The sequence below is a fragment of the Xenopus laevis genome, chromosome 9_10L (genome assembly GCF_017654675.1).
Source record: "Xenopus laevis strain J_2021 chromosome 9_10L, Xenopus_laevis_v10.1, whole genome shotgun sequence".
In the NCBI taxonomy this organism is placed as follows: domain Eukaryota; kingdom Metazoa; phylum Chordata; class Amphibia; order Anura; family Pipidae; genus Xenopus; species Xenopus laevis.
In genome coordinates, this window is record NC_054387.1 from 115,202,113 (window position 1) to 115,274,201 (window position 72,089).

At 40.8% G+C, this 72,089-nt stretch overlaps 1 protein-coding gene and 1 long non-coding RNA gene across 3 annotated transcripts; one reads left to right on the forward strand and one right to left on the reverse strand.

Moving 5' to 3' along the window:
* Positions 1-14,087: 14,087 nt before the first annotated feature.
* On the reverse strand, positions 14,088-20,443 carry LOC108701616. Its single transcript, XR_001933202.2, has 2 exons — positions 20,288-20,443; positions 14,088-14,187 (listed from the first exon to the last, which is right to left on the reverse strand). It is a non-coding gene; the product is annotated as an uncharacterized LOC108701616 (long non-coding RNA).
* Positions 20,444-20,632: 189 nt separating this feature from the next.
* Positions 20,633-55,665, forward strand: tbc1d24.1.L (TBC1 domain family member 24 L homeolog). 2 transcript variants are annotated; one of them, XM_041575419.1, is made up of 8 exons: positions 20,633-20,829; positions 36,239-37,266; positions 40,377-40,394; positions 45,540-45,698; positions 48,171-48,234; positions 51,852-51,947; positions 52,894-53,119; positions 54,235-54,767. In XM_041575419.1, the coding sequence occupies exons 2-8, from the start codon at positions 36,302-36,304 to the stop codon at positions 54,411-54,413; spliced, it is 1,707 nt and encodes a 568-aa protein (XP_041431353.1). In that variant the 5' UTR covers positions 20,633-20,829; positions 36,239-36,301; the 3' UTR covers positions 54,414-54,767.
* Positions 55,666-72,089: the final 16,424 nt, after the last annotated feature.

Consider the following 72,089-nt stretch of genomic DNA (forward strand, 5'->3'; position numbering starts at 1 on the left):
GAGAAGCTAAGCTTAGGGGTTGTCGCAAATTATCCAGCAGAAAATAAGGGTTGGCCTGTAATATAAAAAGATGCTACAGGGCTGATTAATAAATTCTGATGCTAGTTGCACTGTTTTCTGTGCTGCCATGTAGTAATTATCCAAATTAATTACCATTCAGCCATATATTGTGATATTTATATTCTATGTGTACTGTATAATTTGAGTCGTCCCCTAAGCTCAGTAACTGAGAGCAGCACAGAGAATGTGCAGTAAATCAGCAGGAAAGAAGATGGGGAGCTACTGGGCCAATCAACCTTATATTGTGATATTTTATTCCATGCGTACTGTATATTTTGAGTCGGTCCCTAAGCTCAGTAACTGACAGCAGCACAGAGCATGTGCAGTAAATCAGCAGGAAAGAAGATGGGGAGCTACTGGGGCATCTTCAGAGACACATATCTTCACTGCTAAAGGTACAGAAGCCCAAAACATAATATACAACATTTCTAGCTACTTCTTTAGTTTAACTTTCCTTGTCCTTTAAAGATTAAAGCAGAATGCCAAATCAGAGCATGGTAATCAGGGGTATAACTACAGAGGAAGCAGACCCTGTGGCTGCAGGGGGGGCAGAAGGTATAGAGGCCCCATGAGGCCCTAATTCATATACAATTTCAATAAATATTGGTAACACAGGTCAACCGCTAGACATTTTGAGGCTGAAAAGTAATTTGCTGTGGGGCCCAGTAATATCTAGTTACACCGCTGAAGGTAATATCAGGGAGGGAAAGTCTCCTGAACAGTAGAAACTAGGAGGAAGCTTTGCTTGCACCAAAGTCCACAACAGTGGTAGCCAAGAGGTTAAACGAGAGTCCAAGTATCAGGCAGTGGTTAAAGGCAAGCAGCAATCAGAGCAGTCAGGAACAGGCAGAAAGTTGGCACCAAAAAGTCAGACAATTAATAGCAGAGCCAGGCACTTGGGGGAGTAAGACCTACAATTGGTACTGAATCCTGTCAAAGTTTCTTTTTCATTTTCAGTTTGGCATGGTGACATGACACCATGTGGTATCTGTGCGGTGATATGGCAGCCCAAATGGATCAGGTGACCTCTCAGATGAAATTAAATCTGTGTGCCATGAACTATTAATATTAGTGTGTATTTACAAGACGCCAACATATTCCGTAGTGTTGTACAAACACAGAAAAAAAAAAACACCAGTAACCAATAGAAGTAAAGGGGCCCTGCCAAAAAGACATTAAAATCTAAAAGGATAAATCCAAACTTTAAAAAACATTCAGGTTCTTGCTGCATTATTTCCAAACTTCCCCAAATTTGTCCGGCCATTAATGGTTGTGGCATTTGCAAACTGGGGAATGGCCTAGAATGTGAGATCACACCTCCTGCTAGATTCTATAAACCAACGGGAGGGCTATAGAAGGTGAATCTGAAAGAGACAACGGCTGCTTAGCCGATGCTGAAACTACCCAATGAAAACTATAATACATTCACATTTTAATACTGTATATTCATTAAACAAGTACAAATGGATAATTAACATAATATGTTTGGGTGTCCTTTTAAAAGTGTTTCCTGAAAGGCATTATGTTGTAGAGCAATGATTATATCATATGCTGTTGTTGTACAAACAGTACATGCAGGTGCAGTATTCTGTAGAAAGGCAAACTGCAATGTTAAATGGCCACAAATTGGAGATTGTATCTTTAAAGGGGAACTATCGCAAAAATGAAAATTTAATATAAGCATCCTCATACTGAAATTTCTAAATACAATCAATTAATTATTCTGCATTGTTTCTGAAATAAACAAGTTTATATGCAATATTCCTCTCTCAGCATCTGTTTCTATTCTGTCTTCATGCAGCAGTTGGGTGTCAGATGAATGATCCAATATATCTTATAGGGGGGCTTCCTTTCATAGCAGATGTATTAGAGCTCACTCAAATAACTGATTCCAGTACAAACAAAATCTAACAAAACATCTGCTTTTTGCACAAATTCTGCATGTAGACAGGCGTTCTGGTGATTTTAATAAAGTGAGCTCTAATACATCTTCTAGGCGAAATGAGCCCCCTATAAGATATACTGAATCATTCATCTGACACCCAACTCCTGAATGAAGACAGAGGGACAAATTTACTAAAGGGCAAAGTCACAAAATTCATCAGCGTGACGTCATTTTGGTACTTCGCGATTTACTAATGGTCGCTGGCATAACTTCGCTAGCAAAGGAGATAGACTCTAGCGGTACTTCGCTCCCTAACGCCAGGCGAATTTGCGCTCTGGCGAATGGACGTAACTACGCAAATACACTAAGATTCAAATTTTACTGAACGTTACCTCTTGCGCCAGACTTGCCTTCGCCACCTCAGACCAGGCAAAGTGCAATAGAGTAGATAGGAGTTCATAAAAAAATATTTGAAAAAAAGTCCCAAAAAACGCTGGCGTCTTTTCCTTTTTCAGGGTGATAGGCTGAAAAAGAGCGTAAATTTTTTTTGGGGTAACAGGCTTCCCCTCTACATTTCCTAATATATGGCACATAAACTATACACTGGGCTCATATGTAGGGCAATATAACAACTTTTTAAAATTTTATTAAGGTTTCCCGGGCTTGTGTAGTGTAATGTATTTGCTGCAACATATACGTCCATTGAATTTTAACTTCTCGCCGTATGAAAATTAGGAAACACTAGCGCAACTTTGCTTGGCGCAGTAATGCTAGTGCAACTTAGCCATCGTTCAGCGCCCTGGACGCAACTTCGGATTTTAGTGAATTAGTGTTGTCCTGGCGAATCTACACCTGGTGAAGTGTTGCGCTGTGAGCGAAGCCGTCGCTGGGGAGGTTAGTGAATTTTCCCCAAAATGAGGAGAGACAGATTCTGAGAGAGGAATAGTGAAGATAAACGTGATTATTACAGAAACGGTACAGAATTTTTAATTGATTGTATTTAGAAAGTCTCTTATTTCAGTTTGCTGAAGCTAATATTACATTTTAATTTTCACGATAGTTCCCCTTTAAAGCGAATATGTATAAGTACTGATGTTAGAAGTTCAACACTCGAACTCCCCTCTCCCTATGAGCACGTTCCCCTCTCCCTATGAGCACGTGTTTTGTCAAGGGTGTCTGACCAGTCACAAACATGGAAAATAAACCATTCAAATCACACATGTATAATGTCAAAAGGAGCCATGAAGTCACCGAGACCCACTTGCTGTGTCAGCAACACCCGGAAATCTCCTGAAAACAATGAAAAACACTGAAGCTATCCGAGTAAAAACACTGAGAGAGGAATAAATGATTGAAGGAATAATGAAGCATTAATTGGACGGCACCTCACTATTTATTCCATCTGTATATATAATACATTCCATGCATATAGATATATATACTCTACCTGCTTTGTGCATAAATACGGATATACTAAATCTGCCCACGCTGTACCTGTATATACAAATAGTTGGCCTCATTTTCCGGGCTCCCTCCCAGGCATTAAATTCTCCAAAACTGTAAGAAAATAAGGAGCATTTTTTCCCCTGCAGTCTCTATTTATTTAACCGAGAAAAAGTTTACACAGCTTGTGAGGGATACTGGGTTGGGCCTGACTCAAATCAGTTTTCTAACCTTCTGATCGCCAGGTTAACCCATTCAGTTAAAGGAAGGTCAGATTCAGCTGAATTGCGATAACATACAGGATAATCCAGGTACGACATATGATATTTTTCCTCTTTACCTTAAGAATTTCAGTTTTATTATCTTTCTTTTACACACAGGTGCATTTTCCCGGTGAGTGTTTGGAATCTGCAACTGCTGCCCCTAGGGTGTGTTCTTTCTCCATAAAAATATAAAGGAGAAGAAAGGCATCAACACAGTGGTACTTCTGAGGCCTATTTATTCCTGGGTAGGGCATTGGCCAGGACACTGATTCAGTATAAGCACCTGGCAGAGGATGACATTTGAATGAATGACAAGAAGACTGTAATAAATGGGCAAAAAGGGCTCTTTCACCAGGGCCCTCTTGAGGACAGGGGCCCTACCGGACTAATTCTGCCACCTGTCTTGATTTGAAATAGACAGCCTTGTTTTAGTCCAATTCAATGTTGCCGTGTCCTGTCACATCACTGTTACGTTTCTTCACACCAACTAATGTGGGTATGTGAATACGGTTTACAGCTATGCTATACGCTTGCATGTAAAGCAGAAGGCATTCTGGAAAGGAAATCCTAATAAATCCAATTCAATGAAGTACCCTATAGGCTAAAGCTTACACACTGGGGTTAAAGAGCACAGGGGCAGCTGCTTAGAAAATTCATCAGTGTAGCGCAGGAAAACCATTTGGATGCAAAGCATTAATAATGCTGGGAAGAATAACTTGGCTGTGCGTTAAAACCCAATGAGGGTACATTTGCACCAGGGCAGTTACCCAAAGCAACCAATCAATGATTCGTTTTTTTTCCAGGATGAACATTGAAAGCAATCATCTGATTGTTGCTATGGGTTACTGCCCATTTGCCCAGTGTTTATAAATGATCCCGTGGGTGAGCTTAGCCTATACGATATTCTACAAAAATCTAAAAGCAAAACTGGGTTTCCATAAACCCACCTGGAGAGGGTCTCTTCACTTTGATTTTCAAGCTTCCTTGGAGCCACAGATAATGGAATGTGACAAGGAATTTTAGGGTGTTTGAAACACATGCCAATGCCTAGAATGGACAATTCCTCCCGAAAGGTGGCCATACACAACAAGATCCGATTGTTTAGCAAGGTTGACAAACGAGCTGATCTTTCCCCGACAAACAAACGGATTACAACAATGGAAATGGGCATCGATGGGACGTGGACCACATCAACTAGCCAATGTGGTCCTCAATCGCAAGGGAACATCAAAACTGCCTAATTTTTGGCCAGATATCCATCAGGGAGGCTTGTCGGAACTCCCCATACACGGGCAGATAAGATGCCAAATCGGTCTAAAGGACCTATATCGGCATCTTAAATCTGTCCGTGTAGGGCCACCTTAAAGGGGACCCGTCACACAAAAAAATTATTCAAAATCCTATTTTATCACATTAGTCAAGCAAAATGAACTTTAATTACACTATATAAATTATTTGAATCTTGCTTCCTTCAGTCTGGGAATTCATAATTATAGCAAGCAGGCAGCAGCCATTTTGTGGACACTGTTATTAAGGCAAGCCTTGTATCATCTCAGAATATTGTTTGTGCACCAGAATGGGGGACCTGATGTCCATCCCCATGCCCTGGCTACACATTTAAATGGTAAAGAGAACAGGGGAATATGTTGATGTGCTGAATGGAAAGTGAAAGTAATTGTCTGCCCTGCCTCTATGCCCAGGGTACAGAGGAGGAGCAGACAATATTTGATTGACAGCTGAGATTTTTAAATGAGCTTACAGCAGCTATGAATGCTATAATAAAAAATAGAAATTGGATTTCATGTTTAATTTGAAAAGGACTTTTATAATACAGATTTTTGTGTCTGGGTGACAGGTCCACTTTAAAGCAGTGATTCCCAAACTGTGAGACTGACGTCCTTGAAGGGGGGAGGCAGCTGCAAGGAAGCTGAGCCTGAAGGCCAGTTGGTAAGATTAGGGAGAAATGGTTTTTGCTCTCCTAGAAACACCTGAAAACCTAACTTCAAGTTAGTGTGAAATATGGGGTATTCTTAAAACTCACACTGGAAATCAGTCAGACACAGTACATTATAACAATACAGTAGTTTGCAAAACATGGTTTGGGAATGAGCAGAGGGACTGTAGAGGCATCACAAGCAAGTGACTTGGATGGAATTTTACCAACATAGGTTGCTGCCCTTCGGTCCACCATATTTTCAAAGGACCACATGAACTATTGAGGCCTGAGAGCCTTTTATCATTGTTATCTTCTACAGTGTGGAAAACATTTTTCACATATTGGCTGTATCGTGAAGCCCATCAGGATTAGGTATTGTAACAGATATGGTTAACCATAAACTGCATGTATTGTATTTCTGGATATTGAATTATAGAGCAAGGGATCAGGCTGCATACTCTCCTCCCCTTTCTCTTCACTAAAATGCCAGTGCTCGCCCCATCCCTGGTCCTACTCACTGTCTCCTTTTATAGTATTAAAGTCTGTATGCAGCAACATTCCTGGCACACACAGCCGGCCTCACCCCTTCCTCCTCTCTGATCTTGCATAGTGCAGCTTTCAGCCTCAGGGGCCCTTCCATCCAATCAAAGGCTCATTCACCTCTTGGGCATAGCTTCTGGACACAGACTTTAAAGGAAAACTATACCCCCAAACAATGTAGGTCTCTATTAAATTAGATATTAGATAAATTATATATTGCATAAAACAGTTCATATGTAAAAGCCTGCTTCATGTAAATAAACCATTTTCATAATAATATACTTTTCTAGTAAATTGCCCATTGGGCAATCATAAATAGAAAATTGCCATTTTAAAAAATAAGAGCCGCCCCCTGGCATCATATGATTCACTGTGCACACAAACATACCAAACAAACCATACATGTTAGGTCACATGAGCCAATTAACAGACAGAGTTCTGTCTTTTGCTTCCACACTTCTTCCTGTTACAGTTAGAGCTGTAGTATTTCTGGTCAGGTGATCTCTGAGGCAGCACACAGACCATCACGAAATGGTGGTTCAGGGCAAGAGATGTAAAAAGGGCAATATTTACCTAAATATATATTCCAGTTTGGTAAGATTCTTTAATATGCCACTTAATATGTATGTAAGCTATCTGTTGCTTAAGTGTTAATTTTGGGGGTATAGTTTTCCTTTAAGAGACATTGCTTGCTCCTATCCACTTCCATTCCCCTCATTTACCTTCTGCCACTTTTGTCTACAGTCTGGCCCGGATCATTTGCCATTACAAACTATGTTCATACCTCCAAACATTTTGGAAATAAAAAGAGGGACAAAAATGTTGTAGTGCGGCAAAAATTTTTGACCATACCCATTTTTGTAGCCACATCGCCTAATTACCATGTTCATTTTACAAAATTTGGCAGGTTATGAAAGTTTGAACATATTTCTGTTTTTTTTTTAGTTATTACAGTTTTGCTAATGAAGGTGAATTGCCCTTTAAATTGTGAGTCTACTTTTCCCAAGGGACCTGTTATCTTATATTGTTACAATTACTTATTTCCTTATCTTGAAATTGTTACAAAAGTATCTTATAAGTAGATGTGGCTGTTCTGGGCTCTCTGCCAAATTAAATTAAGTGAGAACTTTCTTTTTCTGGCTGTTCAGTGCAGTGAAAACCGGGACTTTCCAGTACACATGAGGGACTGCGGGTTAAACTGTCAAAAGAGAGGCCGTCCCTCTAAAAACAGGAGGTATCCTATGTTGCAGATAAAACAAAGGACAGTGTAGCATATTATCACCCAATATCAGGATATTCTATGATTTGTTATTACCACTGCTCTTTTATAGGGTCTTTTTCCTTTAAAATGCTCTGTATTTATTGCTAATCGATTATATTTTTTCCACCCTCTAATTCCTTCTATGTTCCCAAAAAATTTCTTTTGCACATACATTTTAAAAACTGTGTATGCAGGTCAGAATAAATGCAAAATGTTGTATTTCTGCATGCATTTGCCTCAAAATGTGTGTGCACGCACAAATCCGCGGCTTAGAGGGAACATTGCTTATATACCTATACCTATCCCTGCTCTATTATTAGTCCTTCACCTGCTGTATAAATGCCATATGCCTTAACCTGCTGTATTATACACCCAAATACCTATAGCTACCAGGTATATATTCCTGTCCTTATAGATCCATCTGTGCAGCCACAGTAATCTTGCTAATAAGGCCTTCCCCTTAAAAAAAACCTATTCTTCCTCTATTACAGGACTACATGGCTGCCATCAAGAGGGTACCGGGGGTACTACACAGTCAGGGGCCCCCTGGCAAAGGGGAGCCCCTAGAGACCCACAGTTTATGGTTTGTGAAGGGGACAGGGCCTAGGAAGGGTTTATCAGACTATGGGTTGGGCCATCATCAACATATTTGGCTATGGTTGGATGAGGGGCATGTACATTTGTGCCAGTCCATTTTTTTAATGGGGTGCCATTTTACTTGTTGGCAGAGAACCTGTGGGAACAGGTGACCAATGGGCTAAAAAATTGGGGTCCTCTGGGGTATTCTGTGGTCAGCACAGTTCTGCCAGCTCGTACAGTAGTTATGTTACAACGCCTGACAGACTCCACCAGCTTTATCAGCACTTAAATGCAACTTGACAAAGGGCACAGACATTAGAGACACAAACATATTGGGGCATATTTATTAAGGGTCGAATTTTGAATTGAAAATAATTCGAAATTCGACCATCGAATTTGAATACTTCGATAGTCGAAAACGGCCGTATTCGATCGAAGTAAAATCATACGATCGAACGATTTAATCCTTCGAATCGAACGATTCGAAGGATTTTACCAAAAAAAAACTTTTGACTTCTCAAAACTTGCCCAAAAGCTTCAGATGGGTTCTATGAGGTCCCACATAGGCTAAACAGCAATTCAGCAGGTTTAAGGTGGCGAAGTGTCGAAGTCAACGTTTTTTAAAGAGACAGTACTTAGATATTCGAGTGGTCGAATAGTCAAAGTTTTTCCACTTCTAATCGAAGTCGAATTTGGATTATTCGATGGTCGAAGTACCCAAAAGTTACTTCGAAATTCGAAGTTTTTTACTTCTAAAATTCACTTCAACCCTTGATAAACCTGCCCCATTGTGTTCAATAAAAGCACCTGTTTGCAAGTAGAAAGTGTTGCTATGCTCCCCCATTGTACTTCCTGGTAACTTAGTAGTATGGGACCCCATGACTACTGGTGGTGGCCCTGCAGTATAAACTATACAGCAAAATGTACTCAGACACCTGCCTGTGCAACATCTCATTCCAAAAACAATGATAATAATGAGAACTTGGGCCTTCTAAGAAGGAACATTATTGGAAGGATTTGCTTCCATTCAACCACAAGAGCATAAGTGAGGTCAGTCACAGTCAGTGTTCCAATTCATCGTTCACCAATTCACAGGTGTTTAGTTGGGTTAAGGGCAGGGCAGGTCAGTTATATTCTTCTACTCCTAAGAAACCCCATTTTGTATGGACCTGGCTTTGTGCAAGGAGGCATTATTGTGCTGAAATAGGAAAAACAAACTTCCCTCAAAGTAGGAAGCACAGAGCTGTCATTGTATGATTTTGCCTTCAGCTAACGTCACATGAGACTACGCCTCGACTTCTCACCATCTGCATTTTCCCTGCAAACAGAGAAAAGTCAATGCGGTCCCTTTTATTGCATTGAGTGTCTGCACTCTCCACCACCTGTGTGGCAGGAGATATCACTGAGAGAATCAGTGTAGGACTGGGACACCAGGGGCCCACCAAAAACCCTTAGACCAGGGGCCCACTCTAAGTATTATTTTCTTCCTTTCCTCACTAAACCTCTATTCTCCTATTCTCTTTTATTTACATACTATAACCTATTATTCCATCTATTTAGCCACTTTATTCTCATAGAAATAGGCAATGACCATTAAATAGGCCAAATGTTTAGAATCGGGAGGGCCCATTGAGAGTTTTTCCTGGAGAGAATGCAAACCTATGCATTTTCAATTGAACCAGGGGATCAGCAGCCCTAGGCCATTAACTTTTCTTAACCAAACTTTACTGTTGGCATTACACGTTCAGGCAGGCGTCTGTCAAACCCAGGACTTTCCATCAGACTGCCCAATGGTGACGTTTATCACTCCCAAAGGACGCTTTTCCACTGCTCCAGTCCAACAGCAGTGACCTTTACACCACTCCAGCTACTGTTTGGCATTGTATGTGGTGATACTTCACCCATAAAAACTCCTCACTCCCTACTAATAGTTCCTGTGCTGACGTTTCTTCCAGAGATAGTGTGTTCCAACTGAGAACGTCAGATTACATTTTTCCCATGCAGTCTCTCTTTCTGTCCTTGATCACTGACCAGCTCAGTATTACAATAACACTTCTTGTTGAATATTGCCTACAAACCCTCTCTTGCATATTGCTAACTCTGTCTGTTGCACCAGACCAACCCCACCAAACCTGATGTATTCCCAGTGTTGGGCTATTTATGGATAATTGCCTGAAGGAATTGCTTTACCTAGATGCCATCCTCTTGTCTATTAGCAGATTCAGGATACTACAACAATCCATCTTTATTTTTAAAATGCATATTTCTATCAGATGAATACATTTACACACTAGTAGAAAAGTTGGACACGGAGAAACAGAGCAAAGCCCTGCCGCTAGGAAAATATATAGGAACACTGATTATTTGGAGTCTTGATGCAATTAGCTTCTGTGCCGTTTAGAAATAATGGGGAAATAGTCACTGTTTATAGAGTTGCCAATGATTAAACAAATACAGCTAATTCAGCAAAGAAATCGTGGGATTGAATAATACCCTCAAGATCGCACACAGTGAGAATAAGTAGCTGTGGCTCAAACTGAAGCCGCATGCTTGTGTGGTTAACACCAAACCATTAACCACTCTGCCATACCTTCAATCATATGCCAATCCCAATGGGATAAAAAAAAAACCTCTTGACATATGCCTTATTGTTATGGCTGATTTATTCTTCTGCACAAGTTGTGATTAAAAAGAATACTTGCATCCAATATCAGGGGAAACAAAAATATCTACTGGCAAAACAGCGATAGCTATGTATCGCAGTGCAAAATAGAAAAGAGAGACATGTGTTTAAATGCAATATAAAAAAATACATACACATAAATATCCATATCTTTTGTGTTTTATTTCTTTTTTTCTTATGTATTTTATGTTGTTCACTTTCCCGCACCCCTCAAGGCCAGGGGCACTCTCTACAAGCACACTGAGGATCTCAGAAAACAGCTGCCCCTGTTGGACTTTTTGCAGGTGTTACTAGACTCCATTAAAAAGAATTTGCCTTGATATCCTGTATTTTATTTACTTATCTTACTGTAGAAGGCAAGAGGTCCAGCAGGCCTACACAGTAATGATAACTGCATTCAAATCGTCCAAATTGTATATTGCTGAATGTTCAAAGCAACTTTTCAATTTACAGTGAAACCTCAATTTTACATCCCCTAATTCAAAAGGAACAGTAACACCAAAAAATGAAAGTGTTTTAAAGTAAATAAAATATAATGCAGTGTTGCCCTGCACTGGTAAAACTGATGTGTTTGCTTCAGAAACACTACTATAATTCATATAAACAAGCTGCTGTGTAGCAATGGCGGAATTTAAAAAAAGACTATATGGCACAGGCTAAATAGTGGATAACAGATAACACCATTATGTTCTACAGAGCTTATCTGCTGTGTAACCTGAGCCTTTTCACCTATGAAAGGCTGCCCCCATTGCTACACAGCAGCATATTTTTATAAACAATAGTAGTGTTTCTGAAGCAAACACACCAGTTTTACCAGTGCAGGTCACTGCATTATATTTTTATTAATTTAAAACTTTACTTTTTTGATGTTACTGTTCCTTTAAGTTTTCCCTCAGTTTACATTGTTTTTTGTGGTCCCACCTATATATTATGCATAATACATCTCCCTGATTTTACATGATTTTATTCTGGTCCCTTGCAAAAATGTAAAATGGGGGTTCTACTGTATTTTCTTTATGTGTTTTTTTTTTTAATTATCAGCCTTCCAGTTCTGCCTGTTCCCAGTATGCAAATAAAAATGCTTTCTGGCTGTCATGGTCACTGACCCCAGCAACAAAAAAAACCCAAGCTCACTGCATTTTTATTGCTATTTTTTATCGATTATTCAGATTTTTTAGACCCACACAAAGAATAAAAAATTAAGGCAAGCCAGTGGCAGAACTACCAAGGAAGCTTGAGGTGTGATTGCACTAGAGCCAGCCTTCCCCCATGAGGCCTGCCTAGGGTACCACAGAGGTGTAGATGAAGTGGGTATAGTCTTCTAAAGTTTGTTATGTTATTATAGCCAGCTGAAAATTATCTTAGAATCCTCTTGCCAACACCATGCTAATTGTTCATTTTAACGTGAACATCCCCTTTAAATTTAGACATTTTTATAGACAATAATAACTTCATTAACAATCGGTATGTCACCCAAGTAGTTCTGTTACTACAGTTGATGAATCATTTTTATCATTTTGTGGAAAGCACTATTTTTGCATAAATGTATTAATGAAAATATACAAAGGTTAAATTATACCAACAATAGTATATAGATGAAAGGAAAATAAACCTCAGTTATTATATATATTTAATACTAAGAGAGAACACACGACTTTTCTAACAGAGGCAGCAAGTTCAGTGACTGGATGGGTATGTCCTGGAGTATAAAGTGCCAACCTGGGGTTCTGACTGACCTGCAATTTCAGCAAATAGCTCATAATGTCCTTATCTTGGAAGGGCAAAGTGGGGCTAAAAATATATTAGTTTCAGCCATCGTTACATCACTCAGAGCAGGTTAACCAATAAAAACATATAACATTTAGAGGCCCATTTACGAAGGGTCGAATATGGAGGGTTAATTAACCCTCGATATTCGACCATCAAAGTAAAATCCTTCGACTTCCAAAATCGAAGTCGAAGGATTTACCGCAAATACTTAGATCGAACGATCGAAGGAAAAACGATTAAATCCATCTATTTAAATCCATCGATTGGTGCTCGGTAGGTTTAAAGTGCCGAAGTAGGTAGTCAGTTTTTTTTAAAGAGACAGTACTTCGACTATCAAATGGTCGAATAGTCGAACGATTTTTAGTTCGAATCGTTCGATTCAAAGTCGTAGTCAAAGTAGCCTATTCGATGGTCGAAGTACCCAAAAAAAACTTTGAAATTCGAAGTTTTTTAACTTCGAAATTCGAAGGTTTTTTAACTTAGAATCCTTCACTCGAGCTTAGTAAATGGGCCCCATAATGTCAGCTTTGATACCATTTTAAACAACCCCACTAAAGTGATGTTAGTGACATGGCTCTGCTAGAAATGGGCAAATCAATTTCAAATGCAACTATTGATAATTAAAAGGCAAACACTGCCCCCTTCTGACCAAGCATACGATTCAGCAGAAATCCTGTAAAGACAATGCAACACTGAATAAATCCCAGGTTTAGAGTATCATGCATTCCTTTTGAAGGATGCTAAAGTGACCTGAAGTTGTAGCATGTGGCACATTCTGATATATAATAACATTTGGGCTGTGATTGCCTAGGGCTGGCACAAAACTTAATGTAGAACATTTGTAGCCTACTTCTTTAGTTAAGCTTTATTTCTCCTTTAAACAAAGACCACAATTTTGCTCTTTGCAACAGTGATTTCAGCCCTCCCTTGTCCTAGGCCATGAGCTGGAGTTAAGAGTTGGGGGTGTGCAGCATGGGGTCTTTTGTCTGGTTCAGCAGCAAATCAAAATGCTCCTCTACCCTTTCAGCTGATTGTTGATAGATGTATCTGCCCTTACTGTGCAAGTGGTACCCTGTCGCTTTTACTAGAGTGGTTACATAACATGAATTGCTGAGCTACCGTGGGTACACCACGAGAGTGTGGCATTACGTAATTCACCCGGAACCCCCCTGCAAAAAATTGTTCAGGGCCCTCACTATTGGTGATGAATTGTTACCCTCAATTGCCACCTGCCTACATATGTGCACTAACCCTTTTGCCCTTATCAGTCCAGAAAGGTATAGGTAATGGCAGATCTCTACCATAAGTAATCTCTGCTAGTAATCTCTGCTACCTGCTGGTGACAAAACTCTTGAAACTTCCTTAGCATTGGTGTCAGTGTCACCAGTGGTAAACACATGAATAGTGCAACTGCCAGCAAATGCAAGAGAAGGCAATTCTGGCAGTTACAATTCATATATTTAAGGTAAGGTGGAATCAAATATCACCATGCAGTATGGTAAAAGGGTACGCTATATATAAGCTGCTGAAGGCAAGAGTGAACTGCCATAAAGGGTCTCAGCAAGGAGATTAAAATATGAAGAGGTGGTCAGGTAAATTATGTTTATATTACACACATACACACCCTGGCCCCCATTCACCCACCACCATATATGTTACTGAGGTGCTTCACTTACTGAAATGTCTTCATTCTCCATTTCTATCCTTCTCTTGTGTCCCATGATCTGCATATCGGAAAGGCTTTCTTGTTGTTTTGAATATTCTAACCTGTGATATCATTAGAAAAGTATTGGATTGGCATTAGAACTGTGTATTTCGGTGCCATTTATAAATATAATCATGAGCTACAAGTCTTAAAAGTGACATATACTCAGCGTGTAACAATGTTAAACTGCTCAGTGTGCTTTTCCAAGGACTTTTGCTTTATTTATTTTTTATATTTCTTGATAGAATGCGAACAGTTTTGACAGCACTTTTCATGGAAGTGTAACCTGAGTGCCCCCTACTGGTCTGCTGGACGAGGGCCATGCATAATGGCAAAAGCTTATTTTAATATAGCAGGGAGCTCCGTTCTAGTTCAGAAGATGCTTTCTACTCCACTAAATTCATTTTTGCTGTTCTGCCAGGCCACACAGCAGCCAGGGAGTTCAGGTTACACCTTCATGATATAGTATTGTAAAAACGGATAATGTCATGAAACAGAGGAAAAAAAGTTTACATTCTATATGTCCCCTTTAAACATAGAATGTTGTAAAAAAAAGTGTTTGTGTTAGAAATTCCACACTGAAATAGAGTTGGCTGATTTATCCTTTACATTAGTTTGGCAAGAGGATAATAATCAAAGGCATGTAAAATCAGAGAGATTAAGCTGCAAGTGTATTTTAAAGACACCTTTTTACACATGGGCTAATAATGATCGTTTTTAGTAGCCAAGACATGCATGTAGTTGTAAGGGAGCCGACATGATGGGATTTTTTCCTATCAAGGTGGTAACTAAATTCTAATACATAGTTACATAGTTAAATTGGGTTGAAAAAAGACAAAGTCCATCAAGTTCAACCCCTCCAAATGAAAACCCATCATCCATACACACACCCCTCCCTACTTTTAATTAAAATTCTATATACCCATACCTATACTAACTATAGAGTTTAGTATCACAATAGCCTTGGATATTATGTCTGTCCAAAAAATCATCCAAGCCATTCTTAAAGGCATTAACTGAATCAGCCATCACAACATCACCCGGCAGTGCATTCCACAACCTCACTGTCCTGACTGTGAAGAACCCCCTACGTTGCTTCAAATGAAAGTTCTTTTCTTCTAGTCTAAAGGGGTGGCCTCTGGTACGGTGATCCACTTTATGGGTAAAAAGGTCCCCTGCCATTTGTCTATAATGTCCTCTAATGTACTTGTAAAGTGTAATCATGTCCCCTCGCAAGCGCCTTTTTTCCAGAGAAAACAACCCCAACCTTGACAGTCTACCCTCATAATTTAAGTCTTCCGTCCCTCTAACCAATTTAGTTGCACGTCTCTGCACTCTCTCCAGCTCATTTATATCCCTCTTAAGGACTGGAGTCCAAAACTGAACTGCATACTCCAGATGAGGCCTCACCAAGGACTTATAAAGAGGCATAATTATGTTTTCATCCCTTGAGTTAATGCCCTTTTTTATGCAAGACAGAACTTTATTTGCTTTAGTAGTCACAGAATGACACTGCCCAGAATTAGACAACGTGTTATCTACAAAGACCCCTAGATCCTTTTCATTTAAGGAAACTCCCAACACACTGCCATTTAGTGTATAACTTGCATTTATATTATTTTTGCCAAAGTGCATAACCTTGCATTTATCAACGTTGAACCTCATTTTCCAGTTTGCTGCCCAGTTTTCCAGTTTAGACAGATCACTTTGCAAAGTGGCAGCATCCTGCATGGAACCTATAGTTCTGCACAATTTAGTATCATCTGCAAAAATAGAAACAGTACTTTCAATGCCCACCTCCAGGTCATTAATAAACAAGTTGAAAAGCAAGGGACCTAGTACAGAGCCCTGCGGTACTCCACTAACAACACTGGTCCAATTAGAAAATGTTCCATTTACCACCACTCTTTGTAGTCTATCTTTTAGCCAGTTCTCTATCCAGGTACAAATACTATGTTCCAGGCCAACATTCCTTAATTTAACCAGTAACCTTTTGTGTGGCACTGTATCAAATGCTTTAGCAAAGTCTAAGTAAATCACATCCACTGCCATCCCAGAATCGAGGTCTCTACTTACATTCTCGTAAAAAGAAATTAAGTTAGTCTGGCAAGATCTATTACGCATAAAACCATGCTGGCACAAACTCATAGTATTATGATTTGCTATGAAGTCCAGTATCTTATCCTTTATTAACCCTTCGAAAAGCTTTCCTAATACTGACGTCAGACTAACTGGCCTATAGTTTTGAGGCTGAGAACGGGATCCTTTTTTGAATAGAGGCACCACATTAGCAATTCGCCAGTCTCTCGGCACAATGCCAGATCTCAATGAATCCTGAAAAATTAAGTAAAGAGGTTTGGCAATCACAGAGCTAAGCTCGCTAATTACCCTGGGATGAATACCATCTGGCCCTGGACCTTTGTTAATCTTAACATGTTCAAGTCTCTTTTGAATTTCTTCATGTGTGAACCATGCATCATTAGTTGTATTACTAGAATTGGGAGTGTTAAGAAGGAAACCTTCACTTACTGGTTCTTCATTTGTGTACACAGATGAAAAATACGAGTTCAGAATCTGCGCTTTTATTTTGTTTTCATCAACCAGCTGACCCCCCTCTGATAGTAAAAACACCTTTCCTAACTGGTATGGATATGTCATCAGTTATCCAGAAACCAGTTAATCCGAAAGCTCCAAATTATGGGAAGGCCATCTCCAATAGACTCCATTTTAATAAAATAATTCAAATTTTTGACAATGATTTCCTTTTTCCCTGTACAGGTATGGGCCTGTTATCCAGAAGGCTCGGGACCTGGAGTTTTCTGGATAATGGATCTTTCTATAATTTGGATCTTCACACCATAAGTCTAGGCTGAATTTGCTTCCAATAAGGATTAATTATATTAGTTTGAATCAAGTATAAGGTACTTTTTTAATATTATAGAGAAAAATGTGGATAATTTGGATAAAATTGATTTTATGGGAGATGGCCTTTCCATAAATCGAAGCTTTCTGAATAACAGATTTACAGATAATGGATCCCATGCCTGTAAAAATAAAACAGTACCTTGTACTCCATCGCAAATAAGATATAATTGGTCCTTGTTGAAGGCAAATATTGGGTTTATTTAATGTTTAAATGTTTTCTTAGTTCACTTATGGCATGGAGAGCCAAATTACAGAAAGATCACTTATTCGAATAACCCCAGGTCCCAAGTGTTCTGGATAACAGGTCCTATACCTGTAGTAGATTGATCAAGAGTAATTGATTTATTGCTATGGGCACTTGTACCCATGTACCCATGTTCATAAATCAACCCTAATGTGAACAAACTTAAAGGACAACTTAACACTCCCCCCAAACCTTAGCCCTCCCTTTAGTGTCCTCCAACGCAATGTCTATTTCACTGAAAAGGTTTCCTTTGTGTGAACCCACCATAAATACGCAGAGTTGTGCAGTACAGTTCAAAGGTGCCATCTCTTCCCTTTACTGGAGTAGTGTCAGTTTGGTGACACTAAGGGGCACATTTACATAGGGTCAAATATCAAGGGATAATTAACCCTCGATATTCGACCGTCGAAGTAAAATCCTTTGACTTCGAATATCGAAGTCGAAGGATTTAGCGATATCGGTTCGATCGAAGGAATAATCGTTCGAATCGAACGATTCAAAGGATTTTAATCCATCGATCTAACGATTTTCCTTCGATCCCAAATTGGCTAGAAAGTCTATGGGGACCTTCCCCATAGGCTAACATTGATGCTCGGTAGGTTTTAGGTGGCGAAGTAGGTGGTCGAAGTTTTTTTTAAAGAGACAGTACTTTGATTATCGAATGGTCGAATAGTCGAACGATTTTTAGTACGAACTGTTCGTTTTGAAGTCGTAGTCAAAGGTTGAATTAGCCAATTCGATGGTCGAAGTAGCCAAAAAAATACATCGAATTTCGATGTATTTTTTATTCTATTCCTTCACTCGAGCTAAGTAAAGGTGCCCCCAAGTTTGCAGAAGCATGCACAACTGAAGCTAGCTCCGGGATCCACTCCAACTGTGCATGCTCCTGCGAACTGCATATACTGCGAACATGGCACCTGGGAACTCCCTGCACAACTGAATGTTTATGGCAGGTTCACACATAGGGACTTATGGTTTGGTGGGGGAGGTAGGTTGATTTCACCTTTAAAGGGGTCTTCCCACAACATGCTTTTTCATAACAAGAGATAATTAAAGGGGTTGTTCACCTTCCAACACTTTTTTCAGTTCAGTTGGTTACAGATAGTTCACCAGAAATAATGATTTTTTCCAATTCATTTGTATTTTCTATGTGTCACCATATTGATGTGTAAATCTAATTTTTCAACTTCTAAAGCAGCTCAGGCGAGGGGGGGTCGCCGACTCTCTAAACTGTTCTAAATTGATACATTTAGTTGATACATTTGTTATATTTAGCCCTGCTGAACAGAATTCTTGAATTTCATTACAGGCAGCATTGATACAATAGTTGCTAATACTCCAGAGATGCTGCTGAGAAATGTATCCACTAAATGTTGCAAAATTATTACATTTCAGAGTCTGCACCTGAATTACTGAGCTGCCAGACTGAAACACCAGAGACAGGGACAATAAACTTTAAACTTAGATTTTGGAAAAATTATAAAAAATTTAAAATTGAAAGCAACTGGAAAAAGGTCTTTATTTCTGGAGAACAGTCTGAAAACAACTCAACTAAAAAAGTGTTTGGAAGGTGATTATTTTCAATGATTTTAAAGGGAGCCTGTCACTATTACCTTCAAATCGTTCCTTATAGGCTTTTTGCACTTTTGCAATTTACAGTATTTTTCCAGTTTCAGAGCAAAGTTTTTATTTACTGCCAATATAATGAATTTTGTAACCACAGCGCCACCTGTCAGCCAGCGCTGTTACAAAAAAAAATGAAGACTAACTTATCCTTTATGTGAATCATTTGTTCCTAACGTGAATGTCCTGTCAATCATGCTTTGGTGCACAAGGCACAGGGTGCTCAAATTGTGCAAAAGTCTGACATGGTTTGCCTTATTGCAGTAGGAACAATGGTGCTAGAATTATGGAAAAGAATGGCTGCATTGTGGGTAAATAAAAAAGAAATTATTTGCATGTTGTAAATTAGTCCTAATCAGTGTCGGACTGGCCCACCAGGATACCAGGAAAACTCCAGGTGGGCCCAGGTGTCAGTGGGCCCTCATGCTGCTAAATATTTGGCCTATTTCATGGTCATTTCCTATTACTATGAGAACAAAGAGGCTAAATAGATGGAATAATAGATTATAGTACAGTATGTAAAGTAAACAGAATAGGCAAATAGAGGTTGAGTGAGGAGAGTAGGAATAATAGAACTGAGAGTGGGCCCCTGGTCTAAGGTTTTTGGGTGGGCCCCTGGTGTCCCAGTCCCAGGGGCAATCCTGGCCCCTCTGGAAATTCGCTCTTAAAGTACCAGGAGCAGCATTTTTGCTGCCCCCTGGTACCTAGTGGGGCGCTGCCACCTGACGCGACAGCCTCAACTCGCCTCATTGGCGAAGCACCCCGGCCCAGTCCGACACTGCTCCTAATGTCTTCATTTATATTAGCCTTTCTGGCTTTTTGCCTAACCTTGCACAATTTAAATACAGGTTTAGGGAGTCTCAAAAAGAATTCCTAGACTCTCTGGATTGTTTGTCTTGTGGATGGCTCCTGTGTATGATCTGTCTGTTTTGTTTGAAACAGAGCATGGCCAAGACACACTTAAAGGAGAAACAAACCCCTTATTAAAAAAAATCCTGCCACCTTTTGCTAACTTTTTTACCGGCTGGTGGGGGTGGGTACAAAAAGGTGGGGGTGTGACGTCAAAGGGGGTGCAGTTGTGCCATAAAGGGGAGGGGTCACAGCGCAGCCAGGACAAAAATGGAGGAAAAAGCTAAGTTTACTGGGGATTGGGGGCGGGTCGAGAGGTCTTTTTAAGGGTATTACAAATTTACATTGCTAAAATACCAGCCGGGTGGCAACCCTAGCCCTGACCCCCCAGTCAGACCCTGGGCGCTGCTATAAGGTGCCATAGAAAGTCAGTATTTATTGGGCTGGTGGGGGCTGCCTGGGCCTCTGAGTGGACTGATTTGGCCAGGGCCTATTTTAATTCTCAATCCGGACCTGCTTACCAGCTGGTATCTGCTCGCACTTCTAGGCATCAGTAATTCCTTCCAACCTGCATTCTGATTGGCTGCCTACGAGTATAGTTCGCACTTGACTACTAGAACCTTCTGTATATAAAGATAAATTTGGCAACACACACCGATCTAACACCTGCATCACCTTTCATCACACCGGCCGGCGCGTTAACAGGATTGGGCGTGGCCGCTAATTGCGACAGCGCCTCATTGTTAGGGAGGGGCTGGAAATAAGAAACAAATAGGAGAATGAGAGGGAGGGGAGGGGCTTGAAATAAGAAACAAGGTGGAGAATGAGTGGGAGGGGCCGTAAGACGTAGGCTACGCGTTTGTTCCGAAGGCACGTGAGGGGGCGTAGCGCCTCTCGTGAATCGTCTGTGAGTGAAAGCGAGAGCTCTGAGTGGGTGGAGCCAGCTGACAGCGAGCAAGAGGCGGAATGGCAGGGACCCGCTCAGCCTGAGGGAGAACGACAGAGGCACATTAAGAGACCGGCTGAGGAGAAGAAGAAGAGACTGTAAGACAGAGGCTGCGAGGTGAGGCTTGTGACAGACAGTCCGTGGAGCTCAGGGTTCCGGGTGTGGGGTCTGTCTGAGGCAGGTGGTACCCAGGTCTCTGTATAAATAAACAAACAGCTGGATATATGGAGGGGAGCGTTTGGTTGCGATGAAACTACAGTTCCCAGCATTCCCAGATTTGCATTGAGGATGCAGGGAGTTGAAGTTCAGCAGCAGGCGTCAAAGGTCTCTAACCTCACCCCGGGGGCGCGGATAATTTAGGCTGCAGGAGTGACAGGGCCACTGCCCACCTGTGAATGGCCCGCTGAGCGGCTTAATAAACCAATAAATACGGAACGCATTTTAGGACATCCTGCGGCGAAATGCATCTCCTTCCTGCGATGTCCTTTATGCCTTTTTGTGTTTTTGCCCAGTGAAAGGGAATGCAATATTCATTGATTACACAGGGATTCGTATCAAGATCTGCCTGGCTCTGTATTGTCTGCCCTGCTGAAACCAGAGTGTAGCTGAAGCCAGATCATTAACTGCAGAGAACTGACTTGTGCTACATTGTTTCAAGAGTCTGTTGTGTGTGTATATGTATATATGTATATATGTATATATATATATATATATATATATATATATATATATATATATATATATATATATATATATATATATAAATTTTTTATTTTTTTTTCATTGTTTGGAAATATTGTATTTTCATTGTGCAGAACAACCCCAGTCTTTAAACAGAGACCCCCTTTAATTAAAGGGATTGTTCACCTTCCAAACTCTTTTTTTTTTCAGTTCAATTGTTCTCAGATTGTTCCCCAGAAATAAAATTTAAATTTTTTCCAAAATCTAAGTTTAAAATGTAATGTTCCTGTCCTGCAACATTTCATTGATCCATTTCTCAGCAGCATCTTTGGAGTATCAGACACTCTTGTATCAATTCTAACAGCTGCCTGTAATGAAACCCACAGATTCTGCTCAGCAGGGACAAAGATAAGAACTGTATCAACTAAATGGATCTATTTAGAACAGTTTACAGGGTCAGCGACCCCCACCCCTTTCCAAAAGTAATTGGAAAAAGTCGTTATTTCTGGTGTAACAACTAAATTTCTCAATTTAGAACCGCTTACAGGGTCGGCGACCCCCCCCCTTTCCAAAAAGTAATTGGAAAAAGTATTTCTAAATACAGCTAGGTGTCTATCTAAATATATGTCTATATCTCTCAGGAAATATATATCTATCTATATATCATATACACTTTATGTATGGTGATTATATGCCTTGGGAGGTGTGGATACATAGAGCAGAAGTGACACTTCAATATAAACACTAGGGGGTGATGTTGCATTGGTTGTTGGGGAGAATTTCTCATCCAAGGCAAGCAATATGGAGCTCTGTCTCAGTAATGCATTGAAGACATTGTCTGTGCACCCCATTGGTCTGCTCTCGTCCATTTTTGTCCCTGAGTAGTGAATATGGCATATGTTGCCTTGAAAAATGTGTGTAATTCTTAGGGAGTGCTATTTTTGTTCTGGGTCAATGTGCGATTACGATGAATGTAATTTTCATGATCTGCTAAAATACAGAAGTGCAGTTACCAGCAGCAACCAATCAGGTCTTTCATTTTATTTCAACATGCAGTAGACTCATTGAAACCTTTGGACAACGTATTTCTGTGCTGTCAACTGATCAGTGATCTAATTGGTATTCTGGCCTCCGTGGCCACAGGTTGTATGAATGGATGGTCTGTGTGAGAGGCGTGGGGTCAACTGATTATTCAGGAGCCCAAATCACAATATTTACTGCTATGTTCCCTTGGTCATTCATGTAGCAGAACCTCAATAAATGGCCACCTGCCTAGCAGATATAAGTCATCTACAGTTTATTGTATCTGTAGAGTAGCGCATGGACTTGAGGCACAATGTACCTTATGCATAGAACTCCAGTATCAGTCAGGCACAGGTCTGTATCACTGAGTCTGTGTTCAGCGCACAGGCCACATATAATAGTAGAATAAGGCTTTTCCACAAAACCAGTGTGTTATCTCACATTTCCTATCCCTTTCCAAGGTTATGGAAATAATACATTCAAAGCTTAATAAGAGGGAATGCCTTAAAGGGGTTTTTCACCTTTATATAAACTTTTAATATGATGTTGGATGTCAATTGGAGACAATTTACAATTGGTTTTCATTTTTTATTTGTGTTTTGGGTTGTGTAGCTTTTTATTCAGCAGCTCTTCAGTTGCAATTTCAGCAATCTGGTTGCTAGGGTCCAAAGGGCCCTGAGACAGTAGCCCCAGGCCCCCCAGGGTCGCACTGGGGCTACTGTCTCAGGGCCCTCTGCTGCGCCACGCACGTGTTTTTTCTGCAAACGACCCAAAGAAGGGAGGTCGCGGCTGGAAGAAGAAGCACAGGGTGAGGATCTAGGCCAGCAGGGCCCAGGAGTCAGGGGCCCACCAGGTTTTTTTTCCTGCCTGGGCCCCCAACCACACTGCCTACCATGTATTGATTTTAATAAGAGACTGCAATATGAATAGGAGAGGCCTGAATAGAGTAGCCTTACAGAGCATTTGTTTTTAGATGAGGTCAGTGACCCCCCTTTGAAAGCTGGAAAGACTAAAGGCAAGTAATTGAAAAGCTATAAAAGAAAATTAACATTGAAGATCATTTGAAAAGCTGATTAGAACTGATCATTCTATAACATACTTAAAGTTAACTTAAAGGAGAAGGAAAGGCTAAAATTAAGTAAGATTTATCAGAAAGGTGTATATAAATACACCAGTAAACCCTCAAAAGTAACACTGATCTGAGTCCTCTGTCAAAAGAAACACAGCATTTCTTCCTTCTATTGTGTACACATGGGCTTCTGTATCAGACTTCCTGTTTTCAGCTTAAACCTCCAGGGTTTGAGCATGCTCAGTTTGCTCCTCTCTCCCCCTCCCTTCTGTAATCTGAGCCCAGAGCTATGAGTGAGCAGGGAGAGACTTGTGCAGGAAGTGATATCACGCCAAGCTAATATGGCAGCTGCTATCATAAACAAACAGAGAGCTTCTAGAGCGGTTTACTCGGGTATGGTAAAGCATTCTACACAATAAATATATTCTTATAGCTTGCACTATTGTGGCTAATCTATTGGCAATAAACTGCTTCGGTAGCTTTCCTTCTTCTTTAAAGATGAACCAGCCCTTTAAAGGGGTGGTTCATCTTCAAGTTAAAGGGGTCCATGATTTTTATGGTGTAGTTTTTAGTTCTAAATTACACTGCTTACACTGCAAATAATTCTCTTTACAATATAGATTTTGATCCCTGAACCAGCAAGTGTATTTTTATTTTAGTTGTAATACTGGTGTGTAGGCGCCATCTCAGGTCATTTTGTCAGATCATGTGCTTTCAGAAAGAGCCTTTAGGCTGGAACCGCTTTCTGGCAGGCTGTTGTTTCTCCTACTCAATGTAACTGAATGTGTTGGAGTGTGTCCTGGATTTTACTATTGAGTGTTGTTCTTAGATCTACCAGGCAGCAGTTACCTTCCCATTGTTCTGTTGTTAGGCTGCTGGGGGGAAAAGGAAGAGAGGGGTTATATCACTCCAACTTGCAGTGCAGCATTAAAGAGTGACTGAAGTTTATCAGAGAACAAGTCACATGACTGCCGGCAGCTGGGAAACTGACAATATGTCTAGCCCCATATCAGATTTCAAAATTTAAATATAAAAAAATCTGTTTGCTCTTATGAGAAAAGGATTTCAGTGCAGAATTCTTCTGGAGCAGCACTATTAACTGAAAAATAAACATTTTTTCCAATGACAGTATCCCTTTAACTTTTAATATGTTATAGAATGGTCCATCCTAGGCAACTTTTCAACTGGCTTTCATTTTTTTCTCTTTATAGTTTCTGAATTATATGCCTTCTACTACTGACTATTCCCTTTTTTTCAAATATGAGACCCCATCTAAGAAACAAATGCTCTGTACAGCTATAAATGTATTGTTATTGCTAAATTTTATTTCTCCTATTCATATTCCAGTTTCTCATTAAAATCAGTGCATGGTTGCTAGGGTAATTTGGACCCTAGCAACCAGATTGCTGAGATTGCAAACTGGAGAGCTGTTAAATAACTTAAAAACCACAAATAATAAAATTGCAAATTGTTTCAGAATATCACTCTCTACATCACACTGAAAGTTAATTGAAATGTGAACAACCCTTTAATTACACAAATACCAACCTGTGTCAAACAACTGTAAGTATTGAGTGGAAATCTATTGAAGAGAAGCAAAGCTATAGTATCCATAACTCTCTCATGAGACAGAATGTCCTTCTCCAAAGTGATTTCACATGTCTCCCATTAAGTTATCAGTGCAGTGTAATTACATTTCCAGACTGTTTAACAAGGGCCATGTTGGGTAGAATCAACAAAGAGGTCACATGTGGGGGTTATTTGCGCAACTTGCCCAGTGTGTCCATCTCTGCTTGTCAGAAATATGAAAATATCACAAGACATTGGTGTAACCATTTTCATGGTCATATGCTGAATTGTCCGCTAACCCCGTCTCATCAGGGGCATAGTCATCTAGTGAGGGCATTTGAGACTCTGGTCCATGTTATCATTGAGTGTGAAGAGGAGTTAGAGTTTAAAGAAATCCCGGACTGGGTCATTATCCTCTTAAAGGGAACTTGTCACCAAAATTCCAAATCCTATTTTACGATGTTCATCAAGCAAAATAAACTTAATTTACACTTAAAAAATTTGGTATTTTTTAGCCTTGGAATTCACAATCATATAAAGCAGGCAGGCACCATTCTGAGGACACTGTTATTAAAGGAACAGTAACACCAAAAAAGGAAAGGAAAGCTCATCCTTATAAAAGGTTGGGGACCCCTGGCCTAAGGCATAGAGGAGGGGCAGGCAATATATGATTGACAGCTGAGATGAGTTTATCACAGGTATGGATTTTTTAATAAAATAAATAATTTGGGTTTCATGATAGTTTGAAAATGACTTCTATTATACAGCTTTTTTTTTTTTGTCTGGTGACAGGGTCCCCTTTAAGGCATGGAATGTGGTTTAACTTCTTTTTTCTTTTTTTTTAATTTAATGAAAATGCTCCTCCTTGCTATTTAGCCTGATTCTGCCCAGCTTTTTAGCATGGCTGCTGCCACATTGATCTTGGGTGTGGTTCCATGTGAGTTACTCGGTAGGCTAGCCTATCAGATCTTGCTCAAAGTGTCGCTGCTCAAAGTGTCGCTGCTCAAAGTGTCGCTGCTCAAAGTGTCGCTGCTCAAAGTGTCGCTGCTCAAAGTGTCGCTGCTCAAAGTGTCGCTGCTCAAAGTGTCGCTGCTCAAAGTGTCGCTGCTCAAAGTGTCGCTTTTTAAAGTATCCCTGACATGTTCCTTAACTAATTTGTAACATGTCAGTATCTCTTTAAATCCTGCCACACCCTCAATGTGTAACTAATTCTAAATATAACCTTGGTTTGACCAGGGTGGGACTTGGCATGCGGGCCCCTGGGAATCATCCCAGAGGAGCCTGCCAACCCAAACCCGATCCCCACCTGCAATGTTCCCCGATCTCCCCAATCACCGCAAAGTAAGTAAAAGGTGCATGATGGGGGAGGGGCTGGATGTTGGTGGTGAGCGGGGGCCCCTGAGCAGGTGTGAGGGCCCCTGACGTTATAACTTAACATCTGCCAGTACTGTTTAATGATAACAAACTAAGGGAAATCATGAAGGATGGATTTAAATTTGTTAGTCAGAGGGCACCGACTTTATGAGAAATGCTAGCCCTGAGTGAAATCAAGCCTAATACAGTAAATTCAAATTGGCTTAAAATACAAGGTATGTACTGATGTGGAGCATATAGGTGTGTAACATGCTCTCGGATACACGTGTCAACAGCTTTCAGCAGTACAAGAACAAGAAAAGAATATAAAATAAACCAGTTCATCAATTACATCACCAGATATGTGGTACATCTGTTAACTTGCATGCAATGCATGATCAAATATGTAGGATGTACAGAACGTCCTTTAAAGAATCGATGTTTGAACATATGAATCAAATAGCTGCAAAAAGTGAGGACACTACAGTTTCAAAACTCTTCTTACAATGTAATGGGGGTGATTTGTCTCTCATATGTAAACAAGGCATAGCGAGTGTGGCAAGACCAAGTGGAGGAGGAGAAAAACATAGAAAATTATTACAAATCGAGGTTTAAAGGATTTTTCATCTGGATACATGTGAGCCAAACGGACTCAATATAAAATGGGATGTAAGGGCAGAGACACGCTCAGATTTGAGGAGATTAGTCGCCCAGCGACAAATCTCCTCTTCTTCGGGGCGACTAATCTCCCCGAACTGCCTACCGCCGGCTACAATCTAATTTGCCAGCGGGATGGCAAACGGTCTGCTTCATTTTCCGAAGTTGCCTCACAAGGAAACTTCGGGCGACTTTGGAAAACTAAGCACTCAAGAGTGCTATCCCGCCGGTGATTTAGATTCTAGCTGGCTGGAGTCAGTTCGGGGAGATTGCTCTCGATTAGGCGACTAAATCTCCCCGTATTCGAGCGTGTGTCTCTGCCCTTAACTGCTTTATATAGAGGGAATGGTTAGCTATATAGTGATGATAAAATCTGTTCATCCCTTTAACTCTCAAGTAATTTGGCTTTTTGTTCTTTAAAAAATGCTGGAGGCAAAAAAAAAATGAAATATGTAGAATGAAAAACAAGGAACAACATAAGTAATGATATAGCGATCTATAAACAAAGTAAATAAATTTGTCTTTAAGTGTTCAAAAATAAAAATAGGAAGAAAGCAAGATTAAAAAATAACCAATAACTATAAAATAAAATATATTTTTGTAGCATAACATAAATAAGGCATAAAAAGTTACATCTTAACTTTAATACAAAGTGGATGCAATTGTTTATTAGTTATAGTTTATTTAAGTGGATAACGTTTGGTAAAAGAAACAAATGTTACATTTGTAAACTACATGGGCGATATAGCTCTGATCCGACGCCACGCGTCAAAACACTGGCATCAAGTCAGATTCGCTGGAAATAAGGTAAGAAATAGAAATGTCGGATGAAAATCGCCTCGTGCATCCAAAACAACACGGCTGTCAGATGCAGATGCTGCATGCAGCGTCTGCATCCGACAGTCGTGTCATGTCGAATTCACGCTGCGACTACATCCGACATTTCTACAACTAACCTTATCTTCATCACAACCGACCTGACGCAAGAGTTTTGACGCGTGGTGTCGGATCAGAGCTAAATCGCCCATGTAGTTCTACCCTTAAGGTTCGTTGAATTTTAACCGCATCCAAGAAGTCTGTGAAGTGCGCATCCATAGTGCGGTTTTTGTAGCCCCAGTGGGCCTTGAACACCCTAGTCAGACGCTGGTGTTGACCAACTGCAATAATTTTAATTCTCAATCACTGAGGCCGGAGAAACGCAGAAAAGTAGGGTTCAATCTGTTCAGACCAAAAAATTCTGTTCTGCAAAGAATTTTCTTTGGAGGTGCCATGGATCCATACACACAATGTGATCCGACTTAAAGTGCCTACAGTTAGGCCCATAAATCTTTGGACAGAGACAACTAATTTTGGTTCTGTACATTACCACAATGAATTTTAAATGAAACTACTCAGATGCAGCTGAACTGCAGACTTTCAGCTTTAATTCAGTAGGTTGAACAAAAAGATTGCATAAAAATTTGAGGCAGTAAAGCCTTTTTTTTAACACAATCACTTCATTTCAGGGGCTGAAAAGCAATTGGACAAATTAAAAAAACTGAAGGTAAAATGTTCATTTCTAATAATTGGTTGAAAACCCTTTGCTGGCAATGACATGATTCATGGGCCTAACTGTATATTGGGATCCAAATGTTGGCCAAACTATTGAGTCAACACAAATTGACCTCACATGTGGGTGGCTGAGTCAGCCAAAGATCTGCTTGTTTATATCTTTTAAATTTCCAAAGAAATAAGAAAAATATAATAAAACAAGGTTGGTTGTGTTCTAGTTATTACTCATTCACTGTAATTTAGGTACATGCTTATAGCAATGGCAGTTCCCCTTTAAGCTTCCCTACTTGGAATTGTGTTGAGGAAAGAGACCATGAAGCAATCTGTATTTGTAGCAAGTAAGATCAGAAATAGTGGCAGTTAGGGGAGGTGCAGGACGGGGAAATGCTTCTAGAGCAGGGGAGAGGGATGGGGGGAATCCAATACGGGGACCTGTGGCAGAGGGGGCCCCGAAGATGCATGTTGAGTAGGGATTGAATCCGTAATTGTTTTTATGTATATTTATTCATAATTTATTCATTGTGTTTCCTGGCCGGCCAGTGTTTTAGAGATTATTTGTAAGCAATAAATTGTACATTTTTAATATACTGGCCTTGTAATCCACCTTCTATCTTTTTTTTGTTTGGTTACGTGATTTCCCTTCCTGCCCCTAATTTATATGGAAATTAGGTTTTGGTTTGGCCAGGTACGAGGATTTAGCCCGAATCCTGCTGAAAAAGGCAGAATTCAGAATCAAATCCTGGATTCAGTGCATCCCTAATGCTGAGTCATGGCTAGAGTGGATCGGGGCCTCTTTCTACTCGGGATACCGGCTAATAACCTAGTTGTGTCGAGGGGCTGCTAAATACTATGGGGCCCCATTATTTCTGATGGTCGGCCCTGGGGATGTCAACAAAATCCTGTTTATTAAGGGAGAAAATTTAATTCTAAGCATTAATAGACACATTATACCTGAAACATTTTCTGTGGTTCAATGTGCAAATGTAATTGCGATTAGGAGCAGCCGGATGTCGGTACATACACTCAATCTTGTGCAGTTCTGCATGCACATGCAAGGTCGCTGGTTGCCATGCAACAGCAGAGACACCCCCCTTACGTAGATATATCACTGTTACACTGGGTGGGAAGGAAATGCAGCATCCCAGTATATATACATTTTATTCTCCCTGTGCTATAGGCTGGAACTGAAGTACGGTGTACATTTGTAAGCATTAAGGCATTTTTTGTACTGATTTCCTCAACATTTTTAATGGGCAGTGTCCAATAAATCCCTAATACCCTGCTGCTGACATGCTGTCTGTCATATTACTCTGCACAGTCTGCTCATCTCGGCATGTTCTGCCCTGCCCATGTTACAGAGATAAACGCTTTATTCACATGCTGTATAGTGAGTTAAGCTGGCTGTCCATGGTAAGATATGCTTATTTGGTGGCAAAACAAGGATGATCCTATGGTTTAACCCTATGATCGGATCATAAGAGCGATCTGGAGAGGCCGCATCATGAGTGTGTTGATGCAGCCTGTGTCTGTCCAACAGATAAAAGCTGACGGCTCGTATAGCTATTTGTGGCTTTTTCCTGCCAAGCTCAAAACACAATAGGGCTCACAAGCCAGCATATTTTTTCCCTACAATTCCTATGTAAATCTGGGCTTGTGCAACTTGCATTCGATGCACCGATGTAAACACATATTAGGCATTCGTCAGTCGCAAGTTCTGATGGACACAGTTTCCAGAGGATGTGTGTTAGAATAATGACACTTTTGCTGTGCATTGTTCATAGCAGCATTCACTTTCAATAAATACATATATAAATACAACCGTGCAGGCAATGCACATTTATATACTGCAATGCACATTTATATACTGCAAATAAGAGCATTGGGTGCCCCAGCATCACAGCAATGTTATTGCCGGTAGAGGCAATATTTATTAATTTATTAAAACTCAAATTCATCTCATATTTTTATTAAGCCAAGCTTGACCAAACTCCCATACACGATTTTCAATAAAATGAGTGGAAAAAGTCTCGTTGGGGAAAAAACTCCAGTGAAAACCCTCATTTTTCGTATTTGAGGCCCGAAACGCTTGATTTTTTTTCAGGTTATAGCCCAAAAACCCCAAGTGGTATATTTACTAAGCGGCGAAAATTCGCCAGCGGCAGCTTCACAGCCATCGCAACACTTCGCCAGGCGAAAATTCGCTCAAACATCGCTAATGTTCCATATGTTAGAAAATGTATGGGGAACCCGGTTACAGGCTATCACTCTGAAAAAAGGAAAAGACGCCAGTGTTTATTGGACTTAGAAACTTTTTCCACTAAAAAAAAATGATGTAAGTAACAGAAGCTTGAGGAAGATCAATGCACTCCATTGCACTTTGCCTGGTCTGAGCTGGCGAAATTTTTTTGGATTATTGGAGAAAACCAGGTGCAGATTATGATCTCTTCAAATTGTAAAAGGGACATCTCCCATTGACTTATACGGATTTTCTGATTCTGACCTTTGGCAGCTTCGGGGTATGGATAAATCTCGAAAAATTTGAGGATTTTTTTTCCCATCTAATCTGTTTTTGCCCAAAAAAACAAGTTTAGTAAATAACTCTGTGTTGCTTGGTGTGAGTCCTGCCGTATTCAGTATTAATAAGTGCAGGTCCCAAGGGCTCCCCACCCTGCGAGGATCACTTAGCTTTTGGCTGCAGGCCTATGGGCATGGCTATTTTAAGAATGTCCTTATGTTATTGATCGGCCTTCCCACAGCACCGTGCTAATGATTTTACTCTCTCAGAGCCTCGTTTGTTTAATTACCTTAACTCCATCAATATAATGAAATGCCATTCATGACAGATGAAATAGTATACGATGGGCTGTATATGGCATGGCAGCATTTCCATTTCTGGTAGTAAGCGGAAACTGAATACAATAATCTGTTGTATTATGCAGCATAATAATAAACTATTTATGCAACATTTCTGACTGCAAGATTGGTCGTGGTCCTCGCTTTTCAGGTATCTTGTGGTTACCAGCAGAAGAAATAGGGCTGCCGTACACATCACATCAATAGAATCAAGCACTTGGGAAACGGCAAGCTGGAATATTAGCCGACTCAGTGACTTTTGGATTTAAATTGAACTGCGCCTTTTGTTTTCTCCTAATAAAGTGCCGGCACCTGACCACAACGCAATTAAATCCCATTAAATTAGAATGTAAAATAATACAGTGCAACACAATGCCCGTTGAGCATACAAAGGCTGATGGGTGGTGACATTATACAAATACATTTGTCCTGAGACTTGAGCTGAAGCCAGACCTAGGCTTGGCACAGCCAGCTCGGATACTTTATGCCATCGGTTTGTGTGTGTGCTTCACAGGGCCTGCAGCTATACTAAGGAAAATCGAACTGCATTTAATCTCATTACAGGAACGTATTGAACCGCGAGATGATGCTGTAATAGATCTGCTCTGTCTCGTGCCCATTCGCTCACTCACTTGCCCTGTACTTGTGTCATACACACACTGGCACGCTACATAGCTATGTGATGGGATTTGGCAGGGAATGATACACAGCAGAACTACATCAGCAATCCTTAACCTAAGCAATTAGAATTGTTTTTGTGATTGTTCCTAATTCATAAAGCTGCATCATCTTCCATCAGGGCTATACAAGGATAGATATAATTATGTGCCTTCGTTTGTATCCGATTAAACTACGGGGCAGATTATCAAGAGTCAAATTAAAAATTCGAATTTTCAAAAAAATTTTATGGTCAAAACTTTAAAACTTGATTAGGGAGCTATTCAAATTAAATTTGAGATTTATCATAATCTGTCCCTTTAAGAACTCAAATTCGACTATTCGCCACCTAAAACCTGCTGAATTGCTGTTTGTCAATGGAAGAGGTCCAGGGATCAATTTGGAGTTGTTTGCAGCCTTCCTGACATTCCAGTTTTTTTCGGAGAAAAAACTTGAATCAAGTTTTTAAAATTAGATCGAATTGCTGGGTGGGCGCCCCTAGGCCGTGAGGTCCCAGCGCCCGCTCACGCAGGTCGAAAGAGCGCTGGTGTGCAAGCACCCGGAGCACTGAGGAGCATGCCTCCCCGAAAAAAATGTGCCGCCCGGGCCTATGTGGCCTCGCCACAAATCCAGGCCTGGAATTTGAGTTTTTGGTCAATTTAATTCATCCAAGTTTAAAAAATTTGATTTTATTAATAAATTTTGATTGGTCTAATTTATGGGAGTTAGGGGAGTTTTTAAAAACTCGCATGAAATTTGACCTTTGATAAATGTACCTCTTACAAGTGTAGCCATAAGTAAATATATATTCTTGCAATTCTACGAACAAGCCAAGGATATTTTTTTTCAAATTAAGTTTATAATTCTACTGATTAAAGGGGTTGTTCACCTTTAAGTTAATATCAAACATTAAAGAACTTGGTGCACTATGTCAGTAACTGTACCATTATAAATCAAAAAAGAAAAAAATGTCCAAAACAATGTAATGAGGAGAAAAATACTCACAGTTCACCCCAGTCCATGGGTGCAAAAATCTGGTAAAGCAAAAAGTTGAGAGACCAAAATTATAATAAAAATTCAAATAATTTATTAGGACATACAGGTGACGCGGTCCTAATAAATCATTTGAATCTTTATCCACCTTTAAGTTAACTTAAAGTATGTTATAGAGTGGCTAATTCTAATTATCGTTTTGGTTTGCCTTCTTCTGACTCTTTCCAACTTTCAAATGGAGGTCACTGACCCCATCTAAAAAACAAATGTTCTGTAAGGCTACAAATATATTGTTATTGCTACTTTGTATTACTCTTCTTTCTATTTATGTCTCTTTTTCATATTCCAGTCTCTTATTCAAATCAGTGCATGTTTGCTACGATAATTTGGACCCTAGCAACCAGATTGGTGAAATTGCAAACTAAAGAGCTGCTGAATAAAAATCTAAATAACAAAAAAAAAACACAAATAAAAAAATGTAAACCAATTGCTAATTTTTGTAGAAGGTGAACAACCACTTTAATAAACAAGTAAGTATTGCAATAAGTTGGTGAAAGCCTTTGGATAAACTAGTGATCATTTCCGTCTGTATTCCCACATATGAATAGTATGTGACCATAGCCTACTCCTTTTTATATATGTGACTGTAGGGGCTCTGCTGAGCCAATCAAATCGACCTTAAAGTGGCAGTATACCCTCTTTTGTTAAAGTTGCCCCATACAAAAATGAGATCTATTTTCTCTGTATTGGAGTTTCATGGAGCAGTGCATACACATATTAGCTGCATGTGATATTCGTAACCAGCTAAGCAACGTAACCTGGTATATAAAAGTACTTTACTACAAAACGGGACACCTGAAAGTGATCTTCCAAAAACAGTTTTATTCTTTTTTACATAGAGAAAACATTTTTAAAGTGGACCTGTCACCCAGACTCACAAATGTGTATAATAAGTCCTTTTCAAATTAAACATGAAATCCAAATTCTTTTTTTTTTTAAAGCATTCATAGCTGTTGTAAGCTCATTTAAAGGATCTCAGCTGTCAATCAAATATTGTCTGCCCCTCCTCTACGCCTTAGGCATAGAGGCGGGGCAGACAATCAATTTCACTTTCCATTCAGCACTTCCTAGATGTCACTGCTCTCCCCACATTCCCCCGTTCTCTTAACCATTTCATTGTGTAGCCAGGGCATGGGGATGGACGTCAGGTCCCCCATTCTGGTGCACAAACTAGATTCTGAGACGATGCAAGGCTTTCCTTAATAACAGTGTCCACAAAATGGCTCCTGCCTGCTTGTTATAATTATGAATTCCCAGACTGAAGGAAACAGGATTCAAATAATTTCTACAGCGTAATTAAAAGTAAATTTTGCTTGACTAATGTGATAAAATAGGATTTTGAATAATTTTTTTGGAAGACTGGTCCCCTTTAAATTCAAATTAAATTTGTAACATACAGTTATGGGATCCCATTTTCAAAAACCCACCCATAAGCTCTGAATTACAGGAAGGCCATCTCCCAATGAGTCAATTTTAAGCAAATCTAATGTTTTAAAAATGTTTTCCTTTCTAATAATAAAACTGTAACTTGCACTTAGTAGTATGTAAGCTGCATGAAACCATATTGGTGACGAAACAATCCTATGTTTATTAGCAGATTTAAGGTATCAAGGTTACAGAAAAAAAAACCCGGGTATGAATTTAAAAATTGTAAAGTTATAAATATAAACTTTCCCATTGATTATTCGTACCTGGTACTTATCTCTGCACTATGTTTATTACACTGGGATTTCGACAGCGCTTGCTCTAGTCTTTTAATGATTAATGCTGGTTTCAAATTATCTGGGTCAGTGGTGATGTTATCCTACATAGTACTGGTTTACTGCATTAACAGAGACTAGTTAACCATGTTGGGATTTTTATCTCTTGAACATTTATTTGCTAAGTGACCTCTTATGCTACATTAGTCAGGAGCAAGTGTAGAGAGAGCATAAAGGGACAGACAAATGCCTTCACTTGTAATTATTTACTAGGGATGCACCGAATCCAGGATTCTGCCTTTTTCAGCAGGATTCGGCCGAATCCTTGTGCCTGGCCGAACCGAATCCTAATTTGCATATGTAAATTAGGGGCGGGTAGGGAAATCATGTGACTTTTCGTCACAAAAGAAGAATTTTGTCCACTTTTTACTTTCCTGCCCCTAATTTTCATATGCAAATTAGTATTCGGATTCGGTTCCATATATGGCTGAATCTTTCACCAAGGATTCGGCCGAATTCCAAAATAGGGGATTCGGGTGCATCCCTATTATTTACATATATTTTTTAAAAAACTTTGACATTTTTTTTCATGTAACTTGGGGAGTTGCTTAGAATGACCTTTCTTTTTTCATTGTGTACAAAATCATTTTTTTTTTTTTTTTTTTTTGGTGAATTTAATAAAAACTATTTTAGCGGCATAACTAGATATTACTGGGCCACACAGCAAATTATTTCCCAGGCCCCCAAAATGTTTAGAGGTTGACCTGTTTTACCAATTTTTATTGAAATTGTATATGAATTAGGGTCTCATGGGGCCCCCTGTACCTCCTGGGCCCCCTGTAGCCACAGGATATGCTTCCTCTGTAGTTGCACCCCTGTTAAAAAATGAAAGCTTTTTAACGTAATAAAAATATAATGTAGTGTTGCCCTGCACTCGTAAAACTGATGTGTTTGCTTCAGAAACACTACTATAGTTCATATATATAAGCTGCTGTGTAACAATGGTGGAAATTGAAAAAAAGCTATATGGCACAGGTTAAATAGTGGATAACAGATAACACCATTATGTTTTACAGAGCTTATCTGCTATCTACTGTATAACCTGAGCCTCTTCTCCTTTGAATGTCTGCTCCCATAGCTACACAGCGACTTATTTATATAAACAATAGTCGTGTTTCTGAAGCAAACACACCAGTTTTACCAGTGGCACTGCATTATATTTTTATTAATTTAAAACACTTTCTTTTTGTTCCTTTCAATCTCTACATGGAAGTATCACTAAGAAAACTATAACATAGTCACAGGAGAATGGTAGCAATCTATAACAAGAGAATGATGTGCTATGATCTTTGTCTTCCAGGAGATGCCAGAAACTGAAAAGGGACATTAAAATAAGTTACCTTTACACGCAACATTCCCGACCATGGATGAAGCTGAATATGGCCGTTTTGTGGACTGGGACAAGATGGAAGCTGGTGGGCAAGAGCAAAGCCCTAAGGTGCTGAGCTGTACAGACTTCCAAGAATTGAAGCAGATGGCTCGCCAAGGACACTGGGCAAAGAGTCACACACTAAGGGCTAAGGTGTACCAAAAGCTGATCAAGGAGATACCCTGCCGTACTGTGACCCCCGACGCGTCTGTGTACCGAGACATAGTGGGTAAGATCGTGGGAAAGCGTTCTGCAAGCAGCCTCCCTCTCCCAGAATTTGTAGATGACCGCCAAATCCCCAGCTACAGTTTGAATTCCGAAGGCACTGGAGCTGTCCGGAAAATAATCTCATGTATCTCAAACCAGTTCCCAGACATTTCTTTCTGTCCTGCTCTTCCGTCCTTGGTGGCGCTGCTTCTCCATTACAGTCAGGACGAAGCCGAGTGCTTTGAAAACGTGTCCCGAATCTTGGCATGCAATGACCCCAATAGAAGACTTGTTGACCAAACCTTCTTGGCGTTCGAATCCTCCTGTATGACTTTCGGAGATCTTGCCGGCAAATATTGTCAAGGCCCCCACAAGCTCATGGTGGCGGTGTCTGAAGATGTACTGGAGCTCTACTCTGACTGGCAAAGATGGATCTTTGGAGAACTGCCTTTCGCTTACATTACACGCGTGTTCGATGTGTTTCTGGTAGAGGGTTACAAAGTGTTGTTTCGTGTAGCCCTGGCTCTCCTCAAGTTCTTCCATAAGGTTCGAGGTGGGCAGCCTATGGAGTCAAACAATGTTAAAAGAGACCTTCAGATGTTTGTGAGAGACCTCAACAAATGTGTAACTCCCGAAAAGCTTTTAGAGAAGGCATTTGCTATCCGACTGTTCTCACGCAAGGAGATACAGTTGTTGCAGATGGCCAATGAGAAAGCCCTACAGCAGAAAGGAATTACTGTCAAACAGAAAAGGTAAGAACTCCGGACATGGCTTGTTTATAATAGAGTTGTCATTACACATAGGAGAAATGTAGGATGTTACTAGTAGAATACAGAGTGGAACCTTGTTATTTAACCCTTTGACTCGAAGTGGGTAGGAGGACTTGTCTTTGTTCCTAGCAGCTCAGTGGTAAAGCGGTATAACATTGCCTCTGCCACAAATTTGCTTTTCAGACGTCTTCAACTCTTAGGGTCAGGGCACATGCTCAGATTCTCCTCTTCTTTGGAATCTCCCCGAACTGCCACCAGCCGGCTAGAATGTAAATCACCGGCGGGATGGCACTCGGAGCGCTTCGTTTTCCGAAGTCGGCCAAAGTTGCCTCGCAAGGAAAGGCAGTTTGGGGAGATTAGTTGCCCCGCACAAGAGGAACTTTGTAACTGGGCGACTAATCTCCCCAAATTTGAGCATGTGCCCTGACCCTTAGGGTCAGGCCACACGAGCAGATTCGGGGAGATTAGTACCCCAGCGACAAATCTCTTCTTCGGGCGACAATCATCCGAACTGCCTTCCCCCTGCCCTCCGCCAGCTAAAATGAAAATCGGCTGGGGGGAAGGCACATGTGGCGCTTCATTTTCTGAAGTTTCCTCGTGAGGCAATTTCGGGCGACTCCAGAAAACGAGGCGCCGCATGTGTCTTCCCCCAGGCAATTTTCATTTTAGGCAGTTCGGAGAGATTGTCACCCTGAAGAAGAGGAGATTTGTCGCTGGGACGACTAATCTCCCTGAATCTGCTCGTTTGGCCTGACACTTATGAGTTTCTCTTCAATATAGTTCCTACTATTGGACACTGATGGATAAATTGTCTCAGTAGGTAACAAGGATATTTATTTCAGATTACCCTAAACCCTGTTTTAGGCATACTACCTCTATAGCTACTAATCTGCCATTGCTGATTATTATGTGTACAAGTCATATGCTTTAACCTAATTAACCAGAATATTGTCTAGTTAAACAGACAATAGAGACCCCCCCATCCTTGTTCAATATGGGTGCAGTAAATTGGTTAATATACCTTTTTTCCGTATTCTTTTAAGCAAAAAATAACTATTGTGTTTATTTCTTAAACAGTATTAACAGTGAAACTTAAAGTAGTTTCTAACATACTGGTTCTTCAGACCACTTAGGGGAGGAGCAAAATGCAATGAATCAAATCACCCTTTCGAGATAATCGTCCTGCATAATGAACTCCTCTTTATCTGTAAACCCTTAGACACAGGTTATTGTGGCTTTTTTCATATTTTTTTTTTACTCTTGTAATTTTATAAATGAGGGGGAGGAAGCAGTAAGGGTAAAAACAATCGTAATCTTAATCTTTTTCAAAATAAATATACAGTAAAAGGATTTAAAGGCAAAGAAAAGCTAATATATCTGCAAGCAAGCCTGACCTGGCACCTGCCTGGGAACAAGAGACAAGATGGCAACGATTTATAAAAAAAAAAAAGGGATTGTCTGGGTTTCAAGTGAGCAATTAAGTTCACTGGAGGGGGGTGCCTAACAAATTGGCACCCCGTAGTGACTTTAGCTTTCCTTGTCCTTTTAATCTGAATTAAAGATTCGTAATAAATTTTCATACTACCCCTTTACCATACTATTCGGGACACTGCATCATATTTCCATACTTTCCATAAACTGTCAGTTTAACTATGCTGCCTGTGTATACTTGTTCTTTGAGAGGTGGCACAAACAAATATAATGTTCTAAATCCGAGCTGCATATTATGATTTTTATCTACATTTGCTGATGGAACATTACTACTGGGGGCCACTACTACTGATCTTTTTCAAAAGACAATATGTTTCAAATTCATTTAGAAAAACTCTAGCTAATGGGGCTATGCCACCTTTTTGTTGTAGAAATGGTTAAAAAATCATCATTAATGTGGTTTTATTATCTGGGTTCGGGCAGGACCACTAGAAACTAGCAATGGCAAAACAATGTCACAGGTCTCCCCATTAGTTAGCCAGTGACCAAATACATTTATAAATGATTTTTTATGGAAAGATACTTGGCTTCCGCGATTAATAAACTGCATACCAGCAAAAATATTTTGTTTAATTACCAAGGAAATTATGATCTTGCTAAGGGGCAAATTCACTAACCTCCGAAAATTCTCCAGCAACGGCTTCGCTCACAGCGCAACACTTTGCCACGTGTAGATTCACCAGGACAACGCTAATTCGCTAAAATCCGAAGTTGCGTCCTGGGCGAAGCGAAGTTGCACTGGCATTGGCTAATTTCATACTGTGGGAAGTTAGTTGAATGGACGTATATGTTGCAGCAAATACATTACACTACACAAGCTGGGAAACCTTAATAAAATAAAATTGTTATATTGCCCTACACATGAGCCCAGTGTATAGTTTATGTGCCATATGTTAGGAAATGTAGGCGGGAAGCCGGTTACCCCCAAAAAAATTTACGCTCTTTTTCAGCCTATCACCCTGAAAAAGGAAAAGACACCAGTGTTTTTTGGGACTTCGAAAAAATTTCAACTATTTTCTTAGGAACTCCTATCTACTCTTGCACTTCGCCTGGTCTGAGGTGGTGAAGGCAAGTCTGGCGCAACGTTCAGTAAAATCCGCAAAAAAAAAATTTGCGTACTTATGTCCATTCGCCAGAGTACAAATTAGCCAGGCGTTAGGGAGCGAACTAGCGGTAGAGTCTTATCTCCTTCGCTACGAAGTTAAGTCAGCGACCATTACTAAATCGGCGAAGTACCGAAATGACTTCACGCTGGCTAATTTTCACCCGATTTAGTCAATCGACCTTTAGTAAATTTACCCCTAAATTTCTGCATCAGGTGATTGATTGCTTATTTATATTGCTGTTCAATTACTATAAGTGGACTCAAAGCTTAACTCTGAAAGGACATCATGTGTAGTCGTTATGCTAATCTCCGTGATACTTCTTGCAGCCTAATAATTGAATGGATGGAAATTTGGGGTGATCAAGACTAATTCCCCGGGTGTCCAGAACATATTGCTTTTGAGTAAAATGTATTTTGACTCATAAATATCTCTTCTCTCTTTCCTTCTTGTGGTTTCACTTCACCTTCCTTCTACATGTAACTTGTGTATTTCCAGAGTACAGTCTCCTGTCCGGTAAGTAAATACAAATCTGCTTCTTTTCTTGCCCTTCAGCTGCTGCTGCTTAAGCACTTCTTATTTTTAGCACTGTCGGCTGTTGTGGCTGTCTATCTAACAAGTGAAGGCTGCTAGGTATGAGCGCAGCCAACTAGGCCTGAAGTTTTCAACCCAAATCTGATCTGCCCTCTCTGATGTAAGAGATAGGTACGGTATGGGCTGTTACATCACCAGAGGGAGCAGGGGAAGGGTTGTGATGTCACCAGCACCTGTTAGAAGTTTGACCCACAGCCTAATGGTTTTGGGCTAACCTTCTCACTAAAGGTGGCCATAGAAGCACCGATGATATCATACGAAACTCATTTTCATACGATATTCAGTGTGTGTATGGCAGGAGATATTGGCAGAAGACTTGGATAACGGTCGGCTAGTCGATCGGGCTGGCCGGGAAATTTTGAAAAACTTTAAAGGCACCCGAACATCAGCCATTGTTAGTGCTGAATTGTAAGATACAGGTAGAATGCTATTGTTTCAACCTGTATAACTGACGATTCACCTCTACACGTGTGTATTTAAACGTACGATCTATGGCCACCTTAAGGGTTGCAGAACTCCATGAAATAGATTTAAAGGGCTCATTTGAAGTTGAATATAGGTGACTTTTCTATGACCCTGTGCCTCTAAGGGATCACTTCAAATGTAATCAACTGCCAGCTAGGGACAGTAAAACATTCCCATACTGACAGTTTAAAGGGGTGGTTCACCTTTAAGTTAACATTTAGTATGTTATAGAATCGGCAATTCTAAGCAATTCTTCAATTGGTCCTCATTATTTTTTTTATAGTTTTTAGTTATTTGCTCTTTTTTTTTTTTTAACTCTTTCCAGCTTTTAAATAGGGGTCACTGACCCCATCTACAAACATATTCCCTGTAAGGCTACACATTTATTGTTGTTGCTACTTTTCTTTACACATATTTCTATTTAGGCCTCTCCTATTCATGTCCCAGTCTCTTATTCAAATCAATGCATGGTTGCTAGGTTCATTTGGACCCTGGCAATTGAAACTGCAAACTGGAGAGCTGCTGGGAAAAAAAAGCTCAAATAATAAAAAATGAAAACTAAAAAAACTGTCTCGGAATATCACTCTCTACATTATACTAAAAGTTAATTTAAAGGTGAACAACCCCTTTAAGTTAGATCAGTGTGGATTGCAGATGGAAGGACTGTATGCTCAATTACGCAATGCTTGGCTTGCTTGCCATTTAACAGCCATATGTAATAAGCTAGCCTGGGATTGCTTACCTTGTTTTATTTTTCTCTTTAATATGAAAAACATGTAGCACATATAGGTTTAGCTATATTACCATGTGTGGGGCATTACTTGTGTTTCACACTGGTGCTAAAAACCACTGAACCGCCATGCCGCCATAAAAACTGGGTAAATAGGCTGTAAAAAATCAAAAAAATGTTTCTAATATAGTATGTATAAAGACTGGAGTGACTGGATGTCTAACATAATAGCCAGAACACTACTTCCTGCTTTGCAGTTCTCTTGGTTTCCATTGATTGTTATCGGGCAGTAACCAATCAGTAACTTGATGGGGGGGGGGCACATGGGTTATAACTGTTCAGTGAGTTTGCAATTGATCCTCAGCATTCAGCTCAGGTTTAAAAGCAACAGTTATGACCCATGTGGCCCCCCCTCAAGTCACTGATTGGTTACTACCTGGTAACCAATCAGTGGAAACCAAGAGAGCTGCAAAGCAGGAAGTAGTGTTCTGGCTATTATGTTAGACATCCAGTCACTTCAGCCTTTATACATTACATTTTTGGCTAACTAACTATATTAGAAATATTTTTTATTTTGCACAGCCTATCTATTTACCCAGTTTTTATTTTTATACTGAACAATTCCTTTAACACTTGGTGGTACTTTATTACATTACTCTGGAAAACCAAAGGAGCTTCAGCTCCACCATGGTTTTCCCAAGTGAACATAAAGAGCTTGAAATGTGGAAACCATCCTTCTCTTAAGCCGTGGTCCAAGCCCAGTAGAGTTGTCTGCTGATGTGTGGAGAGCAGCCCAAAAGCAGGAAGTAAGGGATTGCACTGGATCTCAGTGAGTATAGCATGCAGGTGGGATTCTCCTATCTATGTCCTGAGCATTATTGGCCTCAAACAAGATATAGTTGAAACTCTGTAGAGGCCAATGCAAACAAAACAAAAAGCAGATTACATAGGGCAATGACAAAATAACCCGTCTATATTGTGATATACAATGATGTCTTTTCAGGAAGCTAGGAGACCCCATTGGTGGACTAAATAGAGTTGGTTTCACGGAAAAAATGGCGTGCATTGTGAACCTAGCATTAAAAATGCATACAGAAGTAAAAATCCTCTTCAGCCGACAGAAGGGAGGCAGGAAAGATTATACCTCTGTGCAGGACACACAATCCCATTTCATTGTGTTCATCACATGACCAAGACTGACTAATGAGCGACTTTGTGCAGCTCAACCAAGCATGATCGGCAAACCACTAACTTGATGCATGCTTGGCTTTGGGTGCATGGGGGGGAGAACCTGTTACATGAGGAATGATGCGGGGGAAGCAAAACAGCAGTTTATGTTCCATTGAAATTCTGGTGTTTATAGAGAATTTAACAGAATAAGGGTCAGGGTACACGCTCAGATTCGGGGAGATTAGTTGCCCGGCGACAAATCTTCTCATCTTCAGGGCAACTAATCTCCCCAAACTGCCTCCCACTGACTGGAATGTAAATCGCCGGGCACAGACGGGGAATCTGTGCCCTAACCATAAATGTAGGTTGGTGGGTTGCTATGAATACTAACACTAGCTTTAGGAGGAACTTTGGGAAAGTGCCTGTTTGCCGGCATAGATGCACCGGGAAGCCCACGATGAAGGTCATTTTAGCATGAGATTTGGGGTGAAAACATATTTGATATATTGGATGTGTTTGATCACCTTGGAACTATGGCTTAAAGGGATCCTGTCATTGGAAAACATGTTTTATTCAAAATTCATCAGTTAATAGTGCTACTCCAGCAGAATTCGGCACCGACATTCATTTCTCAAAAGAGCAAACAGATTTTTTTTATATTCAATTTTGAAATCTGACATGGGGCTAGACATTTTGTCAATTTCCCAGCTGCCCCTGGTCATGTGACTTGTGCCTGCACTTTAGGAGAGAAATGCTTTCTGGCAGGCTGCTGTTTTTCCTTCTCAATGTAACTGAATGTGTCTCAGTGGGACATGGGTTTTTACTATTGAGTGCTGTTCTTAGATCTACCAGGCAGCTGTTATCTTGTGTTAAGGAGCTGCTATCTGGTTACCTTCCCATTGTTCTGTTGTTGGGCTGCTGGGGGGAAAAAGGGAGGGGTGATATCACTCCAACTTGCAGTAAAGAGTGATTGAAGTTTATCAGAGCACAAGTCACATGACTTGGGGCAGCTGGGAAATTGACAATATGTCTAGCCCCATGTCAGATTTCCAAATTGAATATAAAAAAGTCTGTTTGCTCTTTTGAGAAATGGATTTCAGTGCAGAATTCTGCTGGAGCAGCACTATTAACTGATTCATTTTGAAAAAAACATTTTATCCCATGACAGTATCCCTTGACTGACTTAGCCGTATTTTCCTATACACAGTTTACAAGCTTGTTGGCAACTAAACAATGGTTATAGGGAGTGCTTGAACTGAATAAGAACTACCACCACTGTCTACCAAAGGTTTTATAATGGCATAAGCGTTCGCTATACGAATAACGTGGTTGTGCCTTCAGCCCTCAGGTCAGGATTTCCTATTTATTAGTGAAACTGCCAGTCACAGGGGCACAGTGCTGACACTAGGCCCTTGAAGCCTGCTACTAGTTCTTTTCTCCTTACCTTTATTAACACTGCTTAATCCTCTTTGGCTGCTAAGAGTTTGCTTGGCAGCTAAAGGGATCTGTATGTAGTCAGGGCACCCACAATTGTGCTTCCAGGTATGTACAACACGCACACATCATGTAGGGAAGCCGCTCATGAATGAATATCACACACTCGGGCACCTGTCCATGAAATATCCCAACAAGGGCATATTGTAAACTGCTCAGACAGGTATGCAGGATTATTGCGATGAACGGCTTGTCCATAGGCAGGTGCTTTTATCTCTGGTAGATGAATTAAGAGCAAACACTGCAAATTTCTGGCCTTAAAGGGGTTGTTCACCTTTGAGATAACTTTTAGTATGATGTAGAGAGTGATAATCTGGTTTTCATTTTTTATTATTTGTGTTTTTTGAGTTATTAAAGGATCAGTAACATCAATTTTTTTTAAAAAAAAACAAATGTTAATATAGAACAAAAAAAAAACACAGACAAATTCAACTTTTAAATGGCTAAGTCTTTATTAAGAAATAACTTGCCGAAACTCCGCTTGCGCTCCTCTTCAGAAAAGGCAACACATCGACAATCCATTATGCGGCTCTTGATTTCTCCTCCCTGGCGCCGCACGATGGATCGCCTTTTCTGAAGAGGAGCACAAGCAGAGTTTCAGTAAGTTATTTCTTAATAAACACCGATTTAAAAAAATATTGATGTTACTGGTCCTTTTAAGCTTTTTATTCAGCAGCTCTCCAGTTGGCAATTTCAGCAATCTGGTTGCTAGGGTCCATATTACCCTAGCAACCATGCATTTGAATAAGAGACTGGAATATGAATAGGAGAGGCCCTGAATAGAAGGATCGGTAATAAAAGGTAACAATACATTTGTAGCCTTACAGAGCATTTGTTTTTTAGATGGGGTCAGTGACCCCCATTTGAAAGCTGCAAAGAGTCAGAATAAAAAGGCAAATAACTATAAAACTATATAAAAAAAAAAATAATGAAAACCAATTGAAAAGTTGCTTAGAATTGGCAGTTTTATAACATAATAATAGTTACCTTAAGTTAAAGGTGAACCACCCCTTTAAAGATACTGTGTAAGAAGCAGCCGCACTCATTGCTACTTTTATATGCGACTTAATGAATATATTCATATACGTATAATTTTAGAGTATGGTTTCATTAATCCTAATACCACAACTGATCTATCTTGGATAGGTTGGTGAGCTTCCTCTCTCGTTGGACAGAATTCACTCATTTCCACCTTGTGTGTCTGACAGGCAGAATGTCCACCTCGCTGTTCATGCCGAAAACTTCACATCTGAAATTGTGTCCGTGAAAGAAATGCGGGACATCTGGTCTTGGATTCCAGAGAGGTTTGCCCTGTCCCAGCCGTTGCTGCTGTTCACCAATCGGGAGCACGGGAACAGCCTCAGCCGGTGAGTCCAACCTACTTCCAAAGTGTCTCTTGCCTATCCCCAATTCATTTTGGAGCGTATTCATCTTCTGAACTATTGACACAAAAATGAGATAGACACAAAAAGTAACGGAGCACACACTGGGCTAGAAAAGCTTGCCCATATATATTTTTTTACATTTTTTACATATTTTTTTTTTACATTTATTGTATATAAGGTGCTAAACTCAAATAATCCCCCTAATAGTTACATTTGTGTGATTTGAATTCTGTAACAAAAATGGGATAGACCAGGATCTTTCAAAGACATTTTGGAACTATGACACCATTACTAATAGTCCTAAAAAATAAATGTACCTTAAAGGAAAACTATACCCCCCAAACAATGTAGGTCTCTATAAAAAGATATTGCTTAAAACAGCTCATATGTTAAACCCTGTTTCATGTAAATAAACCATTTTCATAATAATATACTTTTCTAGTAGTATGTGCCATTGGGTAATCATAAATAGGAAATTGCCATTTCAAAAAATAAGGGCTGCCCCCTGAGATTGTACGATTCACTGTGCACACATACAAACCAAACAAACTATACTTCTTAGGTCACATGAGCCAATTAACAGACAGAGTTGTGTCTTTTGCTTCCACACTTCTTCCTGTTACAGTTAGAGCTGCAGTATTTCTGGTCAGGTGATCTCTGAGGCAGCACACAGACCATCACGAAATGGTGGTTCAAGGCAAGAGATGTAAAAGGGCAAGATTTACTTAAATATATATTCCAGTTTGGTAAGATTCCTTAATATGCCACTTAATTTGATATAAACGATCTGTTGCTCAAGTATTCATTTTGGAGGTATAGTTTTCCATTAAGATGGCCATATATGATAAGATCCGCTCATTTGGCAAGGTCACCAAACGAGCGGATCTTTCCCCCGATGTGCCCAACGGCAGAGCAATATCGGGTTATCCGAACATTCGGTCCTAGGGCCAAACTATCGGAATATACAAAGAAAATGGGCGCCAACTGGTCATGTGACTGCATCAACTATCTAATAGTTTCTTATAGTTTTTCTCAGGGGCCCCAGATGAAATCTGAGATTCAACCTGAGACCCCAGGCCTGGCTTCAGCATTAAAGGGGATCATATGGATCCATAGTTTAAAAGAATCCCTAATATGTAGAATTCATAACATAATTCCACAAATCAACATAATCCGAACGTTCGGTCCTAGGGCCAAACGATCGGATTATACAAAGAAAATGGGTGCCAACAAGTCGTGGGACCGCATCAATTATCCGAAGCAGTTCTCGATCGCAGGAAAATCAAATCTGCCCGATCGATATCAGACCAATTTTTGGCAGGTATATAATAGGGTTTTTTAGTTTTTCTCAGGGGGGCCCAGATGAAATCTGAGAATCAACCTGAGACCCCAGGCCTGGCTTCAGCATTAAAGGGGATAATAGATACTCATAGTGTAAAAGAATCCCTAATATGTAGAATTCATAACATAATTCCACAACTCATTTTATAGAACTAGATGTATTACCAGACAAACTAAGGCTTTCTGAAGAGTCACCAGATTTAATTCCTAACTTATTGGTTGGGACTCAAAATTGGGTCCTCTGTTTATGGTGGGTCTCTTTAACCCTTCTTTACTTTTTTTTACCTTAAAAAAGCTTTTTGATTGGTCTTCATTATTTTGTAGGGTTTTTGAATTATTAGCTTTTCTATTGTCTCTTTCCAGCCTTCAGCTGAAAAATGGTGATTTTTTTTTCCAGGCACTTGCCAATTTGTCTTCCATTTTTAATTTCAAACTGTTCCCTGGCTGCAGGGGTAACGTGTCCCTAGGTGATCCTCAAGCAGCTCCACCCGTTCAGCTTGCTTAAATGTTCCATTTACTCTGTTCAAGTCTGAGCACTAATTACAAGCCCAGTATGCAATACAAATAGGAAAATCAAACCCAAACGTATAGAATTCTGCTTTGAGCCAATGAACTGGGTAGTTCCAGTGATGTCGTTTATTAACTTTGCTGCAGTACTAAATCAAAATGCTCCAAGAGAGAATCTGTCTGTAAAAGAGCAATATGTTTCCATGCAATGCTCATACAAAATTAACTCTCCAAAATCAATAGGATCAGTACACAATTGGTCACTTTTTTGCTTGGACAATTAAACAGAGAGCTTTATGAATCAGATAGATACAGTAGATAGATAGATGTATATTTGTGTGTAGAAAACCTCTTTAGACTTCTTTACTAGGGACTAGGTCATCGCTAGCAGCATCGACTGTTCGTGGAATTGAAGGACTCGCATTGGTAAATTACAAGCATTAATGAGATCTCGGACTACAACGATTACAGGAAAATAGAATTTAGGTTTTGCTTTCTTTTGGGTGCTCAAAATTTGGTTTTGATTCCCTATGACCATTGCAGTGTTTTGTTTTCTTTGTAGCAAGTTGCTTTTGAGATATTCATTGTCCCTTTTCATTTGGGCAGGTTCTATTTGCACTGCGAAGGGCACGAGCCGACCCTGCTTCTGATCAAAACTACAAACCAGGAGGTGAGTAACATCATTGTGGCTTGTACAATTACTTACTGAGTCTATTTATATTGGCCCTTATCTAGCCAGATTATCCTGGAAGCACCCAGCCCATCTGGATATTCTCCATACCCAGCTTCACCATAGTAACATTGTTTGATTTACTATGAAGCAGCTCATTCCTCAGCTCTGTGCCAGTGGTGTTGGATGCAAATCTGTGCAGCAGACATACAGAAGGTATGCAGGTTCCAGAAAGCACAAGCTTAAGACTTAGGGGCACAATTTTGCCTTACACATTTACCTCCATGCCTGTGCTAGAGTCCTGCAGCAGGTTGGGTACCCGCGGGTTACCCGCAAAAACCTGAGTTACCCTGCGGGTTGCGGGTACAAGTTCCGGGTGTGGGTATAGACGCAGGTTGGTGGTTCTGCTGGTTTGCGGGTCGGGCCGCAGGTCTTCTCAATAGTGATTTTTACTCCTATTTTCGGATCACGTCTACTTCCGATGAGGTCATTTCCAGTTTACAATGACAGCACTTCCTGTTTTACTCCTTTTTTTCTAAGGTTTCTAGGTTGCGGGTATGGGTCGGGTACGGATTCTAAAACATGTACCCGCGTTCTGGAAGGCAAGGGCTTTAACTGCCAAGCACGTACCTGGTACGTGCTTGCAGTTTTACACACTGTATTCTGCATCAGCGGCTTTAGCCGCCTCTGCAGAGCTTTAGCAGCATTGACAGCCCCTTGGGCAACTAGGCTGGGGGGCTGTCATGTCGGTCATGCGACAAGATTGTCGCAGGGCCGACCTAAAAGAGGCAGACGAATCGGATCGCGCGTCTGCCTTGCTGCAATGCTTCCTCCTCTTACCTTGTGTTCCAGCGACGCCCACGCACTTCCTGCTGGCCGTGACTCTGCAGACGGCTTGTTAAAGGACTCCTCCAGCCATCAGATTGCCCAGAAACGGTAAGTGGCCTTTATTTTACACACTTATTTTACACACTTACATACACTTCCCTACATTTATACACTCATACACACATTTTGCATCTTTTATTTTACACTTCTGCACTTGTATACACTTATATACATATATACACACTTATACACTGTCACACAATTCTTGGAAGTGTACACACGTATACACATTTTATTTTTTTACTTTTTCATTTTACAAATTTGTGTTTTTTTTACCCCTAAAAACTATTTATTTTGGCAGCGTGACTATTGGTTAATCGATTTTACTCTGTCGGATCAGTTATTTTGTTATTTCATTGATTTGCAGAATTTTTGTGGTTTTATTGCAATTTTATCCTGCATTATTGTTCCTTATGTATCTTTAGTATAGTTTTGCTTGTTTGGTGCTTTGGTATAGAAAGATATATGCTTTACAAAAATATATGGTTTTTTGGGGTCTTTTTACAGTTTGGGGGTGTTACGGCACATAACACACAGTTCAGGTTCTCTTTTCAGCAGCTTAGTTGGCAAGCATGAAAATTCATATGCACGTTTTTCATTTGGGTTCCGTACACACCACATACTTTGGTAAATCTTTGCATATTTAGCATCAAACTATTCAGTAGACCTCTGACGTCCATATTTAGGGTGATTTTTCTTTGTATGTAAAACATTGTGTGTGATAAATGCGGCAAACTGCGATTTTCAGAAATGTTGTAAAAACCTCTACGTTTAGAAAAGCTTTGCAGTTTGGTGTAGAAAGACGTCTTTATCTTGTTGGATTCGTCAGAATGTGTAATTTCCAAAAAATATATGGTTTTGGAGGGTCTTTGCTGTTAGGAGGGTCTTGAGGCACATAATATGAAGTCAAGGGTCTGTGTTCACAGCAGGTGAATCCGCAGCAGAGAAAACTCATATGCACTATTTTCATTTGGGGTGCGCACGTGCCAGCTGCCTTGGTATATCAATGCATATTGGGCATCAAACGGTTCAGGAGACCCTTGGCATCAGTATTTATGGTGTTTTACAATTGTATGTAAGAAATTGGGTGAGATAAATGCGGCCAATTGCAGTATTTTTAGGCGATTTTCAGAATTGTAAAAACCGTTGCTTTTATTGCCAAATTTAGGAAAGGCTTGCGACTTGGTACTTTGGAGTACAAAGACATGCATACCCATTTTGGATTCGCGGGAATTTGTTCTTTCCGAAAATATATGGTTTTCTGGGGTGAACTTACTTATTTCTACCTTTGCCCCCCCCCCCCCCAAACTATGTAAATGTGTTGATTTTGCAGTACCTGAAATGACAGACTATATGGGGGTCTTCCTTTTGGGGCCCCTATATGCCACGTGCTTGGGTACACCTATACATTTTGGGCATCAAACTGTTCCATGGACCCCAGGCTTTCATATTTGGGGTGATTTTTCTTGATACTCAATAGTATGTGGGACATAGAATGAGGCAGGGTGGAAGTTTTGAGGTGATTTTTGGCAATGCCACCAAAATTGCGAAATTTAGGAAGGGTTTGCGACTTGGTGGTTTGGAGTAGAAAGACATGCATACCCAATATGGATTCGGGGGAATGTGTACTTTACTTGAATATATGGTTTTCTGGGGTGAACGTACTTTTTTCTAATTTTGCCCCCCCCCCCCTCCCCAAATATGTAAATGTGTTGATTTTGCAGTATCTGGAATTACAGAACTGATTGCTCAAATGAGGTGTCTACATTGTAGGGCCCCTATATACCACATGCTTAGGTCAACCAATACATATTGGGCATCAAACTGTTCAGTGGACCCCAGGCTTTCATATTTGGGGTGTTTTTACATTGATTTGTGGGAGATATGATGCTCTAGACTGGAAGCTTTGAGGTCATTTTTCAAAAAATTCACTAATTTCTATAAAACATTATAATTTTAGGAAACAATTGCAACTTGGTAGTTTGGAGTACAAAGATATAGTTACCCATTTTTAATTCACCAGAATCTGTTCTTTCTAATAATTGGTAGTTTTCTAGGGTAAATTCCTACTGTTAGTGGAATGTTTGGCCTTGAAATCCGAAGTATGCCGTTTGGGGTGCGGTGCTTTGGAAATTTGGTTGTGTACTGCTTGTAGATTTTGATCTATACAAGTGAGAAATCTCCATAAAACTTTATATATTTGGTATTCCCGCATTCAGGAGACATAGACCTTTCCAAATCGGCTGTGTTCTCGTACATAAAATAAATGATGTTTCTGATATATGAGAATTACACCAAAATTCTTGCATATTTCGAAAGTTCAGGTTGTCCTGAAAAAAAAAATATATTGTTTTCCTGGGTAAACTAAAAGACCCCCCCCCCAGGAAAGGCCCTTAAAGTGAAAGAGTACAAAAAGTCTAAAAACTGCTTTGCAGTAGATGTTTGCATCTTGGACAAAATGGCTGGCAGGGAAAGGGTTAAGGTAAGAAAAATGAAAATACATTTTATTGTTACTAAAACACAGTGTGGTAGAACAATCCATATACTTGGCCGGCCAAATTGGTGAAGTAAATAAGATAGGCCGGCCAAGTATACAGTATTGATTGTTCTACCACACTGTGTTTTAATAATAACATATCCCACAACCGGTGGGTTAAGGGGTTATACCCAAAATATAATATGTCTCTGCATTAGTTAATACATCTCATGATCTTCTCCACAATGTCTAGGTATGTGGAGCCTTCCTTTCCACAGACTGGAGCGAGCGCAAGAGGAGTGGCAATAAGCTGAGCTTCTTTGGAACAGGAGAATGCTTTGTGTTTCGGGTAAGTTGTCCCCCACTCATAAGAGGACCTTCCATTGTACTGGCACCCCCGCTACAGTGACTAGTGAATGCTTCCAGCAGACTTATCCACCTTACTGGTGTCTTCACTACACTGGCTTCCTGTTCCTTCATAAATGAAATTTAAATACTGCTCTCCAGACCTTCGTTCCTCTATAATTTCTACTCTCATATAAAAATACTCCCCAAAAAATACTACCCATACTACCTATATCTTTCCACCCTTGATCTTCTCCTTTCAATACTTTTACCACCGCCCACATTCAGCATTTGGACTTGTACGGCTCTTGAATTACATCCAATTCTGCCTTACTTGCCTTCAAAAGATCCCAAGAAGGAGAAGGTTAAAACGAAGTAAGATTTATCAGAAAGGTCTATATAAATACACCAGTAAACCCTCCAAAGTAATGCTATTCTGAGTCCTCTGTCAAAAGAAACACAGCATTTCCTTCCTTCTATTGTGTACACATGGGCTTCTGTATCAGACTTCCTGTTTTCAGCATAAACCTCCAGGGCTAGGGCTTGAGCATGCTCAGTTTGCTCCTCTCTCCCACTCCCTTTCCCCCTCCCTCCTCCCATCCCTGCTGTAATCTGAGCCCAGAGCTATGAGCAGGGAGAAACTCAGGCAGGAAGTGATGTCACACCAAGCTAATATGGCAGCTGCTATCCTAAACAGAGAGAGTTTCTAGAGCTTTTTACTAGAGCTTTCTGCAGAATAAATATAGTCTTATAGTTTGCACTATTGTGGATAATCTAATGGTAATAAACTGCCTCTGTAGCTTTCCTTATACTTTAAAACTCACCAAATAAATAGATTTCTTGAGAAAAATCTGCTGATGTGGAGTAGGCAACAAGTCAGCCATTATTATCAAGCAAGTGGTTTGCACAGTGGTTACATGATGTATATACATTGCTTCTTCCCCTCTTAGTTACAGCCAGAGGTTGAGCGATACGAGTGGGTTGTAATAAAGCACCCGGAACTTGGCAAAGTGAATTCTTCTTCTGCTGACAAAGAAGCAAACTCCTCCCAATCAGACAAAGATGGCATTGATCCTTCCAGTCGCCTCTCACCATTCCTGGCTACCCGGCACTTCAACCTCCCGTCCAAAACTGCCTCCATGTTTATGGCTGGCAGCATAGACTGCATTATTATTGGTGAGTGATCAAAAGTAGTGCAGATGACTGCAAGATATACAGTAACATTTGATCCACCAGACTGCCATAACAGTGATTTTGTGCTCATTCTGACCCGGTGTGAATGGCGGATCATTGTTTTGGCTTTTCTGTGCCTGAAATGTATCACTAGTCAGTAGGTGACAGAATTGAGCATATGAATGAATATTTGTTACTGGTGTAGATGTTCTACCAGTAACTGTTTCCCAAGAAGTTTGTATAGATGTGCTGCGTTCTACATAAAAACCATTGAAGGGTAAGTAAAGCTTTCCAAACAATGTGTGATCCACTCATAATCTGTGCTTCTTTAATGTCAAGTGCTTGTTATTACTGGGATCCCTCGTGGGCCCATCCATACTCTACCTACATGACTTGTGATATATTATAAAGGTTTAGACTCAAAGATCCGCTCGTTTGGCGATATCGCCAAACGAGCGGATCTTTCCCCGATATGCCACTAACGGCATGGCTATATCGGGGGTAATCCGAACGTTCAGCCGTATGGCCGAACGATCGAATTACGATGTGCCAAGGGGCTCCGACCGGTCGGTCGGTTAAAAATCGTGGCCAGATATCGATCGGGAAGACCCGTTGGAAGCCCCCATACACGGGCAGATAAGCTGTCAAATTGGTCCAAACGACCGATATCGGCAGCTTTATCTGCCCGTGTATGGCCACCTTTACTCTTCTGTATTTGTAGCTGTCTTTGCTTAGTTTTTCTGCAGTATTTTGAGCTGCCCTCTAGGTGGAGCTCCTACTCTTCTGTTGCTAGGGCCAAAAATAGTATCACTGCTTCTGGCCAGGTCTATCAAAAATCCAAATAAGCAGGATTTTACCTTGAACAAAGGACTGTGGGTAGTGGTATTCAAATATCACCCTTCCGTAGAGCCTGTTAAGATGGAGCTCTGTAATTATGACCGCGTAACCGTCAGTCATGCTAAAGCCGCAGGCTCAACCAATAGCAGACAGTCATTATCTATGTAAGCAGACCCTTGTTTATATAGATTAGCATTGCAACTGTATCTGTCACATGCACCCATTGAATTGGTCTTCATGTAGTCAAGCTCCTAACCCAATGTTTTTTGTTAACCCACCAGGCGGTGGCGATGGGCAGGCCTTATACCTGGACCCGGACCTCAACTACGGCAGAACCAGTCACTGTAACACCTTCAACAACCAGCCTCTGTGCTCCGAAACCTTCCAGATCTCCATTATCGAGGTGTGGGGATTTAAGGACAACATGAACAACGATGGAGCTCACTCTGCTTTGCATTGATCATAGCTGTGTCCGCTTAGAATCCCGGGTCTGTCCCAGTGGGCACCAATGAAAACAGGTTTATTGTAGGTAAAAGTATGTGATCTCCCCTACACTTACCAGCAAATCCCATATTGGCATATGAACAGTATTATGACCTGTCGGATATTGGCTGAAGAGCTTCCGTTGAAGCCCTGGCCACAGACTGTTGAATGGAGAATCAATATACTCTTCTGGGTCTTTATTCCATTGATCTTCAACCTGTTTCGCTCCATCAAACTACAATTCTAAGCAGGTTACAGATCCCGGCTATACTCCTGGACCAAAACATGTTGATCTGATGCTTTCCAAATGTCTTAAAGGGGAACCATCGCGAAAATGAACATTTTAATATAATCTTCTTCATACTGAAATAAGAAACTTTCTAAATACAATTGATTATAAATTTTGCATTGTTTTGAAGTATATATTCACTTTTCCTCTCTCAGCATCTGTTTCTCCTCATTCTGTCTTTATTCAGGAGCTGGGTGTCAGATGAATGATCCAATATATCTTATAGGGGGGCTCCTTTTGCCTAGAAGATGTATTAGAGCTCACTCTATTAAACTCACCAGACATCATGTCTCTCTACATGCAGGATTTGTCCAAAAGGCAGTTATTTGTACTGGAATCCATTATTTGAGTGAGCTCTAATACATCTTCTAGGCAAAAGGAACTCCTCCCCCTATAAGATATACTGGATCATCCATCTGACACCCAACTGCTGCATGAAGACAGAATGAAAAGAAACAGATGCTGAGAGAGGAATAGTGAAGATAAACTTGATTATTTCAGAAAAGATACAGAATTTTTAATTGACTATTTAGAAAGTTTCTTATTTCAGTATGCTGAATTTTTGCAATAGTTACCCTTTAACTGTTCGTCTCCAAACTCTTCTGCCCTCTTCCTTTACTGATATTCCCTCTCCTACCCAGTGGATAACATTCACCAGCTGTCACTTATAGTTGTGTCTGTTTTGTGTCGCATGTGTTGCACCGTCTCTGTGTTATATTATCTCCCCCCCACGGTGAGGAGTTGATCAGGTCCAAACCCTTTTGTTGTCTGTTCTTTATGAAGGAAAAAAAGACGGACTGATCAATCGTCTCAATTCCTCAGGTGTTTTTCGTGGTGAATGAAGTGCTCGTAGAACTGAAACAGTCATTTCAATTGTCTTGAATGAACGGCCAATCATGTGACGGAGGATTTTCCTAAATAAATGAAGTGAATTTCTTAATTGGTTTATTTCCATGCAGGCTCTGTTCTATTGATGTATCAAATAAGCAACTATAACGGGTAGAAATGGAGTCGTTCTGTAATTGCTCTTTCTTTCCCTTCATGTCTCTTTCAGTAGTGAGTGTTACATTATGTCTGCTTATAAACAGAGCAAATGACTCACAGACATATGATCGGATCAATTAGCTTCTAGCGAAGCAGCTTTCAGACATTTTGGATTCATGGCTCCTCTTTTCCATGGAAACTGTCAGTTCTGTCTGTGCTTAAAGGAAAACTAAAGCATACAAAAAAAAAAGAATACAGCTAGACGTATTGTATTTTATATACTGAATTGATATACTGAATTCATGGCTCTATAAACAGTAATGGAATTAAAGGGAAGCTTGGCTGAGGCAGAGCAAACGCTGAACTGTGAAAATCCATCGGTAAATTCAATCTTTAAACCTTACGTAAATAAAGTTTGAGAATAAAATGGCATTATACAAATATGAGATGATACTGAGATCACAGGTCTATTTTCTTTTGCACAGGGGTTGTTCACCTTCGAGTTCACTTTTAGTATGAGTGATCTTTTTAGTACGATGTAGAGAGTGATCTTCTGAGACAATTTGCAATTGGTTTTCATTATTTTATTATTTGCGGTTTTTGAGTTATTTCGCTTTTTTATTCAGCAGCTCTCCAGTTTTTGTAATTTCAGCAATCTGGTTGCTAGGGTGCAAATTACCATATCAACCACACATTGGTTTAACAAAGAGACTGGAATATGAACAGGAGAGGGACTGGATAGAAAGATGAGTAATAAAAAGTAGCAGTGACCCCATTTGAAAGCTGGAAAGAGTGCCAGAGACATGTAAAGGCAAAAAATAAAATCCCATTTTTACTTTCTTTAATGAAAAAGAACCCTAGTTCCAATATACTTTAATTAAAGAATATGTACCGTTTTTATAAGAAACTGACTGTATACAGTGAAATTCTCCCTTCATTTACTGCTGTGGATAGGAATTGTCAGACGGTCCCTAAGGGCTCTGCAGGCAAACAATCATAATTATGAACAGCAGGGGGAGCCCCCACCTTACTTCCCAGCCATGCAGAACTCAAGCAGCTTTGTTTGTTTCCCTGTAGAGCAGTTGGCGACTATATAGAGATTTTTATTGGATTTTATTTTTGCCTCTAAATCCCCTTTACTGTTTCCAACTCCAGCTGCAGAGACAAAGATCATGGAGCCAGATTTAAACAGATAAACTGGGATTCAATTTGGAGGATTATTTTGCTGCAGCCACTGGTTCTGCACAGTTGGAGAAAGTTTGTATTAAACAATACAAAAACTATAAAATCCCCATTAGATTACATGACAACACAGGACCCAGTGCAGTCTGTATATTCTGATTATTAATAAGTCTTGCTGTATCGGCTTCTGGCAGATATTATTTAACTTGTGCTGTTTTGATCATTTATGACGATCCCTAAGCAGCCCAGATCACACTGAGCATGTGCACAGTCTTGGTCTTGCAAAGATGTTTAACAAAGTTACAAGATGGTGACCCCCTGTGGCCAACTTTGAAAGCATAAATTATTTGTTTGATTAGGCTTGTGGTGCAGTAAGTTCATGTTTATATTTAGTTTACAAAATACAGCATTTCTAGCCTTATTCTATTTTACACTTTACTTCCCCTTTAAGTGGGTTGGTGGGGGCTATTTGGGCCTCTGTGTATTTGAAATTCCAGGGCCTATTTTGAATCCCAGTCCACACCTGCCCCCCCCCCCCGTCCCAAATAATAACAGCTATATACCTAGGGTTGCCCATTTATCTCGGGATCAACTGTCATTTTTACCGTCCAGGCCAGTAAAATACCGGCCAGGTGGCAACCCTAGCTACACCTAGCTGCTGAAGGAGTTAATGGCCCTTCCAAAAAGTGGGCGTCAGTGTAAAATGTACACTGGTATTGATCAGAGGTATTTATTTATAGAAGTGGAGCAGAGGGTTCCTTTCCATACAAAGTGCATTGTTTTCAGTGCTGGCCATCGCCCAGTTATCAGGCTTAAACTGTGCTTTAGCCGTTCTCTTCTCATAGTGACTGCCAGTTCCCTGCTTCATGTGGGGTGAGATGTGCTGGGCAGCCACAATAAAGAAACGTTAGCTCTGTGGCTCTTGTACATACAGTTCAGCAGCAGATCAGAACCAAACTCATATTACTGAGGCTTGTCTGTATTCCAGCCTTGAAAGGAATGAAGCTTTTGGGTCACACAGATGACTCCAATCAGGGTCTCCTTGGGATAAAGCTAATTAAGCCCCTATATAAGCACCTCCTACTATTCCAGACTAAAATCCCCACAAATAAAAGGACTCCCTAAATAATGCACTTCTACATATTCTGTTTGTTTAAAACAAAGAACAGCCTACAATGCAGGTGTCTCCCTACAAAATAAAATCGTGGTGGTTCGCCTTCAGGTTAACTTTTAGTATGTTATAGAATGGCCAATTCTAAGCAACTTTTCAAATGGTCTTCATTATTTATTTTTTATAGCTTATGAATTGTTTGCTTTATTCTCCTGACTTTCTAGCTTTCAAATGGGGGCCATCTAAAAACAAATCCTCTAAAGCTGCACATTTATTGTTATTGACAACTTTTTAGTACGCATCTTTCTGTTCTGACCCTCCCCTTTAATATTCCATAGTCTCGTTCAAATCAATGCATGGTTGCTAGGGTAATTTGGAACCTAACAACCAGATTGCTGACACTGCAAACTGGAGAGCTGCTGTATAAAAAGCTAAATAACTGAAAAACCACAAATAATAAAAAATGAAAACCAATTACAAATTGTCTCAGAATATCGCTCCCTACATCATACTAAGAGTCAGGGGCGGATTTTCAATAAGGCTTGGGGAGGCTAAGCCTCCCCAAACCTGCTTGTCAGTTAAAAAAAAAAAGACGGCTCCCTTACTAACTCTGCTGGTCTGTATCCATCTGGGGCAGAGAATCTTACTAGTAGCCGACTGTACACATATTAATGGAAGGACAATTACTGATTGCTTCTTTAAGCTTTCACGAAGCACTATCTGCCCGTCTGCTTCAGCTTCCTGTACCAATAAAGTTTAAGTCCCGCCCACTACAGCTGCGGGGAACCAGATTGGCTGAAGTCTAAAGTCTGACATTCTCAACAGCCAATCCAATTTCCCCTCCCCTGAGAGTTGAACTAGGTGGACAAAATCAGTAGCATTGAAGCTGTTGCAGACGAAAAAGAAGAAAACTGGCCTGTGCTCAGGGTCGGACTGGGGGGACCGGGGCCCACCGGGACTGCTGGTCCAGGGCCCCTGCCCCCCTACTGCGCGCATGCGCGAGCGCACTTCTCGGCGCGCAAGCGCCGATGCGCATGCGCAAGCGCCGATGCGCATGCGCAAGCGGTGATGTGATGCGCATCGCCGAAAACTTTTTAAATTTTTTTTATACTATTAGAGGGGGTCTGGCCCGGCGGGGGCCCACGAGGGTCGGGGCCCACCGGGTTTTTTCCCGGTGTCCCGCCGGGCCAGTCCGACACTGCCTGTGCTCATGGATATTTAAAGTAAGAGGCACATACCGTATATACTCGAGTATAAGCCGAGTTTTTTAGCCCCCAAAATATGCTGAAAAACTCTACCTCGGCTTATACTCGGGTCAAGCGCAAAAACGGTCACTGGCGTCTAAGAATAGTCGCCGGTGCCCAAGAATAGTCGCCGGCATCCAAGAATAGTCGCCAGCGTCCAAGAATAGTTTCCAAGAATATTCGCCGGCATCCAAAAACAAGACGCCGGCACCTCCAATGGGAGCAGAAACCCTCAATTTTTTGATTGAAACTTACCAGAAGCTGCTCCATTTCTCACCCTAGGCTTATACTCGAGTCAATAAGCTTTCCCAGTTTTTGGAGGTAAAATTAGGTACCTCGGCTTATACTCGGGACGGCTTATACTCGAGTATATACGGTAGTAATAGTCTAAGCAGACATATATCTCTTAGACTAATAACTACAGCAACCAAATGACTCTTATTAGATTTTTTTTTACCCCTAACAGACTTTGCACTAACAGGTCAGTAAAGGAGCAGTCAGTGTCAATATAGAACATTATGGGGGAGAAGAGACAGTGGGTACCAGGTAGGGTAGAGTAAAATATTAAAAAGAGGAGAAAAAATATTAAACAAGGAAGAAAATGGGTCACAGAATTTTATGAAGACTGGGAAGAAGTATTTAAAATACACAGAAAAGGACACATATAAATGTACAGAGAACCTGCAAGTGGATTTGGGAAAAGTGGCTGATAAACTTTCAGATGTGAGAGTAGTATGAGAAAAAAAATTAAGAACGAAGGGCGGTTTTTGTGATGTGAAATATAAAAAAAAAAACACAAAAATTAACCAAAAAAATCCTGGAATAACAAATAGAAAATGAAGAAAAACAGGAGAGAATATGAAAATAGGGGGCAGGTATATTTTTTGTACATCCATACATGTATATGGTTGTGGGCCTATGATTCATGTTGCCTCATGCCTAGCATTGGCTATGTTGGTGGTACAACAGTGGCAAAGTGTTTAAACTGTATCTTATAACCTAAGAGAATTGTGCTGGGGTGCTTTAGGTATCAGTGCCCGCTGCCATGTATCACATGCTGGTACTGTATAATATACTTGGGGTGCCAGTACAAACTAACTTTTATTATATTTAGGACTGTACCCACTGACTTGCCATATAAAACCTGTGATACCTATCCAGAAAGTTTTTCCAGAAAGCTCCAAATTCTGGGAAAGTCATTACCTCTAAACTCTATTTTACTAAAATATTTTTTCTCTGTAATAATAAAATAATTCCTTCTACTAGATGCTATACTAAGGTATATCAATTATTAGGTTTAATTAATATTTAAATGTTTTTTAGTAGACTTTAGGTATGGAGATCTAATTATAGAAAGATCTGTTATCCATGAGCAGTCTGGTTAACAGGTCCCATATAGTACTGCCCACTGCTTCTCAACATATGAAATACTTCGTTTACCAGCATACACTAGCTGTCTGCCTGTCAGTGCTTATTGTACCCTATCTGGCAAATTCACTAAGATTCGTAGTTGCGCCAGGCATAACTTCGCCGCACTTCGCCAGGCGTAGTTTCGCCAGCGCTCTGCAAATTCACTAAAATCCGAAGTTGCGCACAGGGGTAGCATAAGGTTGCGAAGTTGCGCTAGCATTGATTCACTAAGCGAAGCGAAGTTACAATAGCGATGGTTAATTTGCATACGGCGCCAAATACGTAGAATCACTACAAATGCCTGGGAAACCTTCAAAACATCAAATAAAATTTTTTATTTTGCCCTACACATGTGCCCACTGTATAGTTAAGTTGCCATGAGTTAGGAAATGTAGGGGGGAAGGAGGGGAGCCCCAAAAAATTTTTCGATCTTTTTCAGCCTATCACCCATAATATAGAAAAAACTCAAGCATTTTTTGGGACTTAGAAAAAATTTGAACTTTTTTTGAAGGAATCCCTATCTACTCTATTGCGCTTCGCCTGTTCTGAGGTGGCGAAGGAAGTCTAGGGTAAAAGGTAGCGTTCAGTACAATGCGCGCGTTAGTGAATTTGCGTAGTTACGTCCTTCTGAAAATTTGCCAGGCGTAAGGGTGCGAAGTAACACTAGCGAATTTATGCCAGCGTTCGTTAGTGAATTTGCAAAGTAACGAAAATGACCAACACTAGCGAATTAACGCTAGCGTTAGGCGCTTCGGTGCTTAGTGAATTTGCCCCTATAAGTGTGCCCATCAGACACCAATGAAAATTATTTTCACCCCTTTAAGGAAAAGACAGAAAACTCTAACCCTCACTAGTTCAAAAACAAAGTAAATAAAACTCATTTAGACGAATTTATCTCAGACTTGATCCTTCCTTAGTTACCGGTAATACTTTTAGGCAGAGACACACACTGCTATTTCGGGAGATTAGTCGCCCAGCACCAAATCGCTTCTTCTTTGGGCAACTAATCTCCCCGAACTGCCTTCCCAAAGGCTAGAATGTAAATCGCTGGTGGGATGGCACTTGGATCGATTCGGCTTCGCGCGACTTTGGAAAACAAAGCGTTCGAAGTACCATTCCGCTGGCGGGAAGGCAGTAGCCTGGTGGGAAGGCAATTCGGGGACGCTGCTGTTAATCTCCCGAATCAGCAACGTCTGTCTCTGCCTTAAGACTGCCTATATATTACCACCTTTAGCCTCCCCAAACAAAAAAATCACCCTCCGCCTATGCTAAGAGTTAACTCAAAAGTGAACAACCCCTTTAAAGGGTTACTACTATTCACTTTTTCTTTCTGAATTGTACACAAGGGGGCAGTATACACATATAAACCTCATCAGCACAAAGCATTCTGTCAACCTTTTTATATTTAAGAAAAAAATCCATATGCTTCTTTTTTATTTGTTATTATATTTGTTTTTTCTTTCCCTAAACTCTACCTTCTATTTTTGGATAAACAATTTGGTTTTTATAAATAAATCCCTTCTCTTCTTAAGCCCCTCCCCCATAAGCCTCTCCCTCCCCCCTCAAGCCCTTTAGTGACCCAGAAATCTCATTTTTGCCTCTCTTTGGCCCTCCTGAGGGGGCCCTGCCCAGATGGACTACACCTCCCAGCATGCTTTACTTTGAGAAGTACTGGAGAATTGTGGGAGTAGCTGCATGCTTGCAATTTAAATATATTGTAATAGGGAACGTCTGAGCAATATGGCCTAGCATCTGTCTGTATGTGGGCCCAAAATGACTCCACATTCTGATTGGAGCAGCCATTGGACTAAGGCTGGACCAATGAATTGCTGCTGCTGAACTTGCTCACAGATCTCGTCTGTCACAGTATAACATCAGCATCATAATTAAAAGAACTTCCCCCTTAAAAGGGTTGTACACCTTTAAATTTACCTTTACTATATCACCTTTAGAGAGTGATATTCTGTTATATATTTTTTTGTATATATTTTAGATTTTTGTTTTCAGCAGCTCCCCAGTTTGCAATCTGAACAATCTGGTTGCTAGGGACCAAATTACCCTAGCAACCATGCATTGATTTGAATAAGAGACTGGAATATGAATAGGTGAGGACCTGAACATAAATCCATTCAATAACATACCAGAAGTTAACTTAAAGGTGAACCACCCATGTAACAAAGGGATGTGGCAGGAGCAGTGCTGCCCCATGTATTTAAATATATAGACTACTCTCCCAGTTTTGTTTGACATGCCCTATATCAGGGGCCCCCAAACTTTTTTTTTTTTTTACCCATGAACCAAATTCAACTATAAAAAGAGTTGGGGAGCACACTAGCATGAACAATTTCCTGTGGGTGCTAAATAAGGCCTGTGATTGGCTATTGGTAGCCCCTATATGGACTGGCAGCCTACAGGAGACTCTGGCAGTACATCTGGTTTTTATAGAACCAAAACTTGCCTCCAAGCCTGGAATTCAAAAAGAAGCCCCTGCTTTGAGGCCACTGGGAGCAACATCCAAGGGGTTGGTAAGCAACATGTTGCTCATGAGCTACTGGTTGGGGATCAGTGGGGTCCTATGGTGTGGGCAGTTCCAATGCTTTTTGATTTAATTGTATCTGGCTAAACAGAACTGCTGTCTGCTGGATGGCCACTAGGTGGCAGACACAGCTTTTGAAAGGGCCTCTCCCAGTCAGTATAGAAATCTCTATGTACCAGACCCAGACAGGTTCTTCATAAAAACATAAGCTGCCCCACCCGACTGTGCTCACAAACACACCAGCACTTTCTCTTTGTCACTGGAAGAATCACCAGAGCTTGGGCAGTGGCCCCTCAGAGACAACAGGAGAAGAGAAATCTGCAGAGAGGCCACTAGGTAATGCAGATTCAGCCTATAAACAGGGGTGTTTATGGGTCTCTCGTACTGGCTCAATAAAAGAGACTCCAGACCAGTGGTTTGGGCCGAGATACAGAGGACTCACTAGAAAATCGACTGATGCCGATTTAAATAATTAAATCTAAATCAAGTTATTGGTGGAGAAGCAAGTCTTACCTACAAGCTAATGGCTTACTGCCATACTGTATCTATCCTACCGTCTGTCTGTCCTACAGTCGGTCTGTCCTACAGTCGGTCTGTCCTACAGTCTATCCTACAGTCTGTCTTTCCTACAGTCTGTCTGTACTACAGTCGGTCTGTCTGTCCTACAATCTCTACAGTCTGTCTATCCTACAGTCTGTCTGTCTATCCTACAATCTCTACAGTCTGTCTATCCTACAATCTCTACAGTCTGTCTATCCTGCAGTCTGTCTATCCTACAATCTCTACAGTCTGTCTATCCTACAATCTCTACAGTCTGTCTATCCTGCAGTCTGTCTATCCTACAATCTCTACAGTCTGTCTATCCTACAGTCTGTCTATCCTACAGTCTGTCTATCCTACAGTCTGTCTATCCTACAATCTCTACAGTCTGTCTATTCTACAGTCTGTCTATCCTACAATCTCTACAGTCTGTCAACCCTACAGTCTGTCTATCCTACAATCTCTACAGTCTGTCTATCCTACAGTCTGTCTATCCTACAATCTCTACAGTCTGTCTATCCTACAATCTCTACAGTCTGTCTATCCTACAGTCTGTCTATCCTACAATCTCTACAGTCTGTCTATCCTACAGTCTGTCTATCCTACAATCTCTACAGTCTGTCTATCCTACAGTCTGTCTATCCTACAATCTCTACAGTCTGTCTATCCTACAATCTCTACAGTCTGTCTATCCTACAGTCTGTCTATCCTACAATCTCTACAGTCTGTCTATCCTACAGTCTGTCTATCCTACAGTCTGTCTATCCTACAATATCTACAGTCTGTCTATCCTACAGTCTGTCTATCCTACAATCTCTACAGTCTGTCTATCCTACAGTCTGTCTGTTCTAAAGTCTGTCTATCCTACAGTCTGTCTGTCCTAAAGTATGTCTATCCTATAGTCTTTCTGTCCTACAGTCTGTCTATCCTACAATCTCTACAGTCTGTCTATCCTACAGTCTGTCTATCCTACAATCTCTACAGTCTGTCTATCCTACAGTCTGTCTATCCTACAATCTCTACAGTCTGTCTATCCTACAATCTCTACAGTCTGTCTATCCTACAGTCTGTCTATCCTACAATCTCTAGTCTGTCTATCCTACAGTCTGTCTATCCTACAGTCTGTCTATCCTACAATCTCTACAGTCTGTCTATCCTACAGTCTGTCTATCCTACAATCTCTACAGTCTGTCTATCCTACAGTCTGTCTGTCCTATAGTCTGTCTATCCTATAGTCTGTCTGTCCTCTAGTCTGTCTATCCTACAATCTCTACAGTCTGTCTATCCTACCATCTCTACAGTCTGTCTATCCTACAATCTCTACAGTCTGTCTATCCTACAGTCTGTCTATCCTACAATCTCTACAGTCTGTCTATCCTACAATCTCTACAGTCTGTCTATCCTACAGTCTGTCTATCCTACAATCTCTACAGTCTGTCTATCCTACAGTCTGTCTATCCTACAATCTCTACAGTCTGTCTAGGGCACTCTGGCTCCATGCTGGTCACATCCTAAAACAGCCATTAGGGTCTGATTGACATTCTACTTCCTGTTTGGTAGGAGCACAGTGGGAGCAGCTCCTTATCTGGAAGCCTAACAAAGCCTGCAGCTAGAGGAAGGGGTGGGGCTTGTTTATATACATACTTGCTGCTACAAACCAGGAAGTAAAACATCACAGCCCTGTTTACCTCGAAACATAAAATGCTTACATTCCTATATTAAAACAATAAAAACAGGTGTGTTTTATGCATCACAGGTCCCCTGCAGTTCCCCCCATATCTCCTGCCCTGCTCCCTATGGATTCAGTGGTGGATTCAGTATAAAGAGGGAAGAAGTGATTTCATTGGATTGTCTGCCTCATATGAGCAATGAATCAGTGTCCCTCAGTCAGAATTCACTTCCTGTTTCCCTGTGGCATTTCAGGCCTGAGACTGGAGCATGTGGACCGACTGCTTAATCACATGACTGGAATCTCAAACTTTGCTTTTGTTCTCAGCTGTACAAGGGCAGGCTTAACCCCTTCACTGCTCGGCAGAATGAATGGCCCACGTGTAATGAATGGAGCCATTAAAACCATGGCATCTGCACAACTGGGCCTCTATTATAACTTATAGACATGCCTGATTATTTTATATACAGACAAAATGAAAACTAAAACTGCCCCTGCATAGTAACCGTTCATAGCTGGAATGTCTCTGTCCAACAATACAACACTCAGGCCAACGACTGTATTATAATGAGGGCCTACAGAAAGCTATTGGTGGGACTGTATCAACACCCTGATCCCATACATGATCTGCATTAATAGAGCCCTAGTTATGGACCAATAAGCTGCACATTTGTTCTGAGGGAAGCCCCTAAAAACACAAAATGAATGCACAGTGCTACCCAATATGTTGGCGCTATATCAAAACATGTTAATAATAATAATAATAATAATGCACATTTCTCTAAGAGCTTAGAGAATGAAGGATCATTATGTCAATTCATTTTTGGGTTTTGATCCCCTTTAAAAGGGCAAGCCAACCCCAAAATAAAAATTTGCCAAATAAAAGAGAACAGAATTCTAAGCAACTGTCCAATATACATTTATTAAAACTTTTCAGTTTTTTCAGTTATTTGTAAAAACAATGGTTATTGAAAACAGCATTTGCCTAACTCCTGCTCATTACTGTTTAAACAATGATGCAAAAAGTTCCCCAGCAAAGACAAGTCTGTTAATCAGTTGGCTTGTCTTAGGGCAGAGACACACGAGAAGATTCGGGGACTTATCGCCTCTTCTTCGGGTGACTAATCTCCCCGAAAAGCCTTCCCGCCGGCTACAATCCAAATTGACGGAGGCTTTGCACTCAGAGCTCTTCATTTTCTGAAGTTGCCTGACTAGGAAACTTCCCGCCAGGTAGAATCTAAATCGGCAGTAGGATTGCATTTGGACCGCTTTGTTTTCCGTAGTCTCCCGAAGTGGAGTCGCGCATAAGGTACTTGTGGGTCGGGTAGCGGATCCAAGCGGGTAAGAATGCGGGTCTGGTTCGGGTTAAACAAATTGGTTACACGCAGGACTCTATTACCTGGTGTTTTGTATAGGGATGCACTGAATCCACTATTTTGAATTTGGCCGAACCCCCGAATCCTTTCGAGAAAGATTTGGCTGAATACCGAACCAAATCCTTATTTGCATATGCAAATTAGGGGTGGGAAGGGGGAAATCCGAATCCTGCTGAAAAAGGCCGAATCCCGAATTCGGTGCATCCCTAGTTTTGTAGCTGCGACATGCTGGGGACAAGTAGCACCATACAGGGTCGGACTGGGGGGCCTACTGGGACTGCTGTTTCAGGACCCCCTCCAGATCCCCGCCCCAGCCACAATACCCATCCCACCCCCCGCGCTTGTTTGCACGCACCTGTTTTTTTTTTTTGCCTTAAGAGGGAAGTTGGGGGCAGCAACACTGGATTGGCCAGAAAGCGGGTCAGGGCCGGTGTTCCGCTGGCCCTGTCCGACCCTGGCACCATATGTCGCTCTTGCAAGTTACAGGCCTCTATTTAGGTCCGTTGCTGCCCAAGGCACCAGACCTCAGCCCACCCCTTTCTCTCCACTACTGGTACCTGTACACCAATCACAGAACAGAAAGGCACCCTCCACCTCCTGCCCCTCAGCTCTGTTGACAGATTTTGCATCAAGCATCCAGCAGCAGGACTGGGGCAATATTCATAAGCGAGGAATGTATTTGGCATATGGGTACCCGTCCCCTAAATTAATTAATATAATTGATACAGTAGGTAATGAGGCAGGGCTGTCAACCTTTTACTGCTTATTTCAAGGGGAATTCCAGGCCAGAAGTGACATCAGCAGAAGTGAACCTCTCCCGAAGCCACAGATTCGTGGAATCATGGAAAGTCTTCAGAAATTGGGGGAATGCTTCAGAGTGACAGGAGACTGGGGATGGAGTCCAAAATCTGGTAACTCCCCAAAAAATAGGGGGGATAGGTCCTGCCCAACAGGCCCGGACTGGCAATCTGTGGGTTCTGGCAAATGCCAGAGGGGCTGCTATAAAGTCCCATAGAAAGTCAGTATTTAGTGGGCTGGTGGGAGCTGTTTGGGCCTCTCTGTGGACTGATTGGGCCTCTGTGTACCTGAAATGCCAGGGCCTATTTAAATTCTCAGTCCGGACCTGCTGCCCAGTGTCGGACTGGCCCACCGGGATACCAGGAAAACCCCCGGTGGGCCCAGGTGTCAGTGAGCCCTCATGCTGCTACACATTCGGCCTGTTTCATGGTCCCAGTCCGACACTGGCCCTGCCTGCAAGGACTTACAACCCCAAGCAACTGGATAATTTTAAATTCCAGGCCTGAGAGCTGCAGCTAGGGTTGCCAACTTTTCTGGAAAAAAATACCGGCCTTCCTATATATTTATCTTTTTCCCTATTAATAACATTGGGATCAGCCATCACTTTTACCAGCCAGGCCAGTAAAATACCGGCCAGGTGGCAACCCTAGCTGCAGCAGAAAAAAATCATTTTTTTAAAAAAAAACTTCACTGCTGTTTACACCATACTGATTTGATTTTATAATGAACCACCCCCTTTGAAAATTGTTAGCTGTTTAATGACTGAGGCCTTAGAATATCAGACGGGTAGGTGGTCCTGCTGTAAATTCTCCTGACCTGAAAATGCATAGAACTGTTTTAAAGACATACCAGCATGGAATTCTGTGTGGCTCAGCTTGAAAAGGTTAACTATAACAAGGTCTAAAGGAGAAGTTAAAAACACGCACACAAAGCCCTGAAGGGGTTCCATTATTTTGGCATCAGTTGCACAAAGACACATCAGTTTCCATGTCTCTGATCCCTCAAGATTAGAGTTCTAGTACCTTTGCCATCACAGCCCCCTTTGTCCTTCTCTGCTCTGTCTTCTCTCTTTACCAACAAACACATCAAAGTGGCTCGTGATATTGGCTCCTGCTCCTTCCCGACACAGGGGAGATCGGACCGGTTTGTTGTCCTGTCGCTACTTGTGCTGCCTGAGTTGATCAAGAAAGCTGAAGTCTCACGTCCCCTCTGCTGCTTGGATCCACCTATATTAAAGAACAAGTGTTTGGAGGCATAACATTGCGTCTAGATACAACCGGCCCTGAGATATAAACTAGTGAATGACCTCTGTTCTTTCTCCAGCGGGGGCTAGGTCATACAGTAACTCAGTAACTAAATTGGACCTGTGCAACCATAACATGAACCCCAAAATATTTGCTGTAGCCAGGGATAGTAGGGTGGTCTCAAGTGAGCTCCTGGACTATAATCCTGCAAACGTTGGTGGAACTAGCTCCTAACTGAAACTGGGCCTCGTTGCCAAAGTGAATTTTCAAAGGCCACAAAGCTCCCTAAAACAGAAATTCAGCACAGGCCATCCTGGGTTACACTGGAGACTTATACACTTCTCCTACATTGTAGTTTGCTGAATTACTAAATAACACAAACTGAATAATAACCTAGACACTAGTCAATTTGCCCTTGAATCCACTGAAAAGAAATGCTTCTGCTAGCTTCTCTAATTTACACAAAAATATTGTGAAATATTTCTCACGTTCTGGCGAAATAAAGCACTTTGCTGCCTGTGGTTGTGGTTGATACTATAAAGTGGTAGATATTGGGGCAAATTGACTAAAGTGTGAATTTTCGCTTTGCCATACTTCGCGCAACTTCGTCAGACGTTATTTCACAGGGAATACGCGTATATACACGAAATGCAAATGAACTCTGGAGTACTTTCGCCAGTGAAACTTCATCAGCACAAACATTTCTAAGTGAATTTTCTCTAACGTCACCTTCTTCCTAACAAAACTTCGTTAACATACTTATGCTTAGGTCAATTTGAATAGGGCGGGTACACACAGGTCATAGAGTATATATGTCTTTATTAGTGATGTTGGTGAAATTACTAGAAGTGGCTACTTGTTATTAAAAATGTCCAAGGAAGCAAAATAAAAACAAAATAGAGATCCTCTATTGTCCTAGACACGAGCCCACCCTAAAACAAATGTGGCATGAGTTTCAACTTTGAAATGGTTTAAAAAAAAGAGTATATAGTGAATAAAGTACCCCCTCTTGTAAAATATAAGGATATTATAAGTAGGGATGCACCGAATCCAGGATTCAGCCGAATCCTTCTGCCTGGCGGAACCGAATCCTAATTTGCATATGCAAATTAGGGCCAGGGAGGGAAAGCGCGTGACTTTTTGTCGCAAAACAAGGAAGTAAAAAATGTTTTACCCTTCCAACCCCTAATTTGCATATGCAAATTAGGATTCGGTTCGGTATTCGGCCAAATCTTTCACAAAGGATTCGGGGGTTCGGCTGTATCCAAAATATTGGATTCAGTGCATCCCTAATTATAAGTTACTGAGGAGTTTCATGACCATATAAAAGTACGAGGCCGAAGGCTGAGTGTTTTTATACAGATCATGGAACTCTGAGGTAACTTCTAATATCCTCATATTTTGCAACAGGGGGTACTTTATTTATTATAATACACAAGTTTTAGTGAGTCATGTAAACAGAATCCCACATCAAAATATGAAAAAACGCCAGCGTTTTGTCTTTTTTTGTGACTTTTTTGGCATACAGGATATGATGCCACTGGCGTAATAATATTGAGGATGTAGTTTTATCTTATCAATTCAAATCAAAACAGACCCTAGCGAAAATGGTAATGTATTGGAAAGTTTGCACTTTGATAAATCTGCGGTTGTAACGATTGTGAAAATTCGCCTGGCGAAAGGGCGCAAAACTTGTCTAGCTCTAATTCTCTAGAGCATTGTCCACTGCGCCTTTTAGTAAATTGACAATGTCCCTGCGATTTGTTATTTTGCTGAATTTTCGCTAAAAAATCCCACTTCGTCCGCAGAGTTACATAGCTGGAACAACACTGCAGCGATGTTTCTGGAGATTCCAGTCCAATTAAGGGAATCTAATCCCATTATATATATAAATATACATTAGGTGTGACAAGTGATGGGCACAGGATGTTCCGTTTCCTGCTGAGGGACGTGGCTCCTAGAAGACTGTGTTCCCCTGTTCCCTTGTACCTGTGTGATCCAGCCCCATGCTTACTGTACACAAAAATCAGGATTGCTGTATACACAAGAAACACATTCAAGGCTGGTCCTGCTGCTTACTGCTGACTCTGTAACCCCTTTAGCACTGGGAAGGGATAAAATATTAGATCTGCCCTCAGCAGTTGGAGAGTTAAAACCAATCACTGATATAGTTCCCCCTGTCTCAATCTGCTGCCGGCAACTAGTTCTCCATAATGTGAAAGAATGACACAACTTCATTGCCAGGAAACCTCTCCTTAATGGGGGTGTTCACCTGCAAATAAACCTTTAGATCGTTATAAAGTTAAAATGACCTCTTATGAGCACCGTTTCTATTGGTCTTCATTATTCATTTTTTTTTTTTTTTAATTATTAGCTTTCCTTTTATTTCAAGTCTGCTATGGGGTCACTGACCTCAGCATCTAAGGGCTCTTACTGACGAGTGGTTGTAGCTGCGCTCCCCTGTGTTCCGTTTTTCTGCGTTCAGCCGCAGGGGAGCGCAGGAATAGACGCATTACATTTTTTACAATGGGGCTGTACTCACACAGGCGCGTGTAGGCGCCGAACGCAGGAAAAATGCAGCATGTTGCGTCTCAACCTGCGTTCGGCGCCTACACGCACCTGTGTGAGTACAGCCCCATTGTAAAAAATGTAATGCGTCTATTCCTGCGCTCCCCTGCGGCTGAACGCAGAAAAACGGAACGCAGGGGAGCGCAGCTACAACCGCTCGTCAGTAAGAGCCCTTAAAAATGATATGGACTTTGAGGCTTCCGTTTTACAGTTATTCCTATTTATAGGAAAGAGATTTGACTTTCAAAGGGTCGCCTGGTTGCTATGGTGAATAAACCCAAGAAACCAGATAACTGTTAAAATTACAATATTTAGGGCTGCAGAACAAAAGGGAGGGATTTGGCCAAGTAATATTACCCAGGACCCATATAGTACAATATTCACATTGAAAAACCACTAGGAGTTCCTGGAACCAATGGTAGTGCTTCAATGGATGGATTGAGCAGAAGTAGTATCAAGGGGGAGGATTTATATTATTTATACAAGCAGTGTCATTTTTGTCTTGCACAATACCCATCCCCCTTGTTCCGCATTCAATAAGATTCTCAAGCACTGTAATTTGAAGGGGCTGTAATGCTAAAACTGCCAGTTGAACTATTGGCCTTGCTGCTACTAATTAACTGTATGGTGACCCACTATCATGTTGCTGTCCTAAGAAAAATAAAGACGGTTTTATGGAAAAAGGAGTGCTGTCCATTGGAT

Bases quoted from the DNA above. Each gene is read 5' to 3' on its own strand.
- tbc1d24.1.L (XM_041575419.1), top strand. From the start codon at position 36,302: ATGGATGAAGCTGAATATGGCCGTTTTGTGGACTGGGACAAGATGGAA. The intron at 48,235-51,851 runs GTGAGTAACATC...CACAATGTCTAG, and splicing joins TCAAAACTACAAACCAGGAG to GTATGTGGAGCCTTCCTTTC. The intron at 51,948-52,893 runs GTAAGTTGTCCC...TTCCCCTCTTAG, and splicing joins GAGAATGCTTTGTGTTTCGG to TTACAGCCAGAGGTTGAGCG.